The sequence below is a fragment of the Osmerus mordax genome, chromosome 20 (assembly GCF_038355195.1).
Source record: "Osmerus mordax isolate fOsmMor3 chromosome 20, fOsmMor3.pri, whole genome shotgun sequence".
Classification (NCBI taxonomy): Eukaryota; Metazoa; Chordata; class Actinopteri; order Osmeriformes; family Osmeridae; genus Osmerus; species Osmerus mordax.
Genome location: NC_090069.1, coordinates 8,302,427 through 8,368,050, shown reverse-complemented (window position 1 = coordinate 8,368,050; position 65,624 = coordinate 8,302,427). Strand labels below are relative to the sequence as shown.

At 40.9% G+C, this 65,624-nt stretch overlaps 4 protein-coding genes across 8 annotated transcripts in view; 2 read left to right on the top strand and 2 right to left on the bottom strand.

The window, feature by feature from the left end:
* The first annotated feature begins 7,114 nt into the window (after positions 1-7,114).
* slc27a6 (solute carrier family 27 member 6) lies at positions 7,115-29,858 on the top strand. Its single transcript, XM_067258206.1, has 10 exons — positions 7,115-7,672; positions 9,197-9,406; positions 18,335-18,493; positions 19,569-19,693; positions 21,544-21,738; positions 25,952-26,042; positions 26,362-26,560; positions 26,907-27,004; positions 27,338-27,468; positions 27,888-29,858. Exons 1-10 carry the CDS (start codon positions 7,183-7,185, stop codon positions 28,062-28,064), a joined length of 1,875 nt encoding a protein of 624 aa, XP_067114307.1. The 5' UTR covers positions 7,115-7,182; the 3' UTR covers positions 28,065-29,858.
* Positions 29,859-31,311: 1,453 nt separating this feature from the next.
* On the bottom strand, positions 31,312-35,028 carry LOC136964418 (putative nuclease HARBI1). 3 transcript variants are annotated; one of them, XM_067258533.1, is made up of 13 exons: positions 34,650-35,028; positions 34,298-34,368; positions 34,034-34,210; positions 33,882-33,943; positions 33,713-33,799; positions 33,584-33,625; positions 33,342-33,515; positions 33,244-33,262; positions 32,849-32,897; positions 32,574-32,743; positions 32,389-32,504; positions 32,181-32,292; positions 31,312-32,086 (listed from the first exon to the last, which is right to left on the bottom strand). In XM_067258533.1, exons 1-13 carry the CDS (start codon positions 34,805-34,807, stop codon positions 31,716-31,718), a joined length of 1,608 nt encoding a protein of 535 aa, XP_067114634.1. In that variant the 5' UTR covers positions 34,808-35,028; the 3' UTR covers positions 31,312-31,715. The 3 variants fall into 3 exon arrangements, with proteins under 3 accessions (XP_067114634.1, XP_067114632.1, XP_067114633.1); XM_067258531.1 differs by having other exon boundaries at positions 32,574-32,897; XM_067258532.1 differs by having other exon boundaries at positions 32,389-32,480; positions 32,574-32,897.
* Positions 35,029-39,516: 4,488 nt separating this feature from the next.
* Positions 39,517-49,833, top strand: isoc1 (isochorismatase domain containing 1). 3 transcript variants are annotated; one of them, XM_067258758.1, is made up of 6 exons: positions 39,517-39,534; positions 39,771-40,109; positions 41,181-41,300; positions 47,767-47,970; positions 48,386-48,502; positions 48,686-49,833. In XM_067258758.1, exons 2-6 carry the CDS (start codon positions 39,846-39,848, stop codon positions 48,830-48,832), a joined length of 852 nt encoding a protein of 283 aa, XP_067114859.1. In that variant the 5' UTR covers positions 39,517-39,534; positions 39,771-39,845; the 3' UTR covers positions 48,833-49,833. The 3 variants fall into 3 exon arrangements, with proteins under 3 accessions (XP_067114859.1, XP_067114858.1, XP_067114860.1); XM_067258757.1 differs by lacking the exon at positions 39,517-39,534 and having other exon boundaries at positions 39,701-40,109; XM_067258759.1 differs by lacking the exon at positions 39,517-39,534 and having other exon boundaries at positions 39,825-40,123.
* Positions 49,834-60,972: 11,139 nt separating this feature from the next.
* Positions 60,973-65,624, bottom strand: part of LOC136964563 (uncharacterized) — a 16,645-nt gene continuing 11,993 nt past the window's right edge. The window contains exons 2-4 of the mRNA XM_067258720.1: positions 62,319-62,526; positions 61,739-61,983; positions 60,973-61,367 (exon numbers count right to left, since the gene is read on the bottom strand). Coding sequence (XP_067114821.1) covers positions 61,157-61,367; positions 61,739-61,983; positions 62,319-62,526 — 664 coding nt within the window. The 3' untranslated portion in view covers positions 60,973-61,156. The remainder of the gene's footprint in view (positions 61,368-61,738; positions 61,984-62,318; positions 62,527-65,624) is intronic.

Genomic DNA, 65,624 nt, shown 5'->3' with positions numbered 1-65,624 from the left:
CTTGAAAATTCATAGCTTTTAAAAAGCACATAGATTAGCCTACTCCTTACGAGCATGTTTGGGAAACGCACGTAAGAAATATTGATGGTTTCGTTATTTTGCTCGATCGTTGCTACGATCCATCGTTATCGGGAAACGCAGCCCTGCTCGTCACAAAGATTTTGTGACGGCAACTGGTTGCAGTACCAACATGCTTCGATTTTGTAATCATGGATCGAAAATGTCAACGTGTCGGAACAAGGAATGCTGCTCTGGCCGCACGTAAAAGCCAACGTTGAGATGGTAGGAAAAGGTGAACTACCCAATCCAAAGGTGAAGTCATTTGAGGCTCTGAAGGACCGCTGTGCAGATCCTCTCTTCACAGTGAAAGTGGCAATCTTCAATAGCCAGTCCCCCCAGGATTCTGCTGGCCTTTTTTGTGATAGTTGTGGGCTAAAATTCCTGATTTCACGGGAGCTTTTCCAAAAAGTTGCGATGATAGTTCTGTGTTTTTTAGGTGTTTGTTGCGATGAAATTGCGGGAGCAAGTGAAAGTTGCAATAAAAAGTTGCGAATTTCCCTCTTTGTAATTTTAATTGAGTTATTGGTTGAAATTTAAGTAACTAACTAACATTCATCAAACAATGAAACCATTGAGAAATGGTCCCCTAAATAACCTTACCAACATGCCAATTTTCATCATATCCCATTTTTAATCCTTATCCAACCAGGATTTACATTCGCATGCACTGAAGGGAGGAATCTCCCTTTTTTTAACCAAAAAGATTGAAATCTCTATCTGTCTGCAATACCGCTCTCGGCCTCTACTCAACTCGGCGCTCTCATGCTTGCCAGGCATAGACAGTAGAAGAAAGCACACGCAACAATTGACTGGTTGGGCAACCCTGGATACAGGACTGTTAACTGTGTGTTTTTCGCCTGGAAGTCTCTAGAAATCTGGCACCTTATTGAACGAAATTAAAAAGAGTGAAAGGGTACACAGACACCAGAATGAATACGTTCACAGTATCGTTTATCAGGCAGTATACAGTACGTTCAGTTCACGTTCACCAAAATTATCAACAAGTTCATGAACTTTCGTTCAATGAACACGTTCAGGCGCAACACTGGATTTAACCCCTACTGGAGACAGTTGTGCGAGACGACGATGATTGGTCAAAGTTGCGGGAAAATTGCAGTGATTGGTTAAAATTGCAACGTCGCGCTGAATTTGCGGGGAATAGTTGAATTCACGTGAATTGGTGCGATCGCAACATCGCGAATTCCTGGAGGGTGTGAATAGCGTTGCAGAGAAGTCACTCCATTCCTCACCGCCTACCAAACAGACAAACCCATGCTTCCCTTCCTCAGTGAGAAAATGTTCAAACTAATGAAAGGTAAGCATAAACATATTTTGAAGGCATACATGTTCATATTTGTTTTAAGCATTGCAATAGAATAACATTCTATTTTGGCTTTTAAATGTCTTGTAACATTTTGACAATTTCAATTAGTCTTGGAGTAATATGTTGGATAAATGTAATAGGTTGATACAACACCGCCACATAACTTGATGATAAAAACGTATAAAAAATATATTTCTTTATAGAGCATTTGAACAACTTTAAAACTTTCTCTGTACTGTACCTATTAAAATGTAAAAGGTGGGTTGCGAGGGACCGTCCCTCTTCTAGTGTAATGAGGGTTAATTTGAGTTAATCGGCATCTAGAAAATGAATTTATGAATTGGGTACTATTCACTTGTTTGGCGTGTCTGATCAGATTGTGTATCATACTCACACATGACCTATTATTTTGTGAATTTGCCAATTACGAGTGATCAAAATTAAAATGTAAAAAACTTGAAATTTATCATTATTTTCATTTCAATATTTGAAGGGCTCATGGGACGATTTCTGAAGGAAAACACCCTGAGGGAGGCCACCTCCACACTGAAGCTCCTCCATGTTGCTTTTCAGGACAGCAGTCTGCACAAAGACTCTTCCAAGATTGACATTGGATTTGCAGCAGAAACCACCCTAAACCAACTCAAGTCTTCCAAGAAGATTTCAGAGAGAGAGATCAAGATTTCAGAGAGAGATTGTTGGACTGTAAGAAACTCTTGATCACCCTGACTGAGAAGCTGCTGAAAAGGGGCCCAGTGCATCACCAACTGGTGAGAAGCATGCAGTGCCTTGACCCAAGACGCATGGCCGTGTCCAAGGATCTGTGCGTGCCCCAAATTAGAAGAATGTTGCACACACTTGTTGAGGCCAAATATGTAGACGAGTCAGTGTGCGATGACATCCTCCGAGAGTTCAGTGAGTTTTGTGACTCAGCTGCTCTTCAGGCCAACTTCAGGGAGTTTGACCCCAAGACAGACCGGGTGGACACCCTCCTGTATGAGACAATGGGGTCGAAAACATCATTTTCCAGAGTGTGGGATGTGGTGAAGGTACTGCTTGTCCTGTCTCATGGACAGGCCAGTGTTGAGCGTGGATTCTCAATCAATAAGGAAATGATCGTAGAGAATCAGAAGGAGATGTCCCTGGTGGCTCACAGGCTCATTGTCGACCATGTCAGGTCTGTTGGGGGCGTAAACAAGGCAGAGATCACCAAAGAACTGTTGCTTTCAGCTGCAAGAGCCAGGCAGAAGTACCATGGGTACCTGGATGAAGAGAAGAGAAAGAAGGAGAAGCAAGGAATTGACCTGAAGAGAAAGGCCCTCACAGATGAGCTGGATGACTTGAAAAAAAAGAAGGCAAGACTGGAGACTGATATTAGCGCACTTCAGAAATCAGCAGATGAATATGCTGAGAAAGCAGAAGCTACAAGCCAACTGACCTTCATCACCAAATCCAACAGCTTCCGCCGAACTGCAAAAGAGAAGAAGGTATCTCTGCTGGAGATCGAAAAGCAGATAGACGTGAAGCTTGCAGAAATGAAACGCTAAGCTGGCAAGTGACTGTTCAGTTAAGGTCCCGAGGACAGTAAGATGCAAGAAAGCACTTTTTTTTCTCATTACAACTTGGTCAGGTTGCCACCAGCTATTCTCTCTCACTAGCCTCTCAAGGGGACAGAAGTGTGTGTGTGTCAGTCAAACACAAAAAGAAAGCACTTGTTATGCAAATTTTGTTTTATAAACCTGTTTAAATGTGAAATTGTTTTTGTTGATTAATGGTCAAAGAGTTAGTTGCCAACTCAACGTTTTGTTAAATTTTGCACTAAAAAAGAGAAAGAAATGTGTGCACTAGCTGGATGCTACTACATACTAAAGCTCTTATCAGTGATCAGTGTTATGAATGCCTGTCAACCAGAGTACATTTATAAATGTTTATTCTTTAATCAACTATTGTCTCATTCATTTGTGTCATTTAAGGTATACTGTATGCTTTGGAATTCTGATTGTTTGTTTAAATAATACATTTTATCACTTTTTAACGTATACACAAAGATTTCACAAAAAGTTTGGTCATGGAAATTTGGTTTAAAGTAATTGAAAAGTCATGGAAATCCATTGGTCCAAATGTGTATGAACCCTGAATAATGACACCAATCATTTTACCTTTGTTTTGTGAAAAACAAGTGCCATTTAAATTACAGTACAAAGTCATTATTAGATACATTTGTTTTGCCCTGAGGCACTTAGTTTAAAAATAAAAAAATAAATTCTACAGTTGTTTTTAAAGATCTTCAAACTGCATCCAAAATGTCAGTCCAAAACTTAAAGCACATTTAAAGTTTTAAACCGTTTTAATGCAACTGTTTCAACTATGTGAGGCTGCAACATAACCTCTCACCATTCCCTCTTGTACTAAGGGAAATGACAAGAGAACCCTGTTTCATTTTACACTTACCTCTTAGTATTTTGAATTGTAAATGAGCAGCAATAAATGTATGCTTTTTATTCTGTGCCATCTTCATAAATAATAAGTAAGCATACTGAAAATATACAGAAATATCAGTTGTAAATTTTCAGTAAAAAAACGGATCCATCTGCAACCAAGCACACCTCACAGGCACACCTACAAAAAGAAAATGTTAAATAATGTTTCATTCAGTGCTTACTGTACACCCCACCCTACACAGTATGTGGTGTTTCGGCTCCACTGGACCCAGGGGTAATAAGTGTGTGTGTAAGTGAAAAAGTACAAATTAAACGAAAACGTTTGCTGTGTGCCTTTATTCGTCTCCCTCCTCCGTGGTGCTGCTGTTTGAACATACAATATCCTGTAGCACCAAGAGGCTGTCTGTCTCCCTGCATATCTGAAAGTCTCCTGCAGGTGGTGGGAGAGAGGAAGATGGTAGCAAAGCTATCATCAATGATGGAAAATGAATCCCACCCTATGTAGGACACTGCACTGACCAGCTCCTTCGGCGACCGGCTCGTTCACCCTAAGTGCGAGAAGGAGCAAGGTTAAGTGCAATAAAGGTTTATCTTATGTTGTACTTTTTACCCTTGTGTGATAACCTACAAAATAGTTGGAACCTGCACACAATGTTGCTACAATACTTAATTTGATACATCACTTCGATGAAATACATTTTCGCCACACTATTCCCCAGCCAGGTGCAAATTGGTTTGTTTACAGAAATTGTCATGGCTGAATCGTTTTAAAACCCCAATAATATTGTGGATCCATCATACCCATGAACATGGATGAGTAACACAATATCAATACCACACAAATTAAAAGGTTTCCTTGTTGGCTAGCTTGTCCTTGAAAGGACAACCACTAGGAACACCTATTAGTCCATTAATTCCATTCTAAGATAGGATAGTCTTAGGACAGACTGGCTCTGATTGGCATGTGATGTAATATGACAGACATGGGATTCAATCAGCCTAGTTTGGTCAGGCAGACTTCAGAACTGGAAATTGGTGACCTGAAAAAGCAGAAGAATCTGTGGCCCTACCTCAATGGTTGAGGCAGGTTCCGGAGATAGAAACTGGCCTGATCTAAAAGATCTGAGCTGAGCATCAGAGCTTAAAAAAGACAGATCAAAGTTTAGCATTGTTTTTTTTTACCTGAACTATTTTGTTAGGAGTGGGTGTATTGGGTGTGCGTAATGAATGAATGTGAGGGAATGTGTTGTTTTTAGAGAAATCTACGGATTAATGTTGCATTGCTTCAATATTGCAAAGACCATAGACAGTACTTACCATCAATCATTAACTGTCCCCATTAGAATGTATTTAGTTACATTTGAAGATGAACAATATAAGCAATATCGACAACATCTACAGAACAATATAAGTTGTTTGAATGATCTCACATTTGAAAACAGGTACGCATGGCAACCTTTTAACAAAGATATACTGTACCGTCCCACAAGTTACAAAAGTAATCCAGTGCTCCTGATTTTGGTTGGTAATCTGAAACAGGTTAGCTACAACTGATGACATTGTGGTACTGTAGTTCTACAGGAACAACGTTCCTAAGTAGCAACTGTTGACGTCCTACAACAATAACGAATGGGTCGTGATGAAGCTCAGCAGAAGCCTGATAACGAACACTCATTTGAATCAGGTGTTGAGAAACACTGCTCTACAGGGTCCCCAGGTGGGCTTGAACTGTGCCTTGCCCCCCCCACACACACTAACCTGATGGGTGAGGCCAGAAGGTTGTAAGTAATGACCCATGGATAGATAGCTCTAAACAAAGCTCTAATTCATGCCACAAACAAAGCCCTAAATCATGCTTCTTTATTTCTTTTCACAAAGACATTTTACCAGGTGTCACTTGGCTTATTTGACTCACTTGTTTCTAATTACTGATTAATGTTACTACATTGTTAGCCTTCTTTTTTTTTTTACAGTTATTACTGTTATTATTACTCTTACTAAGTTACTTTTGCAATGAAATAAAAATGTATTGTCTAATGGCAACTGTGATTAGAACATTTTGAATAGCACCTGCCAAATTTATAATTTTGCCACTTTAGTAGCACCACCATGAAGCAGGGCTACACTTACACTAGTAAAGTAAAACGTTGCTCTATTTCACACAAAAGGAATGAATGGAGGCGAATGTGGGAGAACAGCTAGTGATGTTTCTCAATGTCCTGTTTGACTAGTTTCTCAGACTGTCTTCTTTGAATGGCAGATTCAAAGGGCTTGGTACTCTTTAACAGATTTAGGGCTTGGTACTCTGGAGGTAGAACGGAGGTTACACCAAATCGTCAAAAGGTAAAGAAGAAATTGGTCTAGTACAGTACAGTGTGACCTTTGTAAATGTATAGACACATGGGTACATTTCAACTAGACACAAAGAGAATTAGGAGAAGTATTCCTCCTTATCTCAATGAAAACACTTAAAATGCCAGTTTCTTTCATTATTGGAATATTAAACAACTGATAGAGGATATTATAAAAGACAGTCCTATTTACACATGCAAAAGTGTTGGGCACAAAAAAGTAAAGCAAAAATGCTTTATGACATAATTAAATTAAATAGACTAAACAAAAACATGTTCTAATTTTTTTACATTTACATTTAGTCATTTAGCAGACGCTCTTATCCAGAGCGACTTACAGTAAATACAGGGACATTCTCCCCGAGGCAAGTAGGGTGAAGTGCCTTGTCCAAGGACACAACGTCATTTTTCACAGCCGGGAATCGAACCAGCAACCTTCCGATTACTAGCCTAATTCCCTAACTGCTCAGCCACCTGACTTCCCTTTTTAGGACAATATTCATGCAATGAGAGATATAAGGAGAGAGTTCACTGACAGTTACTGTAATCGTGTAGTCTCTTTCCGGTTGTTGTCTAATAGGCTATGTAACAGCAGTCAAGTGTCCTACTGACAGCATTTATTAAGAGAAATGACGTCTCAAAGTCACAGCGAGCTCCTTCGTTGTCTTCTCTTAATAACGCCCAGGTCTAATGTATGTCTCAACGCAGGGAAGTAGGCTTCTCTTAAATATGTTGTCATCTACAGTCAGCCAGCAACAACCAGAAAGCATGCGAAGAAATGCACTTCTACATAGACACGCCCACAGGGGTAGATACTTGCACAAGTCACATGATTTCATGTACGTTTTATAAATAAGGATAGAAACGAGAGGACACAGCACACTAATTGAACGGTTTGAGTATTTCAGCAAAGACTTAATTTTACGACAATGTATTGGGGTAGACAGTCTTGAAAAATCAATTTATCTTCCTTTTCCAGTTATTTAAAAAACTGCTCTGAGTAGGCATGATGTTTTCCTCACTAGGATGGGTAACAGCTTTTGTGGCGGGATTGTTTTCCGTGCACGTTGTACAGAAACTATGCTTTCCCTACTTTTGGAAGGATGTATTTTATTTGGCGAGAGTCATAAGATTCGGGGCACAACTGGAATTATACAAATTAACCTCAAATGTGTTCACTGTCATGGACAGATTTGTAGAACAGGCAGAAAGAATCCCTAACAAACCTTTTTTAATGTTTGAGGGGACAACTTACACCTATCAAGACATCAACTTAAGAAGCAACAAAGTGGCTAATATATTCCTCGAACAAGGGACTCTGAAGAAAGGAGACTGTGTTGCGCTTCTGATGAACAACGAACCCGACTTTGTGTGCGTTTGGTTCGGTTTGAACAAACTCGGATGCTCTGTGGCTTTCCTCAACACTAACATAAAGTCAAGATCATTACTTCACTGTTTCAATTGCTGTGGGACAAAGACTCTTGTTGTTGGCGCAGGTAAACGCATTGTTGTGTAGCCTAGATACTTCTTGTGACAAACAAATGTGTCACTTACGCTCAAGCTCTTCATAGCCTATTCACCGTCGTTAGGTAAATGTTAAGATAATGAAGCAGTTTTACAACACAGTGCCCTCTGTACAGTACATCATATACAGGTAACATATAATCTACCAAAACAAGAATGCGAAAGGAAAGTAATTTAAATTGAACAGAAAACTATATGTTGCAACGCTTGAGATTGCTCCACCCACCTGTCACACCCCTTACCACGTGACAAATTAAGTAAATGTGATCTGACTCATACATATTGTGCTTAGTAACTTATCTGAAAATAACTTGGTATCGGAGTGCAGCTCTGGAAAAATTTTAAAGAAAAAAGTTGACAAAAAGTTGAAAACAATTGAGTGAGGACTCTTCTGTTCCTTACTCAAAAAATTGTACTTCTAAACCTTTTTAAAAAGGAAAGAAAAAGGTTTAGTGGTCTCTCCATTTTTTCCAGAGCTGTATACTGCATGCCGATGCTAGAATAGTTTTATCAAGGAAAAACGTATAGGCCCAAAATAAAATGTCGAAGAAATATGCTTATTCATGGGAGCAACCACACTTAACAAGCATTGTTTAGTGGTACTCAGTGTTGTCCATTTCATATTTTATGTGAATTAGGGTCAGTGACTCATGAACAGCCAAAAGGGTCATCCTTGCTTGTCCAAGCTCAAGATCAATACAACGTTAATTCAAAAGCCCCCGCAAAATGCTCTTGTTTTAGGTTACTCCACTGGTACCTTTCCAATTTGGAAGTGAAAACTACATACAGTACATTGAATATCACCGTATAGAGTCGTATTGTATTATGAAAGCGATAGTTCTTGCTTATGGCTTTCATATGTTGTCAACTGAAGTAAATAAGCAACAACAGTAATTGGCTGGGATATTTGCACATCACACACACAAGTTTGTTTAATTTGCTGTCTGGAAACACTATTTCAGTGACTCCCTTATTGGTTTCAAATTAAGTTCCAATAAGTGTTGTTTACTAGGCTAAATCATAGCAACTCATTTCTTACATTTACATTGAGTCTCTTCTCTTGCGTCAACAGGTACTACGTGGTATTTGTAGTATTCATTTCTTGCAATTCAAGTCGGTGATCTGTCAAACTAGTTTCATTCTGATTCTCATTGGATTTTGCCAAACATGACATTCTGTAGTGAATGCGTTCAGTTTACTTTCTGAAATTAAATATAAATCTATTCTATAGAATATGGTCAAGCAAAGCTGACCATTTGTAATCAGAGATTGTCTTACTGAGCGCAGTGTTAGATTTACCCAACATGTGTACAGTGTTCAGGCCAGAAACTTCCACTTTAGTCTCATCAGACCACATCTTAAGAACAAGGGCTTGTTTGTCACTTCCACAAGTCACTTTTGTTCAGTGCCTTGGATGTTGTTGAACCTTGAATATCACCTTCAGTCAGTCACAAATTGCCATTAGTTTGAGTCACTTTCTCACCATTGTTCCTCAGACCTGTTGGACACTCTAGAGGACATCTTACCCAGCCTTCGGGAGGACAACATATCTGTGTGGGCCATGAAGAGGGAGAGTTTATGCATGGATGTCCAGACTCTGTTGGACAAGATGGAGCAGGCCTCTGACAAGCCAATCCTACCGAGCCTGAGGTCTGTGTCCTCCCTTAAGACCCCCATTCTCTACATTTTTACCTCCGGTACCACTGGTAAGTGTTCATATAACATATTAATTGCAGTTTTCTTTTATTTAAAGTTTTTTTGTACAGGTTAGTGTCTGTCACTGATAATCTCTTTCGCAAGCGAGACAACTACTAGCCTACAACATAGATGTTCTAAAAAGCTTGTTAACACTGTAGGGGGGGGGGATGAGTGGTGGTTAATCAACAACTCAGTCTCTATCACAACTCAAGTGGTCATATAGCTGAATCGGAGCTATGACGATAATGAACATAGGCAAACAAAGTCTGACAGTGAGACCACAAATGTTTTGTTAATTGGAAAAAAAAATCTATAGTTGAAAAACTAAAGCTTCACATTGAAAATGTAAGTTTTGGTCTAAAACTTAAAAAATAAAACCATGTATTCAAACAACAACAAAAAAGTTCAGTCAAGACACTCACGTGATTGATCTCACCATTTATTCATACACATTACAAATGGTTTAACATTGGCGGAATGGATGTACATTGGGAAGCGCTGCCGGCCTTCACTGCAGCATGCATGACATGAGGCAGGGAGCAACAAGTTAAATCCCCCACGGGGATAAAAGACATACCCCTTTTCCACCAACGCATTTTGGGTGCCGGTTCTGAGCCGGTGCTTAATCGCGAACTAGTTCTTTCTCTTTCGACAGACTGAGAACCGGAAAAGTGGTTCGTACGTGGTTCGCAAATAGCACCACTTTGGAGCTGGACTAGATTGGGAACCAAGCAAGAACCGCTTGGGGCGGAGTCACCGTGACAAACAGAATCCTTTGACCGCCATTGCAGTTTTTACTTTTACAATTCATATTCCAGCTAAACGGTACTTGTAAATCAGCATCTGAATTAAAATGTAACGAGAAGTGGCCAGTGTAGTTGCTGAAAATGTGCTTATTTTCTTGATGAAACTGCTAATTTGTAAATTTGCTCCGACTTTTCGATAACCTACCTAGCTAGCATAGCAGTGCAGACACTAGTTGCTGCGTTATTTACATTTAGTCATTTAGCAGACGCTCTTATCCAGAGCGACTTACAGTAAGTACAGGGACATTCCCCCCGAGGCAAGTAGGGTGAAGTGCCTTGCCCAAGGACACAACGTCATTTGGCACAGCCGGGAATCGAACTGGCAACCTTCTGATTACTAGTCCGCTTCCCTAACCGATCAGCCACCTGACTCCCCCCCGCGCTATAATCCTATCAAATGAGTGAAATGACAAACACAAATGTTATGAGCTATTGAGTCTATATTTAACACAAATGTAATACACAAGCACTATACAGCAAACATTTATAAAATGTTGCGCTGATAATGCCAGTGTTGTCATTCTGCTGCGAGTCCAGGGTATTGCGCAATAGCCAAGAATCAGAATCAGAATGGGATTTATTCGCCATGAAAGTTTGCACAGACAAGGAATTTGCTTTTGTAGGAAGGTGCATACAATAAACATATAGGGACCAAAAAAAATTATATGTGGACTATCTATACTAAGGGTACATAAACTAGCAGTACTAAGTGGGATTAGAATATAATTAAATATACAATAAAATAAAATATAAGTTGCCGTAAATTACAATATAAAAATCCAAAACTACAAACATTACAAAAAATTCAAATGTACAAGATACCATTATTGTAATGCAGTGCAAAAAGCAGTGTGTTTTAAGCAAGAAATCATTAGAGTCAGTGTGGTCCCTTGGCCTTGTTGAAGAGGCCAACAGCGGAAGGGAAGAAACTGTTTTTGTGGCGTGATGTATTGGTCCTGATGAGGAGGTGAGGATGGACTCAATGATGGCTGAGTAGAAGTGCACCATCATTGTCTTTGGCAGGTTGAACTTCTTCAGCTGCCGAAGGAAGTACATCCTCTGTTGTGCTTTCCTGATGAGGGAGCTGATGTTCAGTTCCCACTTGAGGTCCTGGGAGAGGATAGTGCCCAGGAAGCGGAAGGACTCCACAGTGTTGACTGGGGAGTCACACAGGGTGATGGGGGTGAGTGGGGCTGTGTTCCTCCTGAAGTCCACAACCATCTCCACTGTCTTAAGAGCATTGAGCTCTAAGTTGTTCTGGCTGCACCAGGTCACCAGGTTGGCCGCTTCCCACCTATAATCACACTCGTCTCCACCAGAGATGAGCCCAATAAGGGTGGTGTCGTCCGCAAACTTCAGGAGTTTGACGGACGGATGACTGGAAGTGCAACTGTTGGTGTACAGGGAGAAGAGCAGAGGAGAAAGGACGCAGCCCTGAGGTGATCCGGTGCTGATGGACCGGGAGTCAGAGACTTGTGTTCCCAGCTTAACGCACTGCTTCCTGTCAGACAGGAAGTCTGTGATCCACCTGCAGGTGGAATCAGGCACGTTCAGCTGGGAGAGCTTGTCCTGAAGCAGGGCGGGGATGATGGTATTGAAGGCAGAGCTGAAGTCCACAAACAGGATCCTGGCATAGGATGCTGGGGAGTCCAGGTGCTGTAGGGTGAAGTGGAGGGCCATGTTAACTGCATCGTCCACAGACCTGTTGGCTCTGTAGGCAAACTGCAGGGTCAGTGATGGATTTAAGGTGTGCCAGCACCAGGCGCTCGAAAGACTTCATTACCACAGAGGTCAGGGCGACGGGTCTGTAGTCATTATGTCCTGTTGGCCTTGGCTTTTTGGGCACAGGGATGATGGTGGAGGACTTGAGACAGGCTGGCACATGGCATGTCTCAAGGGAGGTGTTAAAGATGTAGGTAAACACCGGAGACAGCTGGTCAGCGCAGTGTTTGAGGGTGGCTTGAGAGACAGAGTCCGGCCCAGCTGCTTTGCGGGGATTCTGCCTCTTGAAAAGTCTGTTAACTTCACCCTCCTGAATGGAGAGAGTCGTCACTGTAGAGGGGGGGAGGTGGGAGGCCTCCTGGGTGGGAAGGGGTAGTTCAGGACTGTCCAATTGTCTTTCAAATCTGCAGTAGAACTCATTCAGGTCGTTGGCCAGGCGGGAGTCGTTAGTGGAGTGGGGGCCTCTCGGCTTGTAGTTGGTAATCTGCCTGAGCCCTCTCCAGACAGAAGCAGAGTCGTTTGCAGAGAATTGGTTTTTTAGTCTCTCTGAGTACAGTCGTTTAGCCTCCCTCACCGCCTTGCTAAACCTGTTCTTCGACTCCTTGAAACTGTCTTTGTCCCCACTCCTAAACGTGGCCTCTTTCTCTGACCTCAACCTTCTGAGTTTAGCTGTAAACCAGGGTTTGTCGTTGTTGTAGCTTACCCTGGTGCGTGTTGGTATACAGCAGTCCTCACAGAAGCTGATGTATGATGTCACAGCCTCTGTGAGCTCATCCAGACTATTGGTAGCAGTCGTGAACATGTCCCAGTCAGTGCAGTCCAAGCACGCCCGCAGATCTTCCATAGCTTCACTGGTCCACTGTTTTGATGTCCTCACAGCAGGCTTACAGCGCTTTAGCTTCTGCCTGTATGCAGGAATCAGGTGGACCATGGCGTGGTCAGAGTGACCCAGTGCCAGCAAAGCATGGTATGCTTTGCTGATTGTAGAGTAGCAGTGATCCAAGGTGTTTCCTTCTCTGGTAGGGCATTTGATGAATTGTCTATATTTTGGGAGTTCTTGAGTGAGATTGCCTTTGTTAAAGTCGCCTAGCACAATAACCAAGGAATCCGGAAAACACGCATCTCAACATCGTGTTCTTCGGATTGATAAACAGCCTTTAGACGTGCTCTGCTTTTTGTTTGGCGCTGCCGCGCTAGCGTTGCTGGGAAAGATGAGACGTATACAGTGACGTATTGACATGGCTCTGTGGTGGCTCTCTCGCTCTTGAACCAGCTCCGAACTGGCTCTAGCACCAGCTCCGAACTAGCTCCCGGTTCACTTTGGTGGAAAGCAGTGGCGGAACTAGAGTTTTATGGGGTGGCCAAGGCTACTTCAGAGTGTCCAGAGTCTTGGGTCACTGTTTTCATTAATATATACAGTATAATCTGGGTCTATAAGTGCTGGAACATCCAAAATATTTTTGGGAAAAAAAGCTCAAGCACCAGGGACTTATAATAGCATTTCTGTGTTACAGAAATAACACAGTGCATAGTTTATTTACAAAACAAAGTGAATTTACACACCCCAAAAAACACTGCAATTTGACTTGACAGGTAGCAGAAATCAAGCAGAAATGGACTTGAAAAATATAAATAACTTGGTGCCCAACCACATTACAAATTGACAGTATAATATTTATGTTCATATATATTATGTTAACTAATAGCAAAGAAAAGTTTTGGAATTGGCCTAAACAAGACCAAATTAAATCTGTGTGATAAGAAACCCTTTGGATGTATAATTTCAGAATGTCAGTACACAGTGCAGGTATTATTTATTATACCTACTAACACAGATGTAAACACAATGTTAGGCTAAATTGGGAACAGATCTCTCGTCTATCTGATTACCGTATTTTTCGGAAAATAAGCTGCATCGTGTATAAGGCACACCCCCCCAGAATGAGCACTTTGTGTTTGTAAATCGGAGTATAAACCGCACTGGACTATAAAACGCACTTTGAAAGCGAACAACGTTACCGTTGAGCCGATTAACGTTGAGCGGACCACTGCCCACGATTGATTACTTGCCATCTAACTAGACAACATTCCCAATCAGGGTGAACACTCAAATGATCTAAAGACCATAGCATTACACATTTCAAAACAGAACGAACACAACTATAGAACTCCAAACAATGCTTATTTAACTAAGCTAATGCCCTTAACTTAGTAGCTTTTCAGCTTGCCGCAGGGCATTCTGGGTACCAAGAGCAATGCACGAGTATAGGCGATCTACAGCATTGTGTAACACACTTCGGTTGTGGATAGTATGTCCAGAAATAAAGCCAAGTCACTCATTTAGTGGCAGAATCCATTGTTATGTCTACAAAATTATTTTAGATATAGTATAAGTTTAGCTAACTTGCAAATCCTGAGGATCTTTTTGTCCACAGGATCATATACAACTAGAGAGGGTACAATTTCTGGGGAAATTGTAGGGTGTGCTTGCTTGCGTCGGTTGCACAGGGGTCCGTTTTTGAATGACATTTTTACAACTGATATTTCTGTATATTTTATATAAAAATGCATACTTATTATTTATAAAGAATACATAGATTTTTTTGCTGCTCATTTACAACTGAAAATACGAGTGAAGTGGAGAATGAAATAGATAGCCTCATCGTTGAATCAAAACGAATACATTTGGCAGACCGGTGTAAAAATTGACCTAATCTCTATGACTTAAATGTCATTTTAAGTTTTTCCCTTCTCATGATATTTTACTCATATTGCATTCATTCATGAATAAACAACCCCTTTGAAGATTATTCTACGACGTTACCCGGCAGTAGAAGATGGAATCGCGATTCAAACAGTACCATCTGCTAACTGAAAATATGCCCCCCAAAACGTAAATAAGCTTGACATTTATTTAGTGGAAAATCGCTCATTCATAAAAAGCTCACTGGTAGCGATCATTGTCAGTAACAACGCAAAATGCGATATAGCCCTGTGTGGAGAAGCTGCCCCGGTAAATTGTACTACTACGGTACAGTAGTAGACTATTGCTGTGTTCGTCTTGGTAGCGATTGCGTTGGTTGAATTTGATCTAACGTTCCGTTGTACGGTTTAGGCTGAAATTAATTATTTTCATGAACAGATTGACAACGTTTAGGTGGCAATGAAGTTCAGGTTAGTAGTTAGATAGACTTTTGATTTAAGTAAGGGGAGTGCCGAACATTTTCTGTCGCCGTTTGACTTCCTAAACAGCTGTGTACTGTAGCTAGATGTTTTTGTAGTGTGTCTCGCGTAAGCTACAGCGTTGCAGTGAGCTACACTGGTTTGAAACCACAGGTAATGGTAACTTCACCAACAAATAGTTTACTAATGTCAGAATAAATCCTACAACGAAAATGTATATGTGAGGAATGTTTATTTTAACGATTGAAAACAGGTACATCATAGACCACTGTAGTATGTGTTGCCCAGGCAACACAGGCTAATGTCATGATGCTAATATTTCAGTGAAATAGTAGACTACTGTTTCCGAAAGTAGATGTACTTCCTTAATACTATCAGCTTATATTGTACATTACACATCACAATTGTGTGTCATATCACAAAGTAAAATGAGTAAATATTTATCGCCCTGGCCTCTTTGCTTGTGGCGTTTCTGCAGCTGCCTTGCAGTAAAGCTATAGTTAGCCTAGCTATCCCCCAAGTTAACAGATGCAAAATGAATGTTCTGCCAAAGGTAGTCACTCGTGTTTTCGTGACGTTAGTGACGTAGTGACGTTAGTAACGTCAGTGACTGTGGCTAGCAAATTAGCCACCGTTAGCTTCACTTTTCGCCACAAAAACTTAACTGAAGCCCAAACCATGCAACGGAACATAAATTCCAATAGAAGCAACTCAATCGCTACCAAGACGAAACTTTTGACACCTACGTTGTCTATGTAGGCCAAATATTGACTGAGTTTTAGGGGGGCAAAAAGAATAATAATAATAATATATATGTGAGAGAACAAAGGTTGTGCCCTTGCCGAAGGCAAAGCACACCCAATTAGATATAAAACGAACTTACAAAGAGCTCGGTTACACTACCAAAGTTGAATTAGTAATGTTGTTAGCAATGCTAGCGTTATTTTGCTAGAGCTAGCTAGCCTATAACATTTCACTGGGTCTTGCAGCTGTTTGATTAACTGAAATTATTATGAAATGTTATGTTCTACTAGCCATTTGCCTACTTTAGCAAGTCACTGTATTTCCAAGCCCTGATAGTGTAACTGAGACAACACAGTAGCCTAAATAATTCCTCTTTCAAGTAATAAACCCCTGTTCAAGTGTTGAGCATTAAATTAGCTGCACGGTCTGTAGAGATCTTGAGACAAAGCCACTTTTTTGTTCTAAAACCGGATTATAAACTGCTTCGAAATATAAGCCGCACAAGCGCAAGACAACTGTAAAATCGGAGTACAAGCCTACTGACTGAAAGATATTAGCCTTTTTGAGGGTATGTGTTAATGACCAAAGAAATGCCACTGCGGGGATAATGTCCCAAGTATCTATTCAAAAACGGTAATATCTTTCACATGCCTTAACTGTGCGCTGGCGCCAGCGTGTTGCCTTGGCGGAGTAGATGCCATGCCGTAGTTCGTGAGCGATTCGTTCATTTTGAACGAATCATTAGTATGACTCGAGAGTAACGAGTAGTAGTCGGAGTAACGAGTAGTAGAATATTTTTTACTGTTGCTTGCTTTTCTACAGGTACACTTGCACTTATAGCGATTCATGTTGTTTAATTGTAACTTGTTTAACTACATTCTCTTGTGGTTCTTCCCTTTGGCACTTATTTTGGTTGTTCACAATATGTGCTTCATGTTTTGGCTTCCCGCAATGTTTTTGGGGCTATCTTGTTGTTATTATTAGTGACCTCCGTACTTTGTAAAGCTCTCTCTTGGAAGTCGCTTTGGATAAAAGCGTCTGCTAAATGAATAAATGTAAATGTAGTCTCAGAGAGCGATTCGTTCATTTTCTCGTGGCCGAGAAAAAGAAAAAAAAAGTTGAAAAAACAACACCTATAATTATCACTGGTGAACGAATATCATTCAGGTCTTACTAAACCTAGTCACGCGAAAGTGAATGAGGTAAACAAATACTTTCTATTTCTTCTTCTGAGCCTATGCAGGTCACGTGAAAAATGATCCAAAGACTCGTACCCAAAGACCCAGTCAAAATGAACGAATCATTTCGGTTTCCTCTAGCTACCAGTACTGAGCCTATACAGGTCACATGAAAAAATATCCAAAGACTCATACCCGGCAGATGAATGAATCATTGATCCGAAGACTCGGTTGTCAGAAGAACGAAACATTGATCTGAAGACTCGGTTGGCAGAAGAACGAAACATTGATCCGAAGACTCGGTTGGCAGAAGAACGAAATATTGATCCGAAGACACGGTTGGTGGTGAACGATTCGTTCATCTGCTGGGAACGAGTACTTCTTTCCGGGCCCCATGGGAAAAGGCCATCGAGCCCCACCCCCGGGCCTGGCTCCAGGGGGGGTCACTCATAATTCCCGCCTCTGAGTTGAAGCCACGCCCCCTACGCAAAATCGGGGCCAAAAGTCTGAAACTAAAAAACAGATCTGAAACTGAAAAAATAAAAACTGAAACAAAAAAAAAACGTAGTAGCAGTATTGGAGCATGTCAAGCCTACTTCCTTTTATAAGTGTACTTCTTATTATGCAGGGGGTATCTGGAGCTGCCTCTGCCATTCTTTCAAATCGACTCTCCGCCAAGAGACCCACCCTCCTGTGACTGTGATTGGCCGTGAACCTGAAACAAACCGATCAAACCAACGATGGCAGCGAGTATTACCCAATCCAGGACAGAATAGGATGAGTCTTCACAGAATGCGGGTGGGGATGATTTGCATGGGATGCTGCATTGAAGACAACTCTGAAAATACAGGACAAACCACGTCCCATATTGATTCAAAACGAGATGCGCTATTTTATTCTCAAATACGGGACGATTCCGTATTTTAAGGGACGGGTGGCAACCCTAAATTCACAGACCTCCCTACACTGGTGGCAATGGGCTCTGTTTACAGGTCAAATGTTTTGGGGTTTTTGACGGAATTCTTCGCTCGCGAATTACGTTTGGGCCTGCATATTACCAACCATTTGTTTGGGAGAGCAGACACCATTGCTACTACAGCCAATTATTTGCAATAAGAAATTACTATTTGCACTTCTGGAAATATGACTGTATGTTTAAAGCTTGATTATCAGAATGTATGAGAAGATTATACAACTAGCTATCTTACATTACGATAGGTCATGAAACCACATTCCGAAACAGTCAGTCCAGAAACAAAGATTAAAAGTTTTAACACAATTTCATGTTTTAACATTGTCCTAGGTCTGCCCAAGGCTGCAGTAATTACCCACATCCAGTCTTTGAAAGCAGCTGCAGGGTTTTGGGCTTACGGAGCAACCCAAAATGATGTGGTTTACACCCCACTCCCTCTCTACCATAGCGCTGCCTCCATGATTGGCATCGGAGGGACCATTTTGCTGGGTAGGATCCGCCACTGCCTTCTGTCCATTCATATTTGTTTTGATTTCATATACAGAAGTTCCTACATTTAAACCTTAGTTCCCCTTCTCCATTTGACCATTCATTTGAAAACAACCATGAGATGAAAGCAAGTACGTGGGGTCCCACACAGCATTTATGTTCATTGATTCAGTAGTTTCAGATCTAAGTAAAGGAGAATAGTGTAGTTTAGATTTGGATGTAATCAATAACCCTGAACAAACAAGTTACAACATGGTACATGTCTGTTCATTTCTGAAATTTTGAGTTAATGGAAGTTATGTTAATTTTCCAGTTCCACCCCGTTCTGTTTAAGGCTCTTCTAGTTCTTTTTGCCATGCAAATGGAAGAATTTGGAAAAGACATAGTAACCAAGGGATAGCAACTGACTTTGAATTCAAGTTGTTTAAAGACATGTGCCAAAAGATTCGTTATTCGTTTATAATTCTGACTAATTCTGAAATTGTGACAATATTGAATTGTGAGCTGATCGTCCCACCACTATAAAAACGATAGAGTAAAAATGAACAAAATACATTTTAACAATATAATTTGTAAGACACATACAGTACAAATGGATTCTGCAAAACCACATTCATGAAAGCAGGCTTTTGTCCTCAATTTTATTATGGATTTTTAATAAATAGATATTGCATATCCACATCCATGATGTTATCCATGGTTTTGCAATACTATATTGGCAATTTGTTGGCTAGTTGTATATTTGTGCCTGATACCTGCGAAGTTGACAGTGCAACGTCCTGACAAACTCAGTCTTGGAAACACAGGTCAAAGACCTTCAAAATGTTGGACCACTATGTTCCTGGCAGTCAGACAGTCAAAATAAGTGCAACTTGTGTTTACTTAATAGTGAAAGAACTTTATACTTTATACTGTCACAGCTGCATCACTGAAGGACCTGTACCAAATGTTCTGAGTTTATTTGGCCAAGTACACAAGCCATCATTGTCTGGTCAAGAGAAACCCAAGACCCAGTTGAAAAGTTCGCTACTTGGCATATGCAACCCTCATACTTATGCTCTTCTCCCTCTCATAGGTGCTACATGTGTCCTGAAAAAGAAATTCTCAGCCTCACAGTTCTGGAGTGACTGTAGAAATTATGATGTAACTATCTTTCAGTATATCGGTGAGCTTTGCCGATACCTCTGCAACCAGCCCGAGGTATTTGTCTCATTTATCAGTTGACTTAATTGTTAATGTCAACATTGATTAAACAATTAGATTAGATTTTGATTTGACAATTGGTTGTCAATGCTTTATTACTCTTTATCAGTGGTAAATCAATAGTTTAGCATTGGTCGAGAATCCATTATTAATTACTCTAATTTTTTCTCAATCTTTTATTACCCCTCATCATAAGCTTTCTAGTAGTCGATCTATTGTGCCAATCATCTGATATTGATCGATTACCAATGCTGTAATTGGTAATCTGACAAGTCTGTCAAACTTTTAATAAATATGTGCAGGTGCATGCATGTCACAAGCCACAAATGGTCATAGTAGTTGAATGGCTACGCTAGACAGATTTTGGAACAATTGAATTCATGAGGACAATCAAATTATCAGTGTAAAGCAGTTTTCTGTATTGGTTTTGGTCAATTTATGGTGTTCCAAAACAAGATGATATATTATATATTGGCAAAGGCTGTCCAGACATCGGTATTGGTAATGACAAACCAATATTGGTCTAACTCTACTATTGATGGTTTGCAAGAGTTTACCATTTAAACAGTTTACAGAATGAGGGTTGTTGTTAAACATTTGAATGAATTATTATTAATAAATTCCCAATAGAGTCCCAGGTCACCGCCTTGCAAAATAACAACCATGAGGTTGATGTGCAGTGGTATGAGCATCACAAGTTAGGGGGTTTTCTGTGGCCTGTAACATTTATTAAATCAAATTTGTTCCAGCAATTATATGCCTTTCCTGGAAAACTTCACTTTCTCTCTTCCTCGGTCAGAGGCAGACAACACCAGAATGAACCGATGTTCTAAAAACATTGTACCCAATTGTGCATTTTCATGATGGAAGGACAGGATAAACTTTTGTTTGTGTCTGTCTTCCCATGGAGTATCTAGGGACACCAAACAGACACCCCCCAGCCCACACAAACACACACACACACAAACGCTTGCTGGGACTGAACAAGTGCACAGGGCTCAAAGCCCCCTTTGTCCCCTTTTTTCCCCATTGGCCCAATGGACAAGGCACAAGGCTGGCTGTGTACACAGGCTGATGGTCAGAAGTTTACTTCATCAATAAAATAATTTTCATACACACACATTTACTCAAAGACCCAATATGTGACCACCAGCATGGACATATGGACAATCTTTACATTTGCTTTCAATGCATGCGCATGTGTTCACGCTTGAGACAAGTAGATACACATGCTAACACCCACACAAGCCAAGCTGGAACACTCACTCAGCCATGGCAGCTACAAAACAAAGGACTCTGGCTCTATTATCAGCGTAGTATTGTTACTGACTCAAATGGTTATGAATAATGAATATGATATTATGATTGAGCTCTGTTCTTGTTTTCCTCCACTCTGAGGACCACAATTAGGAACAGTGAGTAATAAGATAAGCAGATAGGGCAGTCTTATCCCATGGAATAGTACTTTCCCACAGCCAGATTCAGAATGTGGTGGTGTGACTGACTCCTTTATTAAGACTACTCAGGCGCGCACACTTCTATACATATGCATTGCGCACACACTCCCTTCTTCACACACACACATCTTTTCTCCCTCAATACAAGCACGTGCTCACAGGACCACATAATCATTTGAGTGAGAAACTGGCCTGTTTGCATGTCAGTTTAAAAAGGAATACCAGGTTTAGGTAGTCAACATTGGCCTTAACTCAGTTTATTTACTAATTGTTTATCACTGTCAGTGTGCTGTAACATACTATTACATTACATTAGTCAGCAGCACTAGATAAGCACAGATTTGCTTCCTGTTTTTGTTAACATTCTTTTTGTACTACATTTCCCATCAGATCGAGGGAGAAAAAGTTCACAAGGTGCATATGGGAGTGGGAAACGGGCTACGACAGGATGTGTGGCGGGAGTTTCATCGGCGCTTTGGTGAGATCCGCATGTGTGAGCTCTATGGTTCCACCGAGGGCAACCTGTGCTTCATGAACCATATTGGCAAGATCGGAGTGGTGGGACGTTCCAACTTCTTTTATAAAGTGAGTTTGTCTGACATGTGGTTTGCGTGGTAGCCCAACTGTGACTCTACTTATTTTAAATCTAGTAAAGAATATGGGTCTTTCCGAATATGCCTCTCACAGATGTCTCCAAAAAGTGTTTTGCTGCATTAGCATAGTTATTTTAGCAACTAAATACAGATACAACAGCTAGTTTGAGATACTAAAACTGTGTCCTTTATTTTGAGATATGCTATTAGGGGAGTCAGTTTTAGAAAGTCTTTCCATAATATTTGACCAAAAAAATCCATCTATATCTGGATTCGAGTTAACAGGAGCAGAATCCAAAACTTGTTTGGATCTTGGATATTGGTTCTTCTTTATCTGAACACTTGCCCTTGTGTCAACCATAAAGGTGTGGGGTGTTTTTACCTAGACTCATAGCAACAAATTTGGTCACCCAGCATTATAATCCATTCCATTATATCTTTCTTCAGGTTCTGCAGTGATGTTGAGTTAACACGATTTTACTCATTTCCTACTTGTATTTATAGTAATGTATATCTGTAGGAATGCATAGCTATGTCACATTTCGTACCAGAGTATTTGTGAATGTGCTGGTGGGTGAGTCGTGTGTGTGTGTGTGCGTGTGTGTGTGTATGAGTTTGTTCCTGGACCATGTCAAACAGGTTACCAAAAGGTGAGCCACATCAGTTAGAAGCATGTTTGACTTAACTAAGCTCCAATAAGGCTCGACCCCACCATAACAATTCTTAAAATACTATACAGAAATTATACATGGATAATGTTGATATTACAAATGGGTTGTCAAATTATGAATGCCATGAATGAATTTTGAGGTTGTGCAAATTGGTCTCTGATCTAAAAAGGATTTAAACTACCTATAGATGAGCACGTGGCCCATGAACAACATGTTGGTGGAGGAGCACACAGTTCTATATATAGGTAAGGAATTATCTAGGTTGCAGGTGGGGTTCTAGGTGACCAAGATGTCAAACATTGTCAGCAGGAAGCTTACCAGAGCTGCTGAATCTAGTTTGTAAAGTCATACAGTACATCTTGAGAAATTATGAGATTGTGAAATATATTTACTTGGGCAACCAATACATGCATGTATGGTACTTTTATATTTAGGAACCTTAACAATGATATTTCACCTTAAATTGAAACATCTAAGCTTATAATCACATAAGTCACTGCCATAAGTAGACTGCATTGTCAGACAGATACTCATCTTGATTTAATCTACTTTTACTGTCACATGGTAACGGGATACAGTTGAAAGCATTGAAACTGCAGTCATATTGACTCTAGGTCATTACAAGAAACAAATAAATCATATGTATTCCTCTTTTGCTAATCCAAACAATTTGCATAACATTGTGTAGTTACTTAAATGGTATTTGTTGAAGGATTGAGGCTTACTAAAACTAGAGCTGTTGTATGAAAGGCAAGCAAGCAAGGCAGGGGGTCACCAGACTCCACACACTGATAGTATTATCAGAGTAGGAGGGGAGTGAGGAGACTTAGTTTGGATTTATCTCTTACAGTACCTTAACTATTCTTGGATATGTCTCACTGCCCAAGCCTCTTGACCCAGAATGAAGTTACAAAACATTAGGATTAAGTGTCATATATTTGGATTTACCCTCAATTTGCATATGTATTCAACCAAATGCTTATCAAATTTAAGTGATATTTGGAAATAGTTGACAGTATTGTTGACATACACCCCCCACAGATTTTATGTGTGATTGTCCCTATCAAAGATGTGTACTCTTGTTGATAACAATTAATAACAGTTAATCATGCTATATTATATGTATGTATATATATATACATACATATAATATAGCATGATCTATATCTATATAGATATAGACATCCTATATATATCCATATATCTAAATATAGGATTCAGGTATATATATATTCCTGAATTCCTGAATCCTCTCCATGCATCCCCAAGCCATCTACTCCATTTGAATATCAGCATGGTGCATCCTGACTCTAGCTCTATCTGTGTTTGTTGCTAAGGGACTGTCACCAAGGAGACACATTTAGCATGCAATCCCATTGGGTGCCTGAAAATAACTCCACCAGGAAATGTGTACTAGCGTTTACGCTAGGCTACCATGAACAGCATAGGAGCAGTATGTACAGGCCAACATTTATGGCAGCAGTTTGTCTCTACAACCTAACATAAACTGTGCTAGTTTACAATAAGTGAAGATGGAAATATACAGTCATTGAAAACAAGAAAATAATGTTTTATGTGAAAAGGTATGGTTTGTGTAAAGTCTGAAAAGAAAGGAAATTCAAATGACCACTCACTCTACCGACTCATTGTGTTTTCTTATGCATGATACAGCAGTACAGCAGACCAACATAGCTACAGTGCTGTAACAGGTGTAGTAGTTGGTTACTTAAATTAACCTTGTTTGTGCACTGGTAGAATACATTTTTATCTTAGTCCGTTAACATTTTATAAGCTCAATTAAAGGCAGGGTAGGTACGTTTTGCGAAACCAGCAATTTTGGCTTGAGTTTGAAAGTATCCAACCCAAAATATCCCACCCCCTCCCTTCAAAGCTACTTCCCCAAAACACATAAATGCGCTTTCTGACTACTGCAAAGAGTGTACGGGCAGAGTGTGCGCAGGTAGGTAGGTAGACAGGCTAGTAGCGGTCTAATAATTGCATTTGGTCCAAACGTAATGATTGGTTGTGTTTATTAGAGTTCTGCAACAGCAACTGATATCAGATTTATTTAATTTTACTGTCAGAGCATTTGATTTATTGATTGCTATAAGGGTGTGAAGTTTATTTCAGCAAATATGACAAAAAGTGCTTTAAAAAACATTACCTACCCTGCCTACAGGTTTAGTTAAACAGTTAACATAGTCTAGACTCTAGACTAATTTCACAATTGAAATTCTCAAAAGTACTTGTTCAACCTCCACATCATGTAGCCACTTATGCACTTCATCATGCAAATGATTATATTTTTATAATCATTTAACAACAGCAGGGTTTCCCGCAGCACTTTTCAGTTAAGGAGGCCGCCTAAGCAACACACGCCTGCCGCCTTAACTACGTTGTCGTCATAAAAGAATAGCGATATCCGCCTTTGTCCTGTTTTCTCCCTTCCATTCCAAACTGTGACCAACGCCAGTCTCCCTTCTCTGCAGAACGCATTAGTGTATCGCACAAAGTAGCCCCGCCCCCCCCCCCCCCCCCCGGTCTGACAGTATATAAATATTTTGATATTTATTCATTTTTCATATTTTTGTTTTCATTTGTTTGGCGGCCCAACTGCATAACCCTTGAGGACTGATAGTGGGATGGGGCAGTGTCTCAGTGTCTCGTGAGATCAGAGGCTCAAGCATTCAGATCAGTGTCGCTGTGATATTAAGAATATTGTAGCGCCAGCTAGCATTCAAGAATTGAGAAGGAATATTGCTCACGACTCTTTATTATTACAGACACACTTTTACATTGGACAGCTTGTATAGCCATCTAACTAGCCAACAGTCACAATCAGGGTGAACACTCAAATTATCCAAACTACAGATCATCACATTACACATATCAAAACAGAACGAACACAACAATAGAACTCTAAACAATGCTTATCTAACTAAGCTAAAACCTTATACTTCTTCGGTTTTCTGCCTGCCGCGGTGCATTCTGGGTGCCAAGAGCATTGTCGCTACAATATATTTGTATGGATGTCGAAGCGCTTACCCAAACAACGTCAAACACAGCACAGCATGTCTTTGGGTTTTGAAACAAATGACATATGCAAAACTACAACTTTGCAGTGCTTGGTTCTCGAGATAATTGTTGGACACTCATTGCCCTAAAATGCCACTATAAAACCACACAGACAGACACACAAGCGCACATAGATTCCTGAAATTATGGTATGGTAGTGACTTGTGAACAGAATCAGAAAATAAACACAACAAATAATGTAATACCTATTTTCTCAGAGCCATTACCAAGCTCTAGTAGTTCAATGCCATTGGCTAAAAGACATTATGCCATATTCTTGTTTGTATGTGTGTAAAGCACACACCATCGAAGTCTCAGAGGGAACATACAGTTCTATGCTTTGACCTTTGGAATTAGGCTCCATCACAATGCTTGATTTCTGCAATACCACCCAGTTCTGATCCCCAGTAATATCCACATATGAACTAAATATTATCTGTGTCTGTGTCCTTCTTTTAGCTTATTTTCAAGTATGATTTGGTGAAATACGACATAATCAAAGATGAGCCAGTGCATGACAAGCAGGGATTTTGTCAACACGTGAAAAAGGGTAAGAGCATATTAGCATATTCAAACATATTCAAACCTTGTGCACAAATTTGTGCACAAATACCTTGTAATTCATCGAGTCTTCTCCACCCAGTAAATGTTTGTAAAGCTAATTGTAAATTTATTTGGCTCATCGTACAGTACAGGAAAGGATTATGGACTTATTATTTTGTCCTGCGTATGTCTTCTTGAGTTGTGTGTCTGATTTTCTGGATTTTAATATAATATATTGTAATAATATTGTCATATCCTGTTCAAAAACTAATTTTATCTCAGTGGGTGTATAAAATGTCTCCCCTTACATGGATGTCTCCTTTCAGGTGACACAGGCCTTCTCTTGTCCAAGGTGGGTCCCACCAGCCCATTCTTTGGCTATGCAGGGAGCAAGCAGCTGACTGAGAAGAAGCTGATGAGGAATGTGTTTGTGAAAGGAGATGCTTACTTCAACACAGGGGACCTGATGGCTGAAGATGATGAGGACTTCATCTGTTTCAAGGACCGAGTGGGGGACACGTTTAGGTACGAAGTGTGATTTTACTGTACCTATCACTTGCTTCACGATGAAAATATTTTAGATACATGAATGAAGATGTGTAAAAATTGAATTCTCAATTTAACATGACAGAAATGCTGTGGTGTACAAGGATCTACTGCAGCTGTTATAAAAACAATTTCTTACCCTGCCTTTTTCCTTGATCTTGGTTTCATTCTATTGTACTGATTCTTAAAGAAAATCATACAACTTGTATTCTGCTTGATAACACTGACTACTTTTCTGTTGTAGTATTCTCAAACCTTTCACACCATACCATAATTTATTATGTGTTAACAGGCATTCATAAAATGCAAGTGGATATGATTTCAGGTGGAAGGGGGAAAATGTGGCAACCACAGAGGTGACAGAAGTACTTGGACTGGTGGACTTTATCCAGGAGGCCAATGTTTACGGGGTTGAAATTCCAGGTACTTTGTGGGCCTTTCCTCTCCCTGAAACCAGCATGCTTATAGGAACTGTGTGTGCGTGCGTATTGTGTGTAACATGCACTCATGGAACTTCCTGATGTTGGCAAGCAAACAGTTGAAGCTGCCCTGAAAGGTCATGGAGTGTTGATATTATAATTGTCCCCAATGTGAAATTAATTATGAATGTAATATTAGCAATTAAACCATACCACTCTCTTGAGATGCACTTTTCCCTGCCTGAAATCAGAATTAAAGATCGTTTGTCAGATCTCCTTAATTGAGACGCCATTGTTGAAAAATTGTAAAACTAATGGAAAGCCATTGTATCTATAGGAAATGAGGGAAGAGCTGGAATGGCAGCCATTATTGTGAGGCCCAACTGCACGTTTGATGGGAAGAAGTTATTCGACTATGCTATGAAGCATTTACCTGCATATGCTCGTCCACTATTCATAAGGATTCAGGTCAGCTTGGATGCTTTTTTGAAAGATGTGCTTGTATAATTTTTTTATGCGAGAATCTGTTTGACCAAACTTTTACAAAACCGGTCTTGGTAAAAAATACGTCCACAATCAGAATCTTAAAATGATTCGTACTGCAGGTTGATTGTTAAATTAAACAGGGGCATCAAGAACATTTGTTAACATCTGTGGGACAGTGCTGGCCCCTTCTGGCAGGATTGGCTTACTACAGCCCTTAGTAGCTGACAGAACATGAAAAAGCAGCATTGTGATATGTGATATATGTTTATTTTTTCATACGTGAAATGCAAGGTATTCCTTTGAGTCAGTTTTCTAAGCATACTTTGCCAAAGCATAATGGCTGAAAGCTATTAATTAAATAATCGTAAAATAAGATCACAACTGTGCCATCTATTTTTCAGGAATCAATGGAAATGACTGGTACCTTTAAGCAGCAGAAATTCCGACTAGTGGAGGCTGGCTTCAACCCTTCAACCTTCTCTGACCTCCTCTATTTCTTGGATTACTCTGAGAAGTCCTACATTCCACTCACTGACTCCATCTATGAGAGTATTCTGGCAGGTGAATGGAAACTGTAGCTACTTCACATGGCTAAAAACAAAAAAAGATTGGTTCACGAAGATGGTGCTGTAAAGAAGAGCAGCTGTAAATTGGAGGTTCTCATTTATGGCGTTGTACATTTGATAAGAAACAAAAACGTGGAACCCATTATTAAAGGCTCATCGAATCATTTATGAAGGTGTTCTTATAGAAATAACTGGCATCAACACAGTATTGATAGATCAAATGTCCTCATGAGCATGATCACGGTGGAACACATTTTGAATTAGCCTTATGTGATTTGTAAAACCTCAGTGAAAGCTGACTGCGGTGTCTGTTTTCCACATGTCTATTCTCAAACACGTCCAGTTAAAACATCAAACTGACCTGGAGTGGTCAACAATGATAATCAGCACATTGACTGTCAGTCTCAGAATCTAATGTGACTCAAGAGTGGCCTCTCCTAATTCTCACTAAATATTTCAACAACTGTAGAGCTTTTATACTTGACATATTGAAGTAAAATATCTATTGTTACTACAACTAGATACATTTATGAAAATAAACATAATGTTGATAATGAAATAACCACACCACTTGATAAATACACTTGACATAATTGAAAGTCAAATGGGTGTTCTTGAATCAAAGTTTGGCTATTATGTATCCTCCAGTTTCTCAACGAGATTTAGTTACACTTTTAGTAAAAACAATAATGTATGTATGTATATTAAAATTATGTTTTCCGTATCAATAATCAGTAATGTAATTTCCATCTTTTCTCACTTTAAAATTAGAAGGAAACAAAACAATTTTATTGTGCCAACCGACAGTTACAGTATAAGGCTGGCCAATAATACACTAAGAACAAGATTCTGTCTAATGTTTATTGATTAAGTATATATCAACATAAATCTTCCCAGTGATGAGCATTGTCAAATTAAGTTTGACATATACTGTAAACATTTGGCCAGTGCCAGTTATAGTTAATAGAAACACATCACAAGGAATCTGTTACCGAATCTTGCGCTTGGTGTGTTAAAATAGGGACTGATTGAATAATACGTTTCTTAGTTGTTCATTGTTAATATAAACATTGTTGATTGTTTTTACTGCTATTGAATCTGTCTTGCCAATGTTGTAAAACAATATGGAGTTTACAATGTAAACACATGTTGATAGCACTGTGAAAGTCTAGTCCAATTTTTTTTGGCTAGGATTATAATTCCTCAGTACTGAAAATAGTAATGAACTGGTTATGAAGTTGTTTTGCTTACCGTTGAAGAGGTTAAGGAAAAAAGAATGACCATTTTGTTCTAGCAACCTCCTTCCATTGTTTCATCTTTCGACACCTTTGTGGTAGGTGTGGAAATATGTTCTATATCTAGCCAAATTTTGCTCAATGGCATTTGTAATGCGTTTGTACAAATTTCAAAAATAATTCTTCCTACTGAACCAATACTATACTCCTGTGTTGTTGCCATAAATGTTTATATAACTATAGTTTCCATACTCAGCAACTGAAGTTGAGTAAAAAGCATATTTCAGTTATTTATTCTCAGGGTACTGTTATTATATGCACTATATGTACACTGGGAAGACCTCACAAGCTGCTGTCATGAGTTATTATCCCACTGGGGTCCAAACAACATTGTGCACAGGAATCTCAAGCTTTATCAAAAGTTTGGTGTGAGAGAGAGATTGTGTACCTGTGTTGTTACTTAAATTATTGCAAAGCATTCAGTGTTGTAACTAGTCCAACCAATAACAGGAACTTAGATATACAACATGAAAAAATAAATGTTGCTGACATTATACAGAATTTATATAAGGTCTTCTTTTTATATATAAAAAAATATTTCTTGTAGTAAATATGCCAGCCATACTAGTCAGGCCTTTGGTATGAGGTTTTAGAAGTAGCCATTCTGATGATTTCATTTAAAACCTCGGACAGGCACGCCAAAATAATCTGCATAGGACTGAGCAGGACAGGATGATAGATAACATGATAGATGCTGTAGGCCTACTGTTGGTTGGAGATTGTCTTGTCAATCTTAATGTTTCTGGAGGATATTATTTTCAAGAGCAGAGGTCACATTACGTTGCTTAACATTGTACACTAGCCTATTGAGTTGAACACAAAATAATACTAAATAAATAATAATTGTTACAAAACAATAAACAAATTATAGCTAACATCAAGTGACATGTAACTGGGGAACAATTCAATGACATAAAATAAAAGCTGTTTATCATCCTAACATTTAATACATTTCATAATCATATTTCTTATATACTAGTGTAATAATTGGAGCAATACGCTGTTCCTATTGGTCTAGAAGACGTTCTCAAAAGTTAATAAATCCGTTTCTTATATACTAGTGTAATAATTGGACCAATACGCTGTTCCTATTGGTCCAGAAGACGTTCTCAAAAGTTAATAATACCGTTTATATACCTCCTGGGGCCCGTTCTCCGTACGTCGCTAACTCAGTTAGCTGGATTTGATTGTTGACGATTTGTCATTATCTTGGATTGTTCGGTTTTTGAAGCTCATCCTGGGGCCTGTTGCACAAAACTAGGATAAGGGATTAAGCCAGGATATCTTGGTGATCCTGGCTCAATTGATCCGTAATCCGGTTGCACTAAAGATGGATAGGGGGCAGGAGGATATGTTATGGTATAAATTACCATGGAGATTTATTCTGTGGAGCTAGCCTGCTCCAGACCAGGCTAAATTCCAGGATCTATTTAATCTCATCCCTAATGTCAGTCAGCAGTCACCACAAATGGAAACCAATAGTTATTTCACTGCTCACTATACATTGTTATCACATATAACTAGACCCACTGTCATTATTTAAACGTTTGTGATCATTAATTTCAATGATTTTGGATAAAAAATGATTTTTAGATGATGTTGCTATCATTAGATAATTTACAGTTTCCCATAGACTATAAGGCTATATATAAAATGATAGAATATTAGGGCCACAGAGGGGAAAAAAACACAAGTCATAATATTGTAACCAGTTGTTTTAAAGGAGGACAGTTGTTAAAATGACAGATGTGGGGCATTTCGTGAAATTGTACTTCAGTATGGTTTCATAAACAAAGACATGCTGATGTGCCAGAATATTAAGTATCACATTGTCATAAGTATCAAAACTGTAAAAACAATATGTAGCTTTTCTGCAGAAAGAACCAGCCTCATAAATTTATGACTTTATCCTTTTTCTTCAGTGTGGCCCTAGTACTCTGTCATATAAACAAATACACATTCCATATGAATATAAAAACACAATGTGTAACATTATGTTCCTTTATTGAATAAGGACAAAACAAAGCAGGTAAACCATCAGCTCCTTTCGAAACTGAAGTCACAGTGACTCTACAAGATGGAAAGCACAGAATCCAAGCATATTATACAAAATGATACATACACATTCAAAGGTCTGTATATAACACACCCTGCATGTCTGCACACTAAAATAAATGCAGGACAAATCCATACACATCAACTGAACAGACAAATGAATGGATGCAGTAGCCTCCCTGCAGCCTTGTATTACACACAGTATACCGCACAAACATCATAAGAGGCCAAATTCGTAAAAAAACGAACCCAAAAAAACCCAAATTCCTCTGCCACCGCAGGACATATTTAACCAAAATTGAAAGCACACATACTAACTAAAATAATTCAACACATATTGGTCCCTCAGCAGCCGACCACTGTCGTCATCAGGGAAGATTGCCGGATTGTCCCAGTCCATGGCTGGTGGCACTCTGGGGGCCCTCTCCTTCCTCAGGCAGGCCACATTGTGGAGGACAGCACAAGCCACAGTAATATCACATGCCCTAACAGGGCTGACCCTTAATTTGTGAAGGCAGTGAAAGCGTGCCTTCAGGAGGCCAAAGGTCATTTCAACTCTGGCCCTGGTCCTGGCATGGGCATGGTTGTAGGCCTGCTGTGCTTCCTGGGGGTCTGTGAAAGGTGTCAGGAGAAAAGGCTGGCAGCCATACCCCCTGTCTCCCAGCAACACACCAGAGAATTCACCTGTCAACACAAAATCTCATCATTACTACCTCATAAACACAGTGATATTCTTGACACAGCCATGATGGTTATAAATAGGGGTTGTGTGGCTTACCTTGTGATAGGCACTGATAGATTTCAGAGGCCCGAAAGATTCTGGAGTCATGGACTGAGCCAGGCCATTTTGCCACAACATTGCTGATCACACAGTCAGCATTGCAGACCATCTGAAATCATAAGATGAGGAATATTACACCAATCAATGCACATCACTGGCAATGCAGAGTGTTCGTCAATGGACAATATCAAAAAGTTATGTTCACCTGAACATTAATGCTGTGAAAGGATTTCCTATTCACAAAATCGGCCTCATGGGCACCTGAGGGGGCTTTTATCCTTATGTGTGTGCAGTCCACTGCACCAATGACATTGGGGAAACCTGTCACACAAAGTAATGAGTATCCTACTATGTGTTAACAGTTGTCCTGTAATTTGTAGATCCTCTTACCTGCAATCCTATAGAACTCCTCTTTGATGTCACAGAGTCTTCTGTGGCCAGGGAAGGAGATGAAGACATCTGCTAATGCTTTGATAGCCAGACACACACTCCTTATTGTGCGGCAAATTGTGGCCTTGTTCAGCTGTTCTGCATCCCCCACTGAGTACAGGAAGGCTCCACTAGCAAAAAAGCGCAAGGCCACACAAACCATTTGCTCCACACTCAGTGCATGGCTCCGTGCAGTGCGGTGCTTAATCCTGGGACCCAGTAGTCTGCATAGATACCTGATGCCATCTGCAGAAAACCTGTATCTTTCATATAGATGGTCATCAGGGAAGGCCAGTGGGTCCAACCGGTCCCTGAAGACCCTTTCTCGCCTGAAGGCTCTCCTCAGCACAAGTGCTTCTTCATCCACCACATCTCGCACGAATGGGCATGCCATTGTCAGAGCAGAAAGGAACACACAATTTTGGGCCTTCATATAGGCTAGTGGCCACACCTGGTGCTGGGGGGGTGGGCAAAAGAGGGCGATGCCTTATAACGATGACTTGGTTGTACTGATTGCTGGGAAAATAAAAAAAACCTTAGAAAGATGCCACCGTCCTGTGTGCTCACAATAAGAGCTCATATGTCATGGCTCACTTGACTTTACGAGAATATACCTAATTTTTATTTTCAGCTGTGTCATCTTCTTGGAGCTGGGGGAGGAAAGAAAAATAATGATTAATACATTTGTGTTACAGTTAGCATACAGTGTACATTGAAGGCATATCTCACCTCCCTCTCAAGTTTTTTTATTTCAAGGTCCAGTTTCCTAATTGTCCTCTTTTTTATTTCGGACTCCAGTGCAAGATTTTCCATCTTTTTCTTCTTGTACTGAATGTCTATGTCTGCCAGTTCTATTTGGCGCCGGAGGTGGTTGCCATACAACTTTCTGATAGCTTGTGAGCTCTGTGAACACAATACAATTAGCGCAGCTGGAATTTGGCAGGATGTGGTGTCCTTTTATTAATACGCACTATGTTGCCAGGCTGGTTTTCCCACTGTATAGCATCTGGGTCCTGTAAAAGAAATTAGATTTTTTGATTTTGATGAGGACTCCTCACCATTGTAGAGTAAATAGTACTTTCACAGTCTTAACATGATACCTCATGCCTTCTGGAATCCAGAGAGATGGTCTCCTCCTCATCATCGTCTCCATCATGTGCTGTTGCTGCTGCACTGGGGCCTTCACCCTATCACATTTAATCGGATTCATATTGAAGCTAGTAGACAAGACATGCCAGGCCTACAGTATGCCTTTGATGGAGTACTCACTGGATCAGCATCGTCTGGTGCTTGTGCTGGTGGCTCTAACAGGAACACAGTGCTGCCAGACACTGCAAGGCAATAGGTAAACCAAAGTCAGACAGTCCAAATTGATTCAATATGAATGTGGTTGTATCCCATGTAGAGATGGAAGGACATACCTTGAATGAAGCGGGTGGCATCTTGGGAGGAACCTATGCTCGTCTCTTTCCCCCCAGGGATCCCCTCTAAGACGGGCCTGCCTTTATTTAGCTCCAAGGCCATGTCCTCTGCTGGGGTAAGGTCAGCCTTTGGTGACCCACCACCCGTGCCTTGTCTGTGGGTATTCTTTTTCACTGCTAAAACAGTACAGACAATGTGTGAGCAGGCACCTTCTGGGTACAATATATGCTTGTGCTTTGTTAAATATTAGTCAGGGACCATACCATTCTGCAGAATGTTCTTGTATTTGATTTTGACCTGCTGCCATGTCCGTTTTGGCCCGTTCATGTTTAATCTACACACACACACACATATTTAATGGAGTCACACTGCAAAAAATTACTTGGTATTTTTGTCTTGTTTTCAGTAAAAATATCAAAAAATTTATCATAGCTTTATACAGTGTGATGGAGTTACTTTACACAATTTCACTCATATCTGCAGTGCATTTCAATAAAAAATTTAACCGTTTCATAATTACAGTACAACTGCATTTTTGGAGATGTGAATTAAATATTTGAATTGTAATTGTGATGTTTCAGCGGAGCGGTGAGTATGTAATTGTGCACTACTTACGCATTCAGGCGGTCTGCAATACTTTGCCACGCTTTTTCTCTTTGCTTTATCACTGTGGCGGTGTTGCCTTTCTTCTTAATTATATCTTTTACCTCCTCGTATGCCTCCATGAGGATTTGTGCTTCCGACGGGGAAAAGTACGCGGCTCTAGTTGCCATGGTAAATCAGTTAATCTGTGATCTGTGGCGGGGTCTATTTGAGTGAGCCGTGAGCGCGCACCTATCCAGGATTGGTTTCACCTGGCTTAATGAATCCGTGTCTGCTCATCCTGGCTTGGTCTTTGTGCAACCAATTAAGCCTGGACGCACATGTTTTGGCTTCATTGAGCTCAGCTGAGTCATTTATCCCGGATGTCTTAATTCTACTTTTGTGCAACAGGCCCCTGGACTTGCTGTCATAGCAACAGGTCCGTAAACTTAAACATGCTCGGGAGCAGGTTTATTTTATGTAAACACGATTAGATTGAGGCTTTACAAGCAGAGGTGATACAGGAAGTCTGTCACAGACATGTCTTGTCCGTTTTTACTACAGGAACCTGTTGCAGAAGGTGCAAGAATAATTAGCAGAATTTAACATGAAACCGAATTAATTGCTCATTGCGTGAGGCTCCTTAAGCACAGCGCGATATGCTACTGTAGCCTATACTTTTTGAGAGGATAGCCTATCGTTTTTTTGTGAGGGTGTCATTTACATAATACATTTGTTGAAACCACATCATATGACATTAAAGATGATAAATGAAAATATGAAAGTATGAAAATAATAAAAACATAGGCCTATAGCTTACTGTAATAAGCGATAAAACGCGTAACCCCTCTACATTTAATTTGGTCTGCTACTTTTTGCCAGCCCTCTTTCTTGGATTTTGCAGACTTTGAGGTGTTCCCTGGCGTTCTGATAAAATCTTCAAATTCGGAGTAACCTTCGAGCAAGCTGTTGCTCTGTTGGCTCTGTTGCGGAAAAAACAGGGCACTCATTTTGGCCACGGTGAGCAGCCATAGACTTATGTGAGCAGCCAATAGCAGCGTTGCTGATCAAGGTTTCTACTATCGATACATACCCCCTTTTAGACCAACTTATAACTCAATCCAGCTATACTAATCATAAACAACAAGTGTGTTCGAAGAACCGAATTAGCCAGATCATGATAAGCAAGATGATGTCATCTTGGATGTGTCATTTGATCTCGGATGTAATAAGCGACGTACGGAGAACGGGCCCCTGAAAGTTCGCAGAGGTAAATAAACGTTTTTACGGACCTAGCAACAAGCGATTGCCTTGGAGATGTAGCCATTTACCTTAACAACGTGGCATCTGCTCGGCAACAAAGTAGCCTAAATTGCCCCCCAAAAAACTAAAACAACTAAATATGGTTTCTGCACAGGGGGTGTTCCATCAACGTCGCTAACGCAAGTCGCGCTAACACGAATAAGTCTCACTTGGGTAAACGTCAATTTAGACTTAAGCCTCAAGCCGTTCCACTAACGTTCCGTTCCACTAACAGGCAACGCTAATTCAAGCTAGACCTCAATAAACTTAGACTGTGCAGCCCAGATCAGGCGATCGTCGAAAAGAGGAGTTATGTCGCAAAAAGTATAGCGTAAAGCAGCAGATGTGTGTTGTTTCAGCAGCGTAAATTGATTTTTTTAATTTTTTTTGTCCCCAAAAAGGGCAATGTTGCCGCAATTAACATGACAATGGAGACAACTTGTCAAACCATTACGACCGTTAAAATGCGTAAATTGTAGACCTACCAAATCTACTTAACATATATATATATATATATATATATATAGCCTATCAGAACGGCTAGCCTATCAGAACGGTTTCAGACAGCTCATCAAATTACTGTCTGAAACCGTTCTGATAGGCTAGCCTATGGTCGATATTCTCAACAGGAGATTGAGAATAATAGCCCAAAAAAGAACGTGGCAGCAATTGAAAATTGTAGGATAAAATTCAAAACACTGAAGAAGGCCATGGTTAATTGCACTTGATGTGGGCTAATAATGTTTTTGTTTTCACATCTTGAACAAAATCAAAAATTACTTCAAAATAACTTTGCCACACACATTTATTAACTGATAGGCTAAATGCTGAGCTTTAAGATAAAAGGGAAAGATAACCATGACTTAAATGGGGATTCACTGAAATGACTAGTATTGCACAGATCCAGCACTGACTTTTTAGATCAGAAGGTGACCCAAACTGCACACTTTGTTTGGCAGAACAGTCATTTAAAATTGCTCAGCATGACTATCATTATTATATTACGAGTATTTCCAATTAACATAGTCTGCCTCCACAGATCCAGAGGGGGCTTGGACAGTGACAGACTGTGGTTGTGCCAAGTGTTGTCACAGCCTCACTTTGGGAAAGCATGCCCTACTGGGAACATTAGGGGAGACTGTTGGGCCCAGAATCTAATTGTCTTCTTTGGAAAGAGCAACATTTGGGACACTGTCATGTAGGGGCAGCATAAAAGGCACTTCATAACAGTACCTTTTTCCATTGGAAGTAAGGGCATGGGAACAGTCCAATTTAGGCCATTGTAAGGGCACCTTATAGGGTACTGCATCACATTTTCTATACTATAAAGGAACTCTTTTTACATTTATAGAGGGCACACTGTCATTTATTGCATGGGGCATTCTGTGCACTCAAGCATATTTCACAATGTGAATGGCAGACAGTAGGGCACTTGGTCTAATTTTTGCCACTCTGGGCATTTTAGAAACGCTTTCAACCATGGGGGCACCAGGCAGTCACCCCCTGAGTCTTCCAATGGGCCTGGATACACCCATGGGGACAGTATATTGCACCTATAATATTGGGGAAGCCAGAGGAGAGGTAATATACAGGCTTGTCAACATATAGGCTACTTTATACAATGAAAATACTTTATACAATTGAATAAAAAGTCCTCCTTGATTCTTTGTGTTTCAAGATTACCTGAAAAACTGATGATAATATTCAGGTACTGCTTTGGAGCAAGGTATACCCTTCATATTTCCTGGCATAGTTGCCCGTTCAAGAATGTCCCACATGCAAAGACACAGACAGATGCAGACAGACTGAACAGTGTCAAGGCTTGGCTACAGTGGGTTTGCTTCCTTGTGTGTGATTCCAGCAGACTACATAGTCTAGGCCTACCTACATAGACTGCAGTCTACTACCCTCCTTTCTACTATTATAGTCTACTCTCCTTTCTATTACTTTTTACAAAGGATGGTAGGCTGCTCTTATGTGTTCATTGCCATCCTTAAGAGTTGCTTAAGTGTTATTTAATATATATATATATATATATTTATGTTGTTGTTGTTTTTTAAGAATGACAATTACATTTATCTAGATAAACTATGCTGGGCCTGCTGAACCTATACTTCTTCCACAGATACTGGTCAGGGAACCATTACTTCTGTCTCTGAAGACCCTTGGGGCTGGTGGGATAAACGCTCTTTGTATAATCTGAGCACCTTCATCCACCACAGGGTTGTCAAAGAACGGATACGCCATAATTGATTGTAACTTGTCTAGACGCTCCTTATTTTATGTCAATTAACCAATGACTTTTGAAAACAAAAGTGACATTATTTCTTAACTTGTTTATTTAAATTAATATATTTTTTGGAGATGAAGTAAACATGTAGCTAAATCATTAATGTCTGCACTTCAAAAAGTCTGAATTTACGTTTCCGAACACGGGACTAAAGTGGTTTGCGCGCAGGAATTTACTCGACGGAACTGTCTTTTGAGATTCTGTTTCCGCCTGTTTGAAATTATTTGCAACACATTTTAGTTTATCTTGACTTTTAGCCTGACACGGATCTGGGGGGTATTCGTCGTAGCTCGCTAAGCGGTTTAGCGAGCTAATTTTCAGGCTAAGATTTTAAAAAACGCCCCTCTTTTTGGTTCGTGGAAGCAACTTTCGATAAATCACCATAGTAACAAATCAATTAGCACTAACCTTCTCCAGAGCAGGCTAACGTAAGTGTAGCTGGATAAGCTTGCCACACCCCCAGAAAATAACATGGCACTTGGCGCTTAACCAGCTGATGAATCAATTCATCCCTGGCCATGTCCCAGTCAATGACATCAAAGAGGGATTTACACATATGCCTACATGCATATACACATATATAGTACATGATATAAGCGCAGTAGCCTACATATATCCTCATAATTGTCTATGAATTCGTATCAATTAGATACTCTTTGGCCTTGTTTTTATCTAGCCTACTTATTCTGAAAGAGTTGAGATCATTATTTTCGCTAGCAAGATCTCATTCGATGATTAATTTCCATTAAGCTTATACCAGCAGGCACAATTAAAGAAATGTGATCTGATAAATTGGGGGTAATGAGGCACTTAAGATGAGCCTATACATTTCCCCAAAACTTTCGCATTTAGCTTATCGGCAATTTTTCCCCATGCTGCTTGTCTTGCTCTGGCAGCGGTGTTTGATTTAGCCATGATAATATGCTTATTGTCTAAAGACTCATTATAATAGTTTGCTCGGATGGCGAGAATAGCCTATCACCGCTCTCTCTTTGGTCTTTTCCGCCATCATACCGTTAGAAAATCACGGTTTTGGTGATAGACCTTTCCTGCCTTTTGAAGTAGGACGTGCACGTGCAATTTCCCTGATAAGTTTAGCCTGATTGAAATTAACCACATGATTTGGATGCGGATCAGCCGTTGACGAACCGATATTTGCTTTTCTCACTCATCTCGCTAATGTTAACGGGCTAAAGGGACAATTGATTAACTTAGCTTCAACCCTTACGACGAACGGGGCCCAGGCTAGTTCCGAAGTATAAGTTACCTTGGTTACGTAGCTAGAACTAAAATAAGCCACCTTAATGGAACGGAACTCTCGCTAAAGTAAGTGAGACTTGGCGAGATAAGTCTAGCTTTTCCTTAATCCACGTTGATGGAACACCCCCCAGGTCGACCTACGGTCTCGGTTAACAAACGTTTTAACAAATCTCGGTTTACAAAGGCGTTTGCAGACCTGTCGAGGAGTAAACATTTGCTGTATAACAGCCAAACTGTACGTCACACTGTAAACAGAGATTATGCTACGAAACTAAAATGGAAAATGTCCCTTTCCCCTGTAGGCTACATTAACAGGCGTGTCATTTCTGCTTCATTTCTGTAGTAGGCTGTTAAACGGAAGAACATAGCAAACCATCATGGCGGATGGTCACACCAACAACAATCATGTCCATGTTTTATTTTCATTTTCTCTGTTTTCGAGGCCGTCCTCTGTACCCGTCGGATATGGATATGAATTGCTTATTCAGAAGTTTTTGTCATTATATGGACCTCAGATCGACGTCCACAGTAAATTTATAATTCAACTGTATTCAGACGAATGGGCACAGTACATTGATTTGCCGAAAGGATTTGGGGTGACTGAGAAATGCAAACTTCGCCTAGTGCCGCTGCAAACAGAGGTGAGCCAAGAGCGGTGGGTGTTTTAATTGTTTGGAGTTATTTGATGACACTGAAGTGAACTATTAGGCTATATATAAACTATAATTTATTATCAGTTCATCGAGTAATATTGTTGCATCTAGAGGACGCTCGTGGACGTGGTATACACTAGTTGCGAAGTTAAAATGCTTAGCCTTCAGCAAAAAGACTAACAATGACTAAATGGCACTGGCACAATGCTAAAATTAAATCTTTCAAATAAACTTTCGTAAATCTCTTGCAGTGTTTGATGACTTAAAATACTATTAACGTTCAAACTATTAATGATCCCTTCTTGTGCACTTGTTCTTTAGACTACAAATTTAGCACACACTTGCAATCACTACCCGCTGATGTTGTTGGCCTACCCACTAAAGACAGTAGCCTACATTGTCTTAAAATGGTGTGAGTCAAACTATAAAACCTGTAAAAAGGTGTGTGTATGGATCGAAAGGGGCTCTGAGTCTGATTCTCAGGAAAATGTGTCCTGTTTCAGTAGTTCCAGTAAAAACGCTTGTGTGCATACGGTATCACCAGCTGAGCCCTCTGTTGTAGAGTGATTGGTAGACACATTGGTCCTGATAGCTGATAACCCAGCAGGTCATAGTGACCTTTGGATGAAACCAAAGCCCCATATTGGTAGAAATACCAATGTAGTTCTGTGTCTGAGAATATTCATTTTCAGTACGTATTTTGGGGCAATTGATAAACATTATCATACTCTATAATGACCCACAAATGCTATACCATGATGTGGAATATTACAGATATGTTAGATAAATTGAAAAACATTGGAATTAAGATTTTGAATGGAGATTATCAGGAATGTCTGACAGAGGATTGAGCTGGATAAGGATAAAGATTATGAAAATGCTGCTGACTCTTTTTATTCTTGGCGGTCAGCCATAATCCATAGACCCATCAATTTTGTTCCAACCAAACAACTTTCTGGACTACTGTCTGGACTAAATAAAAAAAATTAAAATGTATAGAAAAAATGTGTACTGAGTCTATTTATGTTTACATAATTAACTGTCTTTGGGTTTATTCAGGTGACGATGTTGGGCAACCTATCCCCTGGCACCACAGCATTCTTTTGCTGCGACATGCAAGAAAGATTCCGGCCAGCTATCAAGTACTTTGGTGACATCATCAGTGTGGGACAGAGGCTGGTATGATTTTTCTATTTTCCTTTCATTTATAGGGCAGTGGATTGGGGCATTTAATATTTATTGTATTACTGCTATTATTATTATTATTATTATAGGAAAAGTTTTATATTTATATAAAGCTCAAGTTGGAGGGGCCATCATGGACACTCCCATAACGATTTGTCCCTTGCCAAAGTTGCCAAGTTTACTCCTGCCCATTTTTCTTACATTTACATTTATTCATTTAGCAGACGCTTTTATCCAAAGCGACTTCCAAGAGAGAGCTTTACAAAAGTGCATAGGTCAATGATCATAAACAACAAGATAGCCCCAAAAGCATTGTGGGTAGCCAAAACATGAAGCATACATTGTGAAAAGCAAAGAAGTGCCAATGGGAATAAACATAAGAGCATGTAGTTAAACAAGTTACAATTAAACAACATGAACCTCAAAAGTCCAAGAGTGTACCTGTAGGAAAGCAAGCAACAATAATATAATTCAAAGCGAGTACATGAAGTTAAATCAGCTACAACTAACCAACAAGAGAAACAAGGCCCTCAAGAGTCATTATTTTCCTGGAGGAAACTAACATCAGGTCCAGCAAATCCTTCCTAAGTACCGTTGTACTCCCGGAACAAGTGCGTCTTTAGCCTTTCTTGAATTCAATATTATGACTTCAATAATTGATTGTTCACTTACCATCTAATCTAGCTAGACTCAGTCAATTGCCCTTGTTTGGAGATGATCACTTTTATATGATTCCTCTGTGAGTGGTCATAATGTTTTGGCTCCTCAGTGTACCTCATGGCATTTCTAGAGATGAAAAATATAAGCATTTGTTTCCACAGTGAACTGTTTGTTGAAGGGAAAAATGTAAATTGTACTGTGTGATAACACCAAGATCTTATAGGTGCTTTAAGGTTACTGTTTATTTAATCCTAATTGTGGCTTGAGAATCTGAATTTTGTACAAAACTTCAATAACTTCAATAAAACCAGCACTCGGTTCCAGAAATCTTGCACGTTATGAAGAAAATCCTCAATTCCTTCACTTTATACTACCTTTCCAACCTAATCATCATTGATGTGCTGTGACAGTAAAACAATAATTTGTATTGCCTTTTACGTGAGACTGAAGAATTATGTTAGGAGGTTGACAGCAACTTTCGATTAGAGGTGCGCAAGATGGAATTGGAGGCGGAAGTAAAAATCCGACAGTTGGAGTTGGAGGCTGCCCACACTCCTGTTATTCCCCCAGGGTTCCGTTCCTCTAATCCCCATGACCTCCACCACCCATTTGCGTCTTTTGATGTTAGCAGAAACATTGCGCTGGTACCGCCTTTCAGAGAGTCTGAGGTGGACGCGTACTTCGGGGCGTTCGAGCGGGTGACTGCGGCTTTGCGTTGGCCAGAGGAGGTGTGGTCTCTTTTGCTTCAATGCAGGTTGACTGGGAAAGCCCAGGAGGTCATCTCTGCCCTCTCGATAGCAGAGGGTTCACAGTATGAGGTAGTGAAAGCCACGGTACTCTGTGCCTACGAATTGGTACCCGAGGCTTATAGGCAAAGGTTTAGGACCCCCAACCGTACGTTTGTGGAGTTTGCACGGGAGAAGGAGTCTCTCTTCGACAAATGTTGTGCGGCAAGCAAGGCTACGGACCGTGTGTCCTTGCGGGAGTTAATATTGATGGAAGAATTAAAAAACAGTCTTCCCGACCGGTTGACGGTCTATCTCAACGAACAAAAGGTGGATGTTCTGTCCCAAGCCGCAGTATTAGCTGACGAGTTTGTACTGACGCACTAGACAGTCTTTATGTCTCCGCGTTTAGAAGGAAAGACCGTTGCCTCACCTCCCGTCTCACCCCATAGCCGTCCATCCGATGCACCTCCGGGCTCGAGGGAGTCCCTGCCATCAGCCAGGCCATTTGATATGCATGTGCCCTGTCCTACGGCGTAAACCTTCAGCCTCACAGGCCCCGAAACCCCCTAAAGGGATTGGGCTGGTGAGGGGAGTGCCTGGAAGTGTGACAGGAGCACCCCCTGACTGTCCCCAGAATGTGGATCCTAGCTACGTTCCATTCATATTTAAGGGCTTCGTATCTTTGACTGTTAAAGCCGAGGATAGGCGACCAGTCACTATCCTACGGGATACAGGTGCCTCACAGTCCCTGCTCTTGGACGTTTTGCCCTGGTCTGTTCAGTCATATTGTGGGTCTCAGGTACTGTTACAGGGCATAGAAATGGGTTGTGTGCCAGTGCCTCTGCACAAAGTGCATGTGACCTCCGAACTGGTGAGTGGCGTGTTTCGTGTAGGTATACAACCCGAGCTACCCGTGAAAGGCATTGAATGATACTGCGGGTGGTAGGGTGTTGCCTGTGGTGTTGGATTCCCCCGACTCCTCTTCGTCTGATGAACTGGCTGGAGAGTTCCCTGAAGCTTTTCCGGCGTGCGTAGTTACGCACGCTCAGTCACGCCGAGTAATCAAGCAGTCAAGTAATCAATATGCTAGGTAATGACAGTGTTGGGAAAGTTCACTTTCTACATGAACTAGTTCAGTTCATAGTAAAAAAAAATAAGCTCACAGCTCCAAAAATGTCTTTCAATATGTTGCGAGCTATAATTGAAATCTCTGTCTGCAATACCGCTCTTGGCCTCTACGCAATTCGGCGCTCTCACACTTGCCAGGCATAGGGATGAAATGTTCAGACGCAACACTGATGACAAAGACGTTCAAAAACAACAGAACGTTTTACGTTTAGGTTTATGTTTCTGGCAGACAATGTTCCCAACCAGCTGCATTCAGGGTCCAGCTGAGCTAGGCGTGCATAGCCTTGTTCTCAACTACATTGAAGTTCCCTGTTAAATGCTTTTGCAAAAAAACTTTGGCACATTTTTATTTATTTTTTAATTCCTGAGCCAAAACTCTCGTGGAAACTTTCCGGAAACTTTCTGGAAATTTACCGGAAACTTTACGCCCCTTTGCAACCCTAGTCGCATCCGTGAGCGGCTAAGCAAGGGCTGTGCCCTGGCAAGGGACGCGATCGCCGCTATTCAGACGGGCATCAAGGAGCGTTATGACAGGAAGGCGGTGTCACACTTGTTCCAACCAGGTGACCAGGTGTTAGTCTTACTGCCTATCCCTGGGTCTTCTTTGTCAGCACGTTTCTCTGGCCCGTACATCGTTAGGGAAAAGTGTACCGCCACGAACTATCTGATCGACACTCCTGACCGAAGCGGCAGTCTCGAATGTGTCACATTAACATGTTAAAAAGGTATCAGGCCAGGAACTACACCCCAGGATCGGCTGGATCCGCTGTAGACGCGGATACGCCTTTAATCTCGGCCGTACCGACTGTTGCTTTGGGTCCGATCTGTGTGGTCAGTTCCGTGAGGGACGAAGACTCGCTTGTGTAACACGGAGATGCTGAATTCCCTTGTGTCCCTTTTGGAGCATTTGGACCAGGGGAAGAGCGCCGAGGTAACCGCCGTTATTCGGGCGTTCCCTTCGCTGTTCGGGGATGTGCCAGGCCGTACTACGGTGCTGGAGCACGACGTCGATGTCGGTGAGGCTGCCCCCGTCAGCCAACATCCCTACCGGGTGAACATGACATGAATTCTGAAAGATGAGGTGACGTATCTTATTAAAAACGAGTTAGCCACCCCCAGTACCAGTCCCTGGAGTTCCCCATGTCTCTTGATCCCTAAACGCGATGGCACGTTTAGGTTTTGTACCGACTACAGGAGGGTAAATGCCGTTACTGTGCCGGATTCGTTCCCGTTACCCCGTATGGAGGACTGTGTGGATACTGTTGGAGGGGCCGCCTATGTGTCAAAGTTAGACTTGCTGAAGGGTTACTGGCAAGTACCTCTTACCCCTCGTGCCTCCATTATTTCAGCCTTTGTAACCACTGACAGTTTTTGTCAATACACAGTAATGCCCTTTGGTATGCGCAATACTGCAGCAACGTTCCAGCGCTTGGTCAATCTGGTGCTGGGTGATATCCCCAGCTGTTGCGCTTATCTGGACGACGTAGTCATCCACTCGGCTACCTGGCCAGAACATATGCAGGCGTTGAGGACTGTGTTTGAACGGTTGGCCGCTGCCTCGCTTACAGTTAATTTGGCCAAATGTGAATTTGGTAAGGCTATCGTCACGTATCTGGGCAAGCAGGTTGGGAGAGGCCAGGTAAGCCCTATCGCAGCTAAAGTGTCCGCGATCATGGCGTATCCTATGCCAACGACCAGTAAGGAGTTGCGTCGGTTCCTAGGCATGGCTGGGTACTACCGTATGTTTTGCCGGAACTTCTCCTCGGTTGCTGCTCCGTTGACAGACTTACTTAGTCCTAAGGTTGCGTTCGTGTGGTCGGCAGAGTGCCAGGCTGCCTACAACGTCGTCAAAGCCTTGTTATGTAGTGCACCTGTCCTCTCTGGTCCTGACTTCAGGACACCCTTTAAGCTCGAGGTGGATGCCTCTTCGTTGGGTGCTGGAGCTGTTCTCCTACAGGAGAACTCTTTGGTTGCTTTCGCAGTATCAAATCAAATTTATTTGTATAGCCCTTTTTACACACAAGCATGTCACAGAGGGCTTCACATATGCCCATAGAACTGCCCCTCAACCAATCAAAACCCTCAAGGAAGACAAGGAAAAACTCCCAAAAAACTCTCAACAGGAGCAAAAAATTGAAGAAACCTTGGGAGGAGCAATTCAGAGAGGGATCCCCTCCTCCAGAGACGATTGGTGAGAGAGAGGAGCAGAACACAGGCTAAACATAGTCATACAGTGTCGATGGGCAGTATGCTTCGGGTCATTGTCCATCTGCACTGTGAAGCGCCGTCCTATGAGTTCTGAAGCATTTGGCTGAATCTGAGCAGATAATATTGCCCGAAACACTTCAGAATTCATCCTACTGCTTTTGTCAGCAGTCACATCATCGATAAATACAAGGGAACCAGTTCCATTGGCAGCCGTACATGCCCACGCCATAACACTACCTCCACCATGCTTCACTGATGAGGTGGTATGCTTTGGATCATGAGCAGTTCCTTCCCTTCTCCATACTCTTCTCTTCCCATCATTCTGGTACAAGTTGATCTTGGTCTCATCTGTCCATAGGATGTTGTTCCAGAACTGTACAGGCTCTTTTAGATGTTTTTTGGCAAACTCTAATCTGGTCTTCCTGTTTTTGAGACTCACCAATGGTTTAGATCTTGTGGTGAACCCTCTGTATTTACTCTGGTGAAGTCTTCTCTTAATTGTTGACTTTGACACAGATACGCCTACCTCCTGGAGTGTTCTTGATCTGGCCAACTGTTGTGAAGGGGGTTTTTTTCACCAGGGAAAGAATTCTTCTGTCATCCACCACAGTTGTTTTCCGTGGTCTTCCGGGTCTTTTGGTGTTGCTGAGCTTACCAGTGCGTTCTTTCTTTTTAAGAATGTACCAAACAGTTGATTTGGCCACACCTAATGTTTTTGCTATCTCTCTGATAGGTTTGTTTTGATTTTTCAGCCTAACGATGGTGACAGCTCTTTGGACTTCATATTGAGAGTTGACAGCAACAGATTCCAAACACAAATACCATACTTGAAATGAACCTTTTATCTGCTCCTTGTCAATGAAATAACGAACTCCCTTTATGAGGGAATAACATACACCTGGCCATGGAACAGCTGAGCAACCAATTGTCCAATTACTTTTGGTCCCTTAAAAAGGGGGGGGCCACATATAAAATTTATTGTAATTCCTACACCGTTCACCTGATTTGGATGTAAATACCCTGAAATTAAAGCTGAAAGTCTGCACTTAAAGCATATCTTGATTGTTTCATTTCAAATCCATTGTGGTGGTATACAGAGCCAAAATGATGAAAATTGTGTCAATGTCCAAATACTTATGGACCTAACCGTATATCCCTGTGTCCAGTGTTCCCTGTCACCTGGTCTCGTTTCCTGGTTACCTATTGGGGTTGCAGCGTTGCATCCTCTCCCCGCCCTAGGCAACTGGCTCACATCTGGGGAGGGTTTGTAACAACGAGTGACCCTAAACTGACTCGAAAGCCAAAGAATAAAAATATGTTTTAAGACGAGACTTAAATGTCTCGGTGGTGGGGGATGACCTGATAAAAAATAGCAGTTTGGTGTATTGTATGTTTTTGGTGTCTTCTGCTTAGTGTGATTCAATACAAAAGTGAACAAGAAGCTTCACATTAAACCTCTTACGTCTACTTACAGGTGCTCTGAAAGTAACCTGTCCTACTATAAGTTTGACACTATTCAGAAAAAAAGTTATTGGAACACTCTTACAGTGGTTTAAACGTCAGGGGATATCTGGTCATGGTCAATGGTGGTCATTGTCTGGTTTGTATATTGTGTCTGTGACAAAAATGTCACATTGATATATTGAAAAAAACAGTCCTCATAAAGAGTTAGTCCCTTGACCTGTCAGACCCTATGTACCTCATCTCTGTCTTTCCCTTTCTATTTTTGTCCTCAGCTCCAGGGAGCCCGGATTCTGGGCATCCCTATTATTGTGTCAGAGCAGTACCCTAAAGGTCTGGGTAGCACGGTACAGGAGCTGGACCTGACTGGTGCCAGGCTGGTCTTTCCCAAAACCAAGTTCTCCATGGTGCTTCCGGAGGTGGAGGCCACTCTTACTGAGCTGCCAGGGGTCCGAAGTGTGGTGCTGTTTGGAGTTGAGGTACTTTATTTTAGTTTTTTTTGCTTTTTCCATTGAAATCACAACGTATTTTTATTATTATTAATATTAAAATATTATTATTTTGTTTTCTCTTGTCCTTTCTGCTTTTGAGTCTTATTAGTGTTTAGGTGTTGCTGATGCCTAGTGGTATTGTCAGGGTTCGAATTACGAGGGCCGTGTTTCCCCTAGGTTTACAGCTTTGGGGGGGGGGGGGTGTCACCCGACCATGTAGAGACAGAAATGAGGGGGGGGTCGATACACACCCTGGAGAAGAAGTTGAACCCCCACTATTGTCATTGTATAATTTGGTTATTGTCTTGCCCTACAAGTAAAATGCATACAGAAAATGTTTTTACAATCATGATGATGCACCCTAGGAGCTTCCAAATTTGATTAGTAGTTCTCTGTACCCCAGACCCATGTATGCATCCAGCAGACTGCTCTTGACCTGATAGGACGGGGCTATGAGGTACACATTGTGGCCGACTCCACCTCTTCTCGCAGTATGATGGACAGAATGTTTGCCCTGGAGGTTAGTATGTCAATACTCTTAATATAGTGTGGTGTTGAATCAGTCTCTGTTAATTGACTGTCTGTGTTAACCTTTGATTTGGGTGTTGATAGGGTGTTACCCATTTACCTAAACCTAATTAATGAATGTCTTCTTTGACTTTAACTCCCTTAACCTCCCACTCTCCTGTCCTCACCATCTCAGAGATTGGCGCGGACCGGCATCATCATCACTACCAGCGAATCGGTTCTGCTGCAGCTGGTTGCTGACAAGGAACACCCCAAATTCAAGGAGGTACAGAATATCATCAAAGCCACTGCCCCTGAATCTGGACTGCTCTCCAAAGTATAGAATGTTACATCCAAAGGCCACATTGGTTTCTGCAGACATTTATTTCGCACACCAGGGTCTGGAATCCATGGTTAGATAAATATTAAATAATATTGACCTAAATGTTAAGGTTAGGAATACGGGGAAATGTATACATTTTGTTGTTAGGGACAGCTCTACTTAGAGCAAGCACTGAAATTGATATTGTAATGTTGGGAAAATCTGAAGCATTTTACTGCATACACACTGGAAGACCTCTACAAGAACTGAGTTTGCATGTGGTACAATAGTATTACACTACCAAGGTAATGCTCTGAGGTTATGTCTTTCAGAAAGTGAGTCTAGTGGCGTTTTTTGTCGTTTTTAGGGTGTTGGTGTAAAATATAAAATATATCATCCTTCACCCCTTCCTGACAACATTTGTTGAAAGCCATTTTGGGTATTGCACTTCATGTACCATTGTTATCTTTCTATTGCCACCGTAGATTAAGATTTGGGTTAACTTCAAAAACCTCACAAAAAGGTCATAACCATGACCTGATATTTAGTACGTCTCAACATGCTCTTTTAAAGGATTGAATGGCATAGAATTGAGAAAGCGTAATGGGTCTTATTTGTCATTGGATTGGTCTGTGTCCTTATGTATTCAAGTGTACTGTTTTTGCATATTGGCAATTATACCAACACATCACCTGCCCAATCAATTATTTGAGGTCAAAAAGGGCAAATATTATTTTGCATGTGTGTATTTTTCTGTGACTCAAACTGTGTGATAGTGTGTACTTGAGGATGGCTTTGATAGTATGTGTGTGTATACATGCATCTGTAAATGCCTCCCTGTCAACTGAGCTTGTCTCCTGTTATCAGATTATATACTGTTTGGAGGACTACAATAGTAGCATGTGCCTGTAAATGATTACTGCCCAAACTGATTGTATAGTAGCTCCTCAAGGTACCATTTCTGTTGTGACAATTTAGACTTTGTAATATAGGTGTTGCTTAATAAAGACACTTGTTTTGTACCTGATTGTATTAATAAATGTTCACATGCATTACATAATAGGGGGTTCCTGTTTTTTCACGGGTGATTGCCCCCTGTGTGTTTAGCCGCTCAGGTGGCTGAGCGGTTAGGGAATTGAGCCAGGAATCCGAAGGTTGCTGGTTCGTCATTTGGCACGGCCGGGAATCGAACTGGCAACCTTCTGATTACTAGTCCGATTCCCTAACCGCTCAGCCACCTGATCACCTTACAAGTTTTGTAAAGGGTATCTCCCTTACGTTCCACCTTCTTGCGCGAGCTCTGACTGTAGAGAGAACTGTCATTGGTCGACCGCCTTCTCAGTGTTGCCAGATGCACGATAATTGTCCTCCAAATACGATGTCTTAATTTTCTTATTTTAATGTGGCTATATACAAAATGTATTATTTAGAATTTTTCATTTGTTATCATTATTGCTTTAAAATATGAGGAGGACTGAAACGTCTTAATCTTCGTATTTAAATATGTGGCCATATATAGTATTTATTATTTAGAATTTATCATTATTGCTTTAATATATGGACAAGACACATTAAAGACATTAAACAACCACTGAAAGCCACAGAAGCACTGGACTAAATGCCACAAAAAAGATTTGTTTTACATTTGCACTTTGCAATTTTGTTAAGGGTGAGAAGCTTAGTCATCCGGGTGGGGCTCAGAGTAGAACCGCTGCTCCACCGCATCGAGAGGGGCCAGTTGAGGTGGCTCGGGCATCTGATAAGGATGCCTCCTGGACGCCTCCCTGGTGAGGTGTTCTGGGCACGTCCCACTGGGAAGTGGCCCCGGGGAAGATCCAGGACACACTGGAGGGACTATGTCTCTCGGCTGGCCTGGGAACGCCTCGGGGTCCCCCAGGAAGAGCTGGTGGAAGTGGCCGGGGAGAGGGAAGTCTGGGCCTCCCTGCTTAGGTTGCTGCCCCCACGACCCGACCCCCGAACAAGTGGCAGATGACGACGACGGCATACAGTTGTATGTTATATATTTTTTTATGTCATTATTAAATGTATATACTATTATAATATCACTGTGTCTAATCGCAATTCAGTTCACTTTTATGTGGGGCCGGGTTGGTCTATAACACAAAATTACATGAGCCGGAATGAGTACCTCACGTGCACCTGCTTGTTCACGATGGAACGTTATGTTGAATGTACCATTCTGTTGGTGGGTGAATCTAACAAATAATTTGTTTACGTTAATAATTATAGTTAATAACTAAGGGAAATTTTGGTTTGAAAGCCAACCTTCATTATAAAATACAGATATGATTAAAACATATAGTCCTATTTAAAATTACATTTTCAAAATATGTCTCTGGATTTGTTCCGAGGGCCGGTCCAAATGTGTGGGCTGGCCAGTTTGGGGACCCCTGAAGTAGAGGTTGAACAAGTATTTCAGAGATGACAGAGAATTGGGTGTGCTTTGCCTTCGGCAAGGGCACAACCTTTGTTCTCTCACATATATATTATTATTATTATTGGGTGTGCTCAAGCCTTCGGCGAGAGCACAACCTTTGTTCTCTCACATATATATTTATTTATTTATTTTCGCCCCCCTAAGGATCAGTCAATATTTGGACTACATACACAACGGCGGTGTCAAAAGGTTCGTCTTGGTAGCGATTGCGTTGGTTGTATTTTTATTTACGTTCCGTTGCATGGTTCAAGTAGAAATTGTGTTTTTGTGGTGAAAAGTGAAGCTAACGGTGGCTAATTTGCTAGCCACAGTCACTGACGTTACTAACGTCACTACGTCACGAAAACACGCGTGACTACCTGTAGCAGAACATTCGTTTCACATCTGTTAACTTGGGGGATAGCTAGGCTAACTATAGCTTTACTGCAAGGCAGCTGCAGGAACGCCACAAGCAAAGAGGCCAGGGTGATAACTATTTACTCATTTTACTTTGTGATGTGAAACACAATTATGAAATGTAATGTACAATATTAGCTGATATTATTAAGGAAGTAGGCCCACATCTACTTTTGGAAACGGTAGTCTACTATTTCACTGAAGCATTAGCATCATGACATTAGCCTCTGTTGCCCGGGCAACACATACTACAGTGGTCTATGATGCATCTGTTTTCAATCTTTAAAATAAACATTCCTCACAAATACATTTTCGTTGTAGGAGTTATTATGACATTACATTACAAGTAAACGATTTGTGGGTGAAATTATCATTACCTGTGGTTTCAAACCAGTGTTGCTCACTGCAATGCTGTAGCCTACGCGAGACACTACAAAAACATCTACACAGCTGTAGGAAGTCAAACGGCGACAGAACATGTTCGGCACTCCCCTTACTTAATCAAAAGTCTATCTAACTACTAACCTGAACTTCATTGCCACAGCCTAAACGTTGCCAATCTGTTCATGAAAATAATTAATTTCAGCCTAAACCGTACAACGGAACGTTAAATCCAATTCAACCAACGCAATCGCTACCAAGACGAACACAGCAGTAGTCTACTAGTACTGTACCGTAGTAGTACAATTTACCGGGGCAGCTTCTCCACACAGGGCTATATCGCATTTTGCGTTGTTACTGACAATGATCGCTACCAGTGAGCTTTTTATGAATGAGCGATTTTCCACTAAATAAATGTCAAGCTTATTTACGTTTTGGGGGGCATATTTTCAGTTAGCAGATGGTACTGTGTGAATCGCGATTCCATCTTCTACTGCCGGTAACGTCGTAGAATAATCTTCAAAGGGGGTTCTTTATTAATGAATGAATGCAATGAGTAGGCTACATGCCTGAAAATATCACGGGAAGGGAAAAACTTAAAATGACGTTTAAATCATAGAGATTAGGTCCATTTTTACACCGGACTGCCAAATGTATTCGTTTTGATTCAACTATGAGGCTGCCTCTTGCAGGGGAAATGAGAAGACATCTATTTCATTCTACACTTCACTCGTATTTTCAGTTGTAAATGAGCAGCAAAAAAAAATGCCTTTAATTCTATTTAATCTTTATAAATAATAAGTATGCATTTTCATATAAAATATACATAAATCAGTTGTAAAAATGTCATTCAAAAACGGACCCCTGTGCAACCGACGCAAGCAAGCACACCCTACAATTTCCCCAGAAATTGTACCCTCTCTAGTTTTTATTCTTTTTGCCCCCCTAAAACTCAGTCAATATTTGGCCTACATAGACAACGTAGGTGTCAACAGTTTCGTCTTGGTAGCGATTGAGTTGCTTCTATTGGAATTTACGTTCCGTTGCATGGTTTGGGCTTAAGTTAAGTTTTTGTGGCGAAAAGTGAAGCTAACGGTGGCTAATTTGCTAGCCACAGTCACTGACGTTACTAACGTCACTACGTCACTAACGTCACAAAAACACGCGTGACTACCTTTGGCAGAACATTCGTTTCGCATCTGTTAACTTGGGGGATAGCTAGGCTAACTATAGCTTTACTGCAAGGCAGCTGCAGAAACGCCACAAGCAAAGAGGCCAGGGTGATAACTATTTACTCATTTTACTTTGTGATATGACACACAATTGTGATGTGTAATGTACAATATAAGCTGATATTATTAAGGAAGTACATCTACTTTCGGAAACAGTAGTCTACTATTTCACTGAAGTATTAGCATCATGACATTAGCCTGTGTTGCCCGGGCAACACATACTACAGTGGTCTATGATGTATCTGTTTTCAATCGTTAAAATAAACATTCCTCACATATACATTTTCGTTGTAGGATTTATTCTGACATTACTAAACGATTTGTTGGTGAAATTACCATTACCTGTGGTTTCAAACCAGTGTAGCTCACTGCAACGCTGTAGCCTACGCGAGACACTACAAAAACATCTACACAGCTGTTTAGGAAGTCAAACGGCGACAGAACATGTTCGGCACTCCCCTTACTTAAATCAAAAGTCTATCTAACTACTGACCTGAACTTCATTGCCACAGCCTAAATGTTGTCAATCTGTTCATGAAAATAATTAATTTCAGCCTAAACCGTACAACGGAACGTTAAATCCAATTCAACCAACGCAATCGCTACCAAGACGAACACAGCAGTAGTCTACTAGTACTGTACCGTAGTAGTACAATTTACCGGGGCAGCTTCTCCACACAGGGCTATATCGCATTTTGCGTTGTTACTGACAATGATCGCTACCAGTGAGCTTTTTATGAATGAGCGATTTTCCACTAAATAAATGTCAAGCTTATTTACGTTTTGGGGGGCATATTTTCAGTTAGCAGATGGTACTGTGTGAATCGCGATTCCATCTTCTACTGCCGGTAACGTCGTAGAATAATCTTCAAAGGGGGTTCTTTATTAATGAATGAATGCAATGAGTAGGCTACATGCCTGAAAATATCACGAGAAGGGAAAAACCTTAAAACTCTATGACTTAAACGTAAAATGACGTTTAAGTCATAGAGATTAGGTCCATTTTTACACCGGTCTCCCAAATTTATTCGTTTTGATTCAGCCTGTCAGCTGTCTCTTGCAGGGGAAATGAGAAGACATCATATTTCATTCTACACTTCACTCGTATTTTGAGTTGTAAATGAGCAGCAAAAAAAAGATGCTTTTAAATCTATGTAATCTTTATAAATAATAAGTAGGCCCGATGCATTTTTATATAAAATATACAGACCCCTGTGCAACCGACGCAAGCAAGCACACCCCCAGAAATTGTATCCTCTCTAGTTTCTATTGTGATCTGAGAAATATAGATACCAAAGCCACTGAGAAGAAATGTCATCACCAGTTGCATCACAGGCACGACATTTATCTATAAATCTGTGTGTGTCACCGACATCATCGTGTGCACTGTGCCCTTTATAATTCCAGGAATCTGTGTTCGTGCCACCAATTTTATCATGGGCACTGTGCACTTATTAATTCCAGGAATCTGTGTGTGTGCCACCAATTTTATCATGGCACATGACTGTGCAATATTTATAGTCCAAGTAATCTGTATTTGTGTTTCACTAACATCTTAATCACTGACTGCATCACGGGCAGTCGATAACAATCCCACTATATACCTTTTGCACACACACACAAAGACAGACAGAGATTCCTGGAATTATAGTATCGATAACCATTGTTATCAGTTAGTATTTTTAGTCCATACTTGACATTGACCAGGTGGAGGTGCTAGTGCATCACTGGCACAAATAAAAACATACAGATAGGCGTATGTTGCAGAACTGTATATACATACAGATAGGTGGCCTTATTGATGTGCCAATGTATTCATTAAAATTGTTAAATTAGCTACAATTCCCCACATTTGCCCAGTTAATAGCATACACTTTTTATTTCTTGAGAGGAGTATTTTTAAAAACACAAACTTACCTTCCCAATGAAAGTTGTTTTTTGTTGGGCTTTGATAGTTTGATTTCCCCCCCACAGAAGTCCCAAGAGGCATTTTACCTTGTTGAGTGGCTGCCTGTGATTTGAATTGCAGTCATTCAGGACATGGATGTTGAGGGCCCGACTGAAATATATCTGGGAGTTAGCCGCAACAGGAAAACAGCTGGCAGAAGCATCATATTCAGGGATTGGAGAGAAAATATTGGGGGCCATACATTTTTTTTATTGTGTGGAAAAGTTCTGTTGCAATTGAGTCCAACCGACTTAAGCAGACTCCTGAACAGATACACTGGAACAGGAGTTGATGATAGGCATGTCTATTTTTAGGGAACTGTTGGTGTAAAGTTATTGTAGGGATTGGTTTTTGGTCTGTCAATCAACTCAAAGAACCAAAGGAAAGTTGGAAATTAGGGGGTGAATGTAAAAATATTAGTTTCCAGGTTGGTTTAGTGTAGCACCTGAATTCCGTGCAGTGTAGGCTCATCCTGCTCAGTAAAATGACATAAAAATTGTGAAACTTAGATATTATATAAGTACATGCATACTAAAACTATACTACATTTTATTAAAATACATAGTATTGAACTGAAGGTCTACAGCCGTGTTTCTCAACTGGTGGTGTGCTTTGACTCTGTCAAAAAGTCAAACCTTTATTTTGATAAGTTACCGAACTTCCAATATTGTGCTTTTACATTTATTCAGACGCTTTTATCCAAAGCGACTTCCAAGAGAGCGCTTTACAAAAAGTGCATACCGTATTTTACGGAAAATAAGCCGCATCGTGTATAAGCCGCACCCTCCCAGAATGAGGACTTTGAGTTTGTAAATCGGAGTACAAGCCGCACTGGAATATAAGCTGCACTTTCACTTTCATTATGAATCATTCCTCTTTCAAGTAATAAGCCCCCGTTCAAGTGTTCAGAATTAAATTAGCTGCACGGTCTGTAGAGATCTTGAGACAAAGCCACTTTTTTGTTCTAAAACCGGAGAGCTTGTCATCCATGGTAACCCCGAGGTTCCTGGCAGAGGATGAAGGGTTCACCGTCGCAGATCCCAGGGTGATTGAGAGATCGTGGGAGATGGAGGGTTTGGCTGGGATGATGAGAAGTTCTGTTTTGGCAAGGTTCAGCTGGAGGCGGTGCTTGGTCATCCAGGCAGAGATGTCTGTGAGGCAGCCCTCGATTCTGGCTGAGATCCCCGGATCAGTCGGGGGGGAACGAGAGGTACAGCTGTGTGTCGTCAGCGTAGCAGTGGTAGGAGAAGCCATAGGAGGTGATCATAGGTCCAAGTGAGGTGGTGTACAGGGAGAAGAGGAGGGGTCCTAGGACATAGCCTTGTTGGACACCAGTGGAGAGTTGGCTGACACTTTGCCTCCCCAGGAGACCTGGTAGGATCTTCCCAACAGGTAGGATGTGATCCACTGAAGTGCAGTGCCAGAGATGCCCATCTCAGAAAGTCTAGCAAGCAGGATCTGATGGTTGACCGTATCAAATGCTGCAGATCCAGCAGGATGATGACAGATGACCTTGAAGCAGCTCTGGCAGACTGGAGGGCAGTAGTGACTGACAGGAGGGAAGTTTCTGTGGAGTGGCCAGTCTAGAAGCCTGATTGGTTGGGGTCTAGTAAGTTGTTCTGAGAAAGAAAGTTCGACAGTTGGTTAGATACAGCACGTTCAATTGTTTTTGAAAAGAAGGGTAGCAGTGATACTGGTCTGTAGTTCTGGAGGACTGCAGGGTTAAGGGAGGGTTTTTTGAGTAAAGGGGTAACCCGGGCCTGTTTGAAGGCAGAGGGGAAGGTGCGAGAAGTAAGAGAAGAGTTAAGGACATTGAATAAAAGTTATAATAGAGGGAGAGATGGATTGGAAGAGAGGAAAGGGGACTGGATCAAGGGGACAGGAGGTGGGGCGATGAGAGAGGATGAGGTCATAGATCTCTGCTTCAGACAGGAGAAGGAAATAGTTAAGACATTTAGTTGGATCAGTCACAGAGGGTGAGTGAGTAGGAAAGAGGTTCAGGGAACTGGCTACTAATATCAACAACTTTCTTCTCAAAGAAGGAGGAGAAGTCATCTGCTGACAGGGAGGGGGGGTGGACGGGGGAGGTGGGTTTAACCCGTTAAGGAGTAGCGTCGCACATATGTGATCGTTCGAAAGTGGGCCCCACAGCGTAGCGTCGCACATGTGTGATTCTGAACATTCCAACCGACTATTTTCCGATAGACAAAAACTATATGACAAACGCTATAGTATGGCTTCAAAATTTACAATTAGGAGGCTAACAAGTAACACTAGCAGGTAGTAGCATTGCTACAAGTATTATGCTAGGTTGCTAGGTAACGGAAGCTAACTAATAGTGATGGGCATTCTGGCTCTTTTTCGTGAGCCGGCTTGTATGTCTCAGCTCACCAAAAAGAGCCGGCTCTTTTGGCTCCCGAACGGCTCTTTAAAAAATACATTTTTTAACTATGAATTTGACTATGATGGGTGTGAAAACAATTTTAATTTAATTATTAAATGAAATCATACTCGACCGTAACCACATATCTTTAAAAATGCATTGATTTGTCATGGCTCTCCTCCGAGTTTTGACTACTCTCTGACTGTGTGTGAGTTGGCTCGGCCCTCCCTCATGCAGGATTGACAGGAACAGAATGTGAGGATGATTGTGTGCGCCTTTAAGCCTACAAGTATTTTTTTGTTGTTCTTTGAATTAGTCAATTATTTTAAATACAATTAAAATTCATTATTTCATAATAATGTAGTTTTTATAGGCTGTATTAACCTATTAAAAATAGAGTCGGCTCTTCAGATATGCGAGCCAGCTCCCGACGTTCACCTTCAAGAGCCGGCTCTTAGAGCCGGATCGTTCGCGAACGACCCATCACTACTAACTAAAGCTAGCTGGCTTCCGTTTTGGAAAAATAACTCACTCTGGTGGAAGCGTCGGAAATATTTAGAACTCACGCATCTCAACGTTAAGGAGGTTAGAGAAGGTAGAGAAATATTTGTGAGGGTTTGAGACCAGAGTTAATTTTGTTCAAGAAGTAGTGAGTTTTAGCACCAGTTATGTGAGCAGAAAAGGATTTAAGGAGTGATACTTATCGAGGACCAGTCTGTCTTTGAACTTGCGCCATGTCCTCTCAGCTGCGCGAAGGGTGGATCTTTCTTCACGAAGAACATCCGAACATCCGTGTCCTGCCACGGGCAGGAGGGAGAAGATCGTGCAGGCCTGGTTGACAGGGGACAGTGTCAAGTGACGTAGTTAATGTGGATATCAGGGTGCTGGTGGCAGTGTCGGTGGGGTGAGACGTGAACCTGTCAATGGGAGGGAGGATGTTACAAAGGAGGAGAAATGGGAGGGGGATAGTGAGCGGAGATTGCGGCGGATAGTTACGAGGGGTGGAGAGGTAGGAGGAGTTGGAGGGAGAGAGACAGAGAATTGGATAAAGAAGTGATCAGAAATGTGTAGTGGGGTTACAGAGGTGAAGTCAGTGATACAATTACGTGTCAGGCTGAGGTTGAGCTATTTTCCTGCCTTGTGGGTCGCCGGTGTGTTCAGCAGTGTCAGGTCGAAGGAAGTCATGAGAAACATGAAGTCGACAGCCTGCGTTCCTTCGAGGTGGATGTTGAAATCAGCGTGGTTCCATCATCCGGGAGGACGCTGAGAAGCATGTCCAGCTCCTCCACAAAGTCGGCTAGCGGACCTGGTGGGCGATAGAGAACAACTAAGAATGCTTTGATAGGACCAGTTAGCATCATATAATGATGTTCAAATGATTTGGCAGTGACAGAGAGTGGGGTGGATGTGTATTTAAGATGTGGAGAGAGGAGCAAACCTGCCCCACCACCTCGCCCGGTTGAGCGGGGTGAGTGAGAGAACTAGTGGTTGATGGAGAGAGCAGCTGGAGTAGAGGTGTTCTCTGGGCGAATCCATGTCTCTGTCAGCGCAAGGGCGTGAAGAGAAGCATGAGATGCAAACGCCAGTCTGCTTTGTTCACAGCAGACTGGCAGTTCCAGAGCCCTATAGAAAGAGAGAGGGCAGGTGGAGAAGATCTGGATAGCTAGCGAAGGTTAGAAGTGGAACGTGTTTACTTTGTAACATATCTACGGCTGCTATTGGTGTAATGAACGGGTATTCTGAAGAAACACATGCTAGTTATGAATATGTTCTAGGTGGATTAGGATACGAATAGGGTGATACTTATCTTTGATTTATCTTTACTTATCTTTTATCTTGAAAGGTGCATAGGCTCAATGCTGCCTGCATTCTAGAACACAAATATCAAAGGGTCAATCACAACTGCAGCACTGTTTGTTTCATGTTTTGAACAGTACATAAATAGAAAATGGGGATACTGAACAAATTGTTTTGTTAAATAAATTATAATGGTTCAGAAATTAAATTGTTTTTGAGTCGTGAATTAATGACAGAGGACAAATGTGGGTCTTGAAGTTAGGTCAGTTGCGAAGCTCATGTCTACAGTAACTCAACAGCACTCTCTGTGATAGAACCATGGTAGGCCTACATCCGGAGGACAGCTAGTCTCCGTCCCATAGACTTGCTCTTTAAAGATGGCGTCCCCATTCATTTATATGAAAGGTTCTGTAACACTTTAGAATAATGGTCCGTTGTTAACAAGTAGCTATGCAGGAAGTAATAGGTAGTACTACATTAACCCCGAATTTAATACTATTAACTAATATGGAACCAAGATTAACTAAGCCGTAAGTAATAGCTAGTTCACTACAAAGGTAGTTCCTTGGTAGGTATTTGGTTATTACTAAATAAATATATCCTCATTGATCTACTTGTGAACTATGTCCAATTAAAAAAGAATAACCAATTAATTACTAATCACAAAAGTAACATGTCTAAAAAGTAAACAATTAGTTTTGTTTTACTCTTAACATTGTCATAACATTTCAGAAGCTTATGCCTCAAATGGGTTCTGTGTGGAAACCAGTTTATGAATATTATATCCCCCCAAATACATTAGCTACAGGTTGAGATTGTGACTACTCTTACCAAAGGATGGACGTATGTTCTCTGTTTATTTCAAACTTAAATATGGAATAATACAAATATTGATAATTTGCTTAACATTTTTTATAATTAGGAAGTGATGCTGACATGCTCATGATTGGATTAGTTCACTATTATGAGCTCTTGAGTGTCAGTTCAATATGTCTCAGACTCCAAAGACCTACCTTTATGTTACAGTAGCCGCCTGAGGAGGACTTCTCTTTAGGATATGAATATAAACATTGATGTTCTCTTGTCAAAAACAATTTGCATCCTGCATTTGTTGCGATAAGCGCAAAACCACATCTTCCGGATAACAATGTTTGTTAGACTATCACTAGTGCCTCACAGAAATATATGCCTGTACCGTATGTGTCAAATAAAAAATTTGACTTATTATATTACTTGTGAAAACCAGTATAACTCCTCATTAATTACTCAACCGTTACCTTGTCATCCTGCAGGAACTACTTGTGATGTGGACCATTATTTTAAAGTGACAAACATGTTAACTCCTCATTAATTACTCAAGCGTTACCTTGTCATCCTGCAGGAACTACTTGTGATGTGGACCATTATTTTAAAGTGAAAAACATGTCAACACCTCAGTAAAATGTCACCCCGCAATAATTATATACATCAAACAACTGCAGTGATTGAGTCTAACATTTTTATTATATGTAGGCCCTACTGGAAGATTTTCATGAAATCGTAAAAGAAAGAAAATCTTTTGTACTGTAAAATATGATATCTAAATTAAACCTAAAATGTGTAAAAGTTATGAAACAGATGCGAGAACTGAGCCACAGTAGTATCTCCTACAAAGTCATGCACATAAACACCAAGCACACATATGCTCACCCACACACAGGTACAAGCAATTTATGTTTTTAGCATACTCTATTAAACTCTGTATTGTCTTCTAATATCTTTTAGCAAACGTCCTAGAGGACCATCCATCCCTGTGGTTGTGTCCAAGCCAGTATGTCCACTCAATGCAGGTCAAGTGTTCCTTTAACAGCTTTTCTGTCCTATTGCCTCTCAACCTCCAAACCTGGCTTTTATATGTTGACCATGCTCTTTCTATATTCTGGGTGTGGCCTCCATGAATAGGGTCCACAAAACAAGCGGAGCTGGTTCATGAAGGAGGACGTGAGACATAGCGCGCCACTAGCAACGCGTCATTTTATGCGCAGGGCACTCCCTCCTAATAGGGCGGGGTATATAAGGGGTTCCCGGCATATGCATCGCTAGTGCGACATAGACTTCAGTCTTCCTGCTGCCTCCGCCTCCCCGGCCTCCACCCTTGGTTCTGTTTTCTGTTTCCTGTTTCAGGGGGAATGCGTCGCTGCTCTCTGCTCGGAGGTCGAGACGGTGTCTCGTTGGATGCGGCAGGGAGCCGATGCGAGCAGAACCACAATGCCAAATCAAATGTACAATCGTGTTTGTATAGTGGGAAATAAAGTATTCGTAAAGTCATACTGAGTCCTCCTGCCTGAACCACCTGCTATGATTCACAGTGTAGTGAGTGTAGCCAAGTGTGGTCAAAGCCCTCCTGTAGGCTCTCCATTCGTCAATCAAAATGGTTGATCCCTGGCGAACATGTCTTGTTATAACTGGAATCAGGTGATCTCTTGAGCGCCGTTCAATTAGCCTCAAAATTGGTCGTCTTTTATCACCCTTAATGGCCAACATACCAAAGACCCACTTTTTTCTTCTCCATGTTCCGCAAGCTCTTCCTCGGCCATACTTAAAACAAAAAAAATACATTCAGTAAGTGTTGCTTTCTCTTACCCTGTGAGAAGTGTTGCAACACTACACTTTTGTCTTTGATGACAAACTAAATATTCAAGATAACAGTGTCCATACTTTTCATAACTTTGTTTTGTCTTTAAATCATTCTATTCCAACAATTTTGTATTTTTTGAGCAAAATGTTTATGTCAAAGCATGTTGCTCCAATCATGATACTCCTTGCTTTGTTTAACTTCTCAACATGCAGTTATTTTTTTATTTGATTTGAACGTTAAGTTGCACAAGAGCCATTATATATTATAGCCTTAGAAATAAATGTAGATATTTTACCTTTCTTTTGTGACGAAAATTGCTTTCATCTATGACCACAAACTCTGTCCTTCCCCCAACAAGCTGTCCTGTCTTTCTTTTGTACTTTCTCAAGGCTTTTATACAGACCATTCTTAGCTTCTTTGTCATTTTGGTCAGTGTTGCTGAGCTTCCAGATCTCCCGTCCTGGATCATATCCACCTGTCGTAATCTCAGTCCATGACAATATCTGTTAACCAGAGTAAAAATAGATTGTGTGTAAAAGATTCACGTTGGTCATCTACAGTATCCCTATGATGTTTGCTTTATCTTTGCAAAAGCATATTTTCCCCAAATTAGATGATTCAATCTACCACTATGACAGGGTTTTAGTCTATAATTATGAGAATAAAGTTGTAGCAATACGATGACTATTATTTGGAGGATAATGTCAACATTATGTGAATAAGGTCATATTACAACAATAAAGTTGTAGAAATACATGAATTATGTCATAATATTTGAGAAATAAGTAATATTGTGCGAATATTAAATCCCTTAACTGTCACCCCCCTTTTTTGAATACACGTGAAAATGCACAATCCAAACGGTTGCCATTTTTAAACTTAAAGTAGGCTACCATTTCTATGCTAACTAGTGATGGGAAGTTCGGATCATTTTACTGATTCGGTTCTTTGAATCTCGTTCAGTAAAATGAACTAATCTTTTTTCGAGTCATTCGTTCATTTCAACGGGGGGGGGGGGGGGGCTATCAGTCGACTGCAAACACGTATCATATTCTCATGTAGGTTAGTGCATGACATGTGCACCAGCAGATACTATTTTCAAAGAAATTCCTGCATTAAAATAATGTATCATGACAGTTTGTATGATTTGGTCATTTATTATCACACTAGCATTTAATTATCACGGCAAACAATTATACTGCACTAAACTGTAAGTGTAAATGTAAAGTGAAAATAACAAAACCAGTCAGTATGATGACTTGAGCGAATATCATTCACGTCTTACTAAAACAGCGGCCACGCGAAAGGGAATGAGGAAACTGTTTCCTCTACTAAAAAATACAATGCGGGTCACATGAAAAAAGGATCCAAAGACTCGTAGAAAGACAAAGTCGGGAAATGAACGAATCGTTTGTTTCCTATAGCTACCAGTACAGAGCCTATGCAGGTCACGTGAAAAATGATCCAAAGACTCGTACCCGAAGACCGAGTCGGGAAATGAACGAATCATTTCTGTTTACTTGGACGAGCCTATGCAACAGTCCGGATGCGCGGCCACGAGAAAATGAACGAATCACTCTTTGAGAGGACTCGTTACTCCCGAGTCCTTGTAAGAATTTGTTCAAAATGAACGAATCGTTCACGAACGACACATCACTAATGCTAACGCAACGTCCAATTTCAAGATGGTTTTCACAGGATAAATTTGGAGTTTGTAAGAGTTCAAATAATAGGCTACCTAATTTATGATGAATACTAAAATAAGTGATACAAAAAAAGGTGAGATTATGTAGACAAAAGTCATCCCTGCCGTTATACGAGGCGCAGAGAACTTAGATGTGCGTAAACGCGCATAAACGCTATTTAGAGGTGGATTAACGCAATTTCTGCAATTTAGAGGTGGATAAAAGCTATTTCCGAATTTCGGGAGGTGCGTAAACGGAGTTTACGTGCGTTTAGCCCCCACTACATCCCTGATTGTAACACGCACCCCTAACCAGCCACGATGTCAAATAAATTGGAACATGCAGTCTAGCGTGCACACACACAGCCCAGTGAACACATATATACAAACAACTCGATTGAACAATTTAATTATCAGGCTGTGGCCGCCTACTGAAAAGAACATAGGCTAGATAATCAGTGTGGGACTAGTTTAAGTCCACTCGTCTACTTTTTTGAAGGCAAAGTCACCAATCAAATCGTTGAAGTAAATTTGGCGAAGCAGGTCAAACTTGTTTGACATCACCTTCATGCAAAGCCATTGTTGTCTTGCATGCTTTGATACCGGTAACGACACGTGACGCTAAGAGAACGTGGACTTCACTACGGGTGGGTAAATGCATCAAAAATATGTATTATTATTATTTTTTTATTTTTTTATCTCCCGTGCCGGGGCCCCCTAGTGGCCGGGGCCCGGGGCAGCAGCCCCTCCTGCCCATTGCACAAACACTGCCCTGCGTGCAGAGACGGTGGCCTATGCCATGTTGCATTAACGCATCGCCATATTGGAATTAGTGAATCAGATAGTTCACAATCAGAACACAGCAGCATGGCGACGGAGCGAGAGCGCAGAACTTTGCGCAAGAGAATTGCGCTTCATCCTCAATTGAGGATGACATGGAACAAACCGGTAGGCTAATGTATTGTGTAATTTATATTTATTTCATGTTGATGTGTAGTCCATGGGTTTTCGACTGTGGCCCTCGAGATCCACTTTCCTTCAGTTCAAACTCAGGTCAGTCTCACCATCTTTCTACTATCCTGAGGATCTTGATTAGCTTGTTCAGCTGTGTTTGATTATGGTTGAACGTGGATCTCGAGGGCCAGAGTTGAGAACCCTGCTGTAATCAAATGTTAAACTAATCTTAACATTTATGGTTAAAATTAAACAGCCGATGATAATTTTCTAGCAAGCTAGCTATCGAACAACCTAGCTAGCTAGCTTGCTAGCAAATTGTCAACGGCTAAACTGCAGGATTGATTATGGTTGAACGTGGATCTCGAGGGCAGGTATGGGTAACGTAAGCTAAGTTCAAGACCAACAATTATTGTTATTATTAATGATATTACAAGCATAATTGAACATTCAGGTCCCCAAAAACACATTTATCAGAAATGTTTATTACATATAAAACAGGATGCTACTTTCTCGCCTGGTGTCCTAACGAGATATCGGTGAGATAAAAAGAAAACGTATTTCCATAGCGATGCATCAAGGTCATCTTACACTTTGCATCATGGCAAGCATTAACGTTAATGACTAATTGTAATTATTTGTTTGTTTTATATTCCAGCACCAGCACCAACCCAACAGGTGACCATCAATAAATTAAGAGAAGAAAACTTGGTTTTGAAATCCAAAGTTAATTTCATTGAAGAAAAATACAAAGATGTGGCAAATGAGAAGGATTTTCTTTGGAGCAGTTTGATCAATGGTGAGAACTGTTTGAGTGTTAGCTATTTGTATTTGTCTACAATTATTGGGTGTGCTTTGCCTTCGGCAAGGGCACAACTTTTGTTCTCTCACATATATATTATTATTTTTTATTTTATTTCTTTTTGCCCCCCTAAAACTCAGTCAATATTTGGCCTACATAGA

Coding starts and splice junctions, on each gene's coding strand:
- isoc1 (XM_067258758.1), top strand. CDS start 39,846: ATGGCGGATGGTCACACCAACAACAATCATGTCCATGTTTTATTTTCA. Junction 40,110..41,180: donor TAGTGCCGCTGCAAACAGAG/GTGAGCCAAGAG, acceptor GGGTTTATTCAG/GTGACGATGTTGGGCAACCT. Junction 48,503..48,685: donor ACAGAATGTTTGCCCTGGAG/GTTAGTATGTCA, acceptor TCACCATCTCAG/AGATTGGCGCGGACCGGCAT.
- slc27a6 (XM_067258206.1), top strand. CDS start 7,183: ATGATGTTTTCCTCACTAGGATGGGTAACAGCTTTTGTGGCGGGATTG. Junction 21,739..25,951: donor GTTCCAACTTCTTTTATAAA/GTGAGTTTGTCT, acceptor TCCTTCTTTTAG/CTTATTTTCAAGTATGATTT. Junction 26,561..26,906: donor CGAGTGGGGGACACGTTTAG/GTACGAAGTGTG, acceptor ATATGATTTCAG/GTGGAAGGGGGAAAATGTGG.
- LOC136964418 (XM_067258531.1), bottom strand. CDS start 34,807: ATGGCAACTAGAGCCGCGTACTTTTCCCCGTCGGAAGCACAAATCCTC. Junction 32,293..32,388: donor TTCACAGCATTAATGTTCAG/GTGAACATAACT, acceptor TTATGATTTCAG/ATGGTCTGCAATGCTGACTG. Junction 32,087..32,180: donor CTATCAGTGCCTATCACAAG/GTAAGCCACACA, acceptor TTGTGTTGACAG/GTGAATTCTCTGGTGTGTTG.